The sequence below is a fragment of the Ambystoma mexicanum genome, chromosome 10 (assembly GCF_040938575.1).
Source record: "Ambystoma mexicanum isolate Mex_15411 chromosome 10, UKY_AmexF1_1, whole genome shotgun sequence".
Classification (NCBI taxonomy): domain Eukaryota; kingdom Metazoa; phylum Chordata; class Amphibia; order Caudata; family Ambystomatidae; genus Ambystoma; species Ambystoma mexicanum.
Genome location: NC_090932.1, coordinates 785,014,624 through 785,086,712, shown reverse-complemented (window position 1 = coordinate 785,086,712; position 72,089 = coordinate 785,014,624).

The following is a 72,089-nucleotide window of genomic DNA, read 5'->3' as shown; positions in this document are numbered from 1 at the left end:
AAGACAACCATGTGATGTTCGCAAACATCTCAGATGTTCGGGGGCATCCATACATATTTTTGTATTACAGGGTTGGTGAAAAGCAGTTTATGGATGGCTTATAACTTTGACGGCACTCAATGAAACTGCATGAAATGTTGTGATATCATTCTAGATCTGACCTTAAATGGTTCTACAAAGTCCGGTGTTGTTTTGCAAAGAGGGAACAAAATTAGAAGGGGGGTTCCCAAAATATTTGAAAGGCTTATACATTTGGTACCATTTCACAAATCCGCACAAAGGTTTGCAAAAAAAATTAAACACCAAGATCCAAATGTTTTTGCAAAGTGTGGTGGGATTTTGCTAAGGGGAGTAAAATTAGAGGGTGGTTTAAACATTTTTAGATGGCTTATAACTTTATTGCCATTTGACGAATGTGCACAAAAGAATTTTAAAATATTATACACCCAACCTTGAATGTTTGGGCAAAGTCTGAATAGATTTTGTCAAATGGGAGCAAAATGATATGACAATTTTATGTACCTACATTTTGACACATTGAAAAAAAATAAAACATGAACGTATTTGAAGCAAAGCCATGCAAGCAGCATTGGCAAGGACCTGAACGCATGGTTTTGCAAATGTGTCTGTTTTATTTTTTGAAAAGTGTCATAATGTAGGTACAAAACATTTTGATATACCTTTGGTGGCTGAGGTATAGCCTGTGGCCATGGGTAGTGGCCAGATTGTCCGAGTCATGGGCTGTGGCCATTGGCAGTGGCCAGATTGTCCAAGTCATTGCCAAAGGCCATGACTCAGACAATCTGGTTACTGGCCATGTTCATCAGAGACTGGCAATGGGGTTAAAGTGGGCATGGCCACCAGGGACTGGATATGTGGTAAAAGTTTTCAAAATCGGATAGGTTTGAACGGGGAAATAAAATTCTTCCTTTGGCTCAAATTCTGCCCGTGGCTACAGCCCGAAATCCTGCACAGGATTGCATCAACAGACCAATGTGACTACCGCTGCATACACTCAGAAACAATGCTAATCAGCAGATAAATACTGAGCACGCTGAACCAGGTGCCCACATGGTAACCAGGCCGCCCCTTCAAATCATTAACCCCCCTTATTTGCGATCATACCGGAACAGAATATTGGGATTGGATGCCGGACTCACATGTCGGCTGACTTCCAACAATACATATAGCACCAACAATGGTTTTCAAGACTGCTTTATTACAACAACAGTTACTTATTGAATAACCCAGAGCCCAGGTGAACAGGGCTCACTCTCCTATTCGAAACCTAACACTTGAAGAAGGAAGGGCACCTTCACAAAAGAACCCACAACCAGCAGCATACTAATCCATTTAAAGTACTAGATGAAGCACAGTGATCTACCCATTGAACCGCCCTGCAATTACTTGATAATAGTGTACTCTGATTTGATTATTGGGGCATGCAGCATGGCCAAAGTCCTAGGTTTGAATGGGAAAACATATTCTGCTTGTGACTATAGCCTAAAGTGCTTTACTGAATTACAACATACCTGTGCAAGGAGCATCAACATGGAGCTGAAAGCATGCTTTTGCAAATCTGTGTTGTGCTTTATTTTTCAAAAGCGTCCAAATGTAAGCACAAAAATAGTGATATGAGTTTGGTGCATGGGCAATGGCCCTGGCACTCGGCAAGGACAAATCCCTATTCTGATTTACTTATTGGGGCATGCAGCATGGCCGAAGCTCTATGTTTAATTGGGAGAAAAAAATCTGCTTGCGGCTGTAGCGCAGAGTGCCGGACAGGATTGCAGCAAACTTGAGCGAGGAGCATCAGCAACGACCTGAAAGGATTCTATTGCAAATCTGTTCTGTGTTTTACTTTTTTGAAATTGTTGAAACGTTAGTACAAAAAACAGTGATATTACTTTTCTGCCATGGGCAGTGGGCCTGGCCCTTGGCAAGGACAAATGTCTACTCTGATTTGCCCCCCATTGGGTTATGCAGCAAGCCATACGCACTGGCCCTGGGTTACATTATGAGGGTGTAGTGTACACTGAACTAGGATCCTGGGTAGGTGCAGTGGATAATGAGGATGGTTTGGTGGGACTGGGGTCAAGGTCGAGCCTCATGCCCTAGTCAATTGAACAATGACTGGCATCCCCAGAATGCACTGCTGATAACGACACACATAAGTATGCATTATAAAAATATTTTTTTAAAGGAGGTTTATAGGTTTTTCATATATGTTAAATGAGGAATTATAAATAACGTATATACACTGATGTAACATTATGAAATATTTTCACTTATGAAAACCTATTCAATTGACAGAAAAAACTTTGTTAAAGGGACCTTACAGTTAAGATGTTCCCCACCCTTGGGACTCCTCTGCCCCAGTAGTTAGGTAGTGGCCTCCCACTTAGGCATCCATAGGTACTTCCCTCCTGCAATCACATGAGCACTTGTCTATCCGTACTGCCCCTTTTATTTATGCACTTCTCTCACTGCATAATGCATATGTGCATTTATAGAAGCACTATGTAAAACAGGTTGGTAGAAGTATGGGAAATGCAGATGCAAAAGATTTGTAGAATATTTTTTTTAATTGTGTTATAGTTCATAAATAAGGAACTTTTCACATATATACATACAGAAAAATATAGTAACAGACCACCAACATATTAATTCAACAACAATTACAGATTGGCTATTAAATACAAAGAAAAAGATGCAACCATAAAATACTATATACAATAAAAGAAGTTAAGCATTTTACACAGCAAATTCAGACACAGAGGTCTAGACATCGGTATTCTCAAGACTCAGAAGCAGTTTGACATCTTCTTCAAATTTACATAGGCGTTCTTTGGCCACTTTCCATATCTGAGTGATGGCAATAGTCAGATAATTACTCCTCCCAGAGAGACAACGCAACCAAAAGTTTTCACTCTCAATATCAGTGAATTCCCGATCAAGTTTGGCAAAGTATTTGTTATATATAGGACTCATCGAATAACAACCGGTAAGGACATGCATATGTGCATTTATAGAAGCACTATGTAAAACATGTTGGTAGAAGTATGGGAAATGCAGATGCAAAAGATTTGTAGAACATTTTTTAAGTGACAGTTGGTGGATGGAAGTTTAATATGTTGATAGGCTATATGTAGAGTTTGTTTAAGTGATTGGTGGATATATGCGTGAATGGTTTAAAGCAGCCAATGACGGAGTGTTATAAACATAACAGTAAAAAGAGTAGAAGGGTTGTGGTGTGTGATGGTGTGCATGTGCAATCTGTTTTTATTTAATAAGGCATGGGCTAGACAGGGGAATGCTGAGACTGCGAATAGTCATAAAGGTCAATTGATTATGGTGTTTATTGTATGCTCGAGAGAAGAATTTCGGACAGAAAATTGTTTCTGTGTTTTTTTCTTTTTCTCTAGTATACAATTGTCCATTATGTCTATTAGCATAGTAGAACATTCTAATGGGAATGTTGGAGAATTTTGTTGAATCTAACTACTTTACTGAAAAATGTAAATGGAGTCCAAAGCTGATTATTTTAGTTCTGTATTTAACTGTGAAAAGTGGTTCCTAAATGAACCTTTTTATTTATTTATTTATTATTGTGCAACGAGAGACCAGAAACGAGGGAAGGGGCACCAAGCACAGATATGTAGGGGGCAGTGTTTCTCATGCTCCTTGATTACAGCTTCAAAAGCACTTCGAAATTGCTCCCCCTTGCAGAGTGGTGTATTGCAGTACATACAGAGTACTGTTGTCTTTGAAAGATATGGATCAACAGCCTCTTTTATCGCTTCAAGGTAGCTGGTGGGATTTTGTGTCCCACAGAAGTAGGCTGTGTGGTTACAGTATTAGTTGAGGAAGATGAGGTAGAGGAAGACACTCTACTACTTCATAAGAAAGGAACAACCTTTATGAGAGCATTGTACTGGTTGGATTTGGTATGGCAGGGCATGGAGGTGGTCCCATAGTAGCCCAAGTTCTCTGTGACTGAGTACACGGTAACACTCTTTGCATTTCACTTTGGTAGATTTAGCCTTTGGTACATTCCCAACAGTGGTAAAGAACTGTCACACTCATGATTTTCTCTGGGTGCTACAGGTAGGCACTTCACCCACCTCATCTTCCTGGTCCTCTTCATTGTATTTTTGATGTATTAAGCTTCTTTCGTTGTGTAGGTCCTCCTGCTGTTGGTGGTGGTGGCTCTTGGGGAGGAGGGATGGCAATAGCTGATGTCATGTTTAAGATAAATATCAGTTTTGCTAATATTCTTCCAAGTATGTGCTGTGTGCTAGATTGTTAAAGGATAATGAGTAAGAACAGGTGTAGAAGCTGTGCAAGGGTACGTTTTCAGTTTCAAAACTTCCTAGATCAGATGGAAATACAGTTTAGAGGTGTTAGCGAAGCACAGACCCATTCACGAAGTGCAGATGCTTTCACAATTACGTCAACATGCCGTGTGCGTGTGTGGTCATGCGACACTTCCCGAAAAGTCTGCGATGACATCAGACGTCCGCGAACGTCGACCAACGCAAAAACTGTGGAAAAAGTTGCAAAAAGTGTCTAGAAGTATTTAAAATGATGCTATAAATTGGGGAATGGCAGGGTTTTCAGGTGAAACTGTCTATATTGGACACAAATGTTGCTATGTTGGGGTAAGAATGATATTAGTTAGTTCTTTCTTCCTTAATTTAGTTTCCCTGTTTGTGGCTCTAATTTGTATGCATTCTGGGTTTTTATATGTATTTTGTGTACTTACACAAGTGTGTCATATGTTTGAAATTGTTAGCTGTTTATTCCATGTTTAACATTAATCAAAAATGTAATAAGGTAGCATTTATTATTTTACTATCAGAAATTACCAGATTAAAAATAGTGTACTTCTTTGGTACGTGTTGCAGCCATTGCCTATGTGTATGTATGATCAGGTTCCTGTATTAACAACACCAGCCAAATATTATATTTTCTTTAGATGAGAACATTCTTTAATACATTAAGTATCTTATGATAGATGTCCTGATCACCCCTGACATCTTCACACCAACATTATAAACACTACACATTGTAGAGACTGTTTATCAAAATTATTTTAATATGTGATGTCATCAGTGATGTCATCAATGACATTTGTGATGTCATCTTTGATGTACTGGGCATGTGTCTTAGCAGTGCACAGTGGGGGTGTGAGGTATGGTTGCTTAGTTAAGCATAACTGGTGAATTCCTGTGGTTTTTATGTTTTGCTTGTAAACATAACATCCCTTTGCAATGTTTTTTCATTGAATTTTATCAGTTTTCATTAGTGCAACTTAGCTATAACATCCCTTTAACAATTCTTTTTATTGAATATATATATCTTTTTTATTGATATAGCTGACAAAGTCAACTTTACAATACTTTACTAATACAATTGCAAAACATCTTAATATTAATAAAACAACACATGAAAATGAAAAAAAAAACATTTGCAAAACATTATAACCTGAAAATATTTTCTTCATTAATAAATCATTCATTTAAAAATTCTTAAATTCATTTTATCTCGATTTCTTCTCAGTTGATTAGTCAAAGTTCCTACACTATATCACTATGTTAATATCACCTGTTTAAAACAGCCTATGTTTTTAAACATATCCATTATTTACAATATTTCTAAATGTAATGCTTTTAGAAATGTTATTGCATTAATTCGCTGAGTAGATTCCTGTCCGTAAAAGATCAATTGCCAAAGAGATTCTGCGTTTATATCTCTATACATTTTAAACGTCGGACCCAAATGATGCATTCACAAAGAAATCAAGGCTTCACACATCACTAATAAGTGCTTCAAGGTTTCCTTCTTATCCATACCCTTACAGAAACAACAAGTGATCTTTTCAGAGCTTACCAATTTACCCTTAACTTGAACTTCTTTTGTAAGCGATAAATTAAACTGTAATCGCATAAAATCTTGTCTATGTTGAAACGATGGAATTTTCTTTAAGTATGATTCTGGCACACTATATTTTCTGTGGCCAAATGGTTGAGTAGAGAATTCACAATATTTTAAACACATCTCTCTTGTTTTTATACAGTCGCTTTGAAATCATTTTTTTAAGCTCCTGAGGGATTCTGAATCAAATCATCTGTTGCTAAATCAGCATTTAGTAAAACTTGCAGGACTTTTTATCTCCATTTTGTAACAAACAGATCATCAGCTTCACATATGTACTCAGCTAGAGTCCCCAATACTGACAATGTTTCATGTGCCAATAATCACTTTCTAAATACAGCTACTACGTTCCACCAATATCTAGAATGTAATGAAATGAACCCCAGTTCATGTCTTATTCACAAACCTGGTACACATTTTGGTAGGTGTAATAGTCGTCTCCAGTACTTGGTTTCAAATCTATCCCATACGGATTCCGGTATTATTTTTTTTCGTTTCAGCTCCATATATAAGTATGGGTGTAGTTTACTTTGAATCAAGGCTGCTTGTGACATAGACATATTGAGCTTTTACTCAAGACACTTGCAATGCACTTTTTCGTCATCCCAATCTGCCAAAGTGACACCTAGATAAACATATTGGGAAACACATTCTAATTGTGTTTTCTGTAAAGCCCATTTATATCCCTTCATGGAAGCTCTCTTCTTTATTTTGCAAACCATTACTTTCGTTTTTCTAAGTTTATGGAGAGGAGATTTTCTTCAACATAGCCCTCAAATGTAGTCAACAGGCGTTGAAGTCACTGAGGAGTCTTAGACATAAGAACTAAATCATCTGCATACAGTAGGGTGTTGGCAGATCTATCAGCTATTTTGGGCGGGTCGGCTATAATATTTTGAAAAACTCTTTGCATATCAGAGATGAAGTAATTAAATAAAGCTGATGCGAGAAAACATCCCTGTTTAAGCCCGTGCCAGCTATCTATAAATGGAGTCAACTCACCCGCCAGGTTAATTCTCACTTGAATCTTCGTATCCGTGTGTAATGCATAAATTAGATTAAGTAAGAAGCACAGCCTTCATTAATCAATTTTTTGTACAAATTTTCTTGTGAGACTGAATCAAAAGCAGCTCTTAGGTCTACAAATGTTAAGTATATTGGATGCCCTCATCGCATCCTCTCCTTCATGAAGCGACACAAAATTAGTATCGCCCTCCTTCAAGAGACACACCTTAACGCACCCAGACTCGCCGCACTGGCCAAAGCCTGGAGAGGAACCTGTGTTGGCACCACATTCTCCTCATACGCAAGAGGAGTCCTGATTTGGATTGCGCCATCAGTCCCCATCGTCCTAACGCACACCAAAACAGATAACGAAGGCAGAATGGCCCTGATACAAGGCACCATAGAAGGAAAAGACCTGTGCCTAATCTGCACTTACGCCCCCAATCATAACGCCACCGTCTTTTTCCATTCACTATACGCTCGCCTGAGCCCTTACAGGGAAGGCCTGATACTATGGGGAGGTGACCACAATTGCACCCTAGACCCGCGCATAGACAGAGCAGATAGCAAACACTCCCACCCCTCCCCCCCAGCCAAAGTACTCAATGCCCTAACACAGCAACTCGCCCTGAAAGATTTGTGGAGAACACAACACCCTGACGCCAGAGCCTACTGCTTTTACTCCCCACCGCACAACGTACACACTAGAATCGACACCCTTTTTGTCAGCGAGGAACACCTGCCCTACTTTGAACACACCCAATATTTGGCTAGGGTGCTTTCTGATCACTCACCGCTGATTACCACAGGGTCCCTGACAACCCCCAGGCCCCCCGTCCCAACATGGAGGCTCAGAAGCGAGGCGCTCCTCGACAAATCCTTTAATGAACAAATACGACAGGGCACAACGAACTACTGGCAAATTAACATCGACAGTGTCCAACATATAAGCACAGCGTGGGAGGCATATAAAGTGGTAATAAGGGGCGAAATGATAGCCGCCACGGGAGGAGCCCAAAAGCACATTACATCCCTGCTTGAGCGCACTGAAACTGAGTTGAGGGACCTGGAAGCCGCACCATCCCCTGACCCCTCCCACTTACACAATGTGATCGAACTCAAGCAGGCATGTCTAAAACACTGGGAGACACTAGGAAAGCTAAGCCACGCGAAATACACCGAAAGAAACCACGCTCTAGGTGACAAACCCGGCAAACTACTAGCGTGGCTATACAAACGTGAGATCCCTAAAACGCCCATCTGCCTACTCCGAGACGAAGAAGGCCAGAACATCCACACGCAAGCCGAGATTAACCTAGCGTTCAAAAAGTACTATCAGGCCCTATATTCTGACCCCACCCCCCCTAGAGACACGGACATAGAGGATGCCCTCAACAGTATCAGGCTACCGCACCTGGACGAGCACGTAACCGAGGCCCTAGATAACCCCATCACGCCTGAAGAGGTCATGGCCACCATCAGATCAATACCCACGGGGAAAACACCAGGACCCGACGGGCTCCCGGGGGAGTTTTATAAGAACTACGAAGATATATTGGCCCCCTTACTATCCCAGGTATACAACGAGGCATACAAATTAGGCCACCTCCCTGACACCATGAACGAAGCGGTCATCATTCCCCTGCTGAAGCCCGGCAAAGATAGCCAGGACTGCGGTGCGTACAGGCCCTTGTCCATGCTCAATGTAGACTACAAAATACTAACAGCATTGCTAGCTAAGAGACTACAGGCGGCCATCCCACATTTGATACACAGGGATCAAACCGGGTATGTGCATGGACAATCCATCACTGAAAACCTACGGAAACTACACCACGTCATACACAGCACGGACAACAAACCTGATAGAAGTGCGGTGGTGTCCCTCGACGCCACTAAAGCGTTCGACTCGGTCAGGTGGAAATGGCTCTATGCCACCATGACCAGGATGGGAATCGGGACCACCTTCCTAAACTGGGTCAAGCTCACCTACGCACATCCCACCGCCAGAGTCCGAACCAACAACACCTACTCAGATAAATGGTGCCTCTCCAGAGGAACCAGACAGGGGTGCCCCCTATCCCCCTTACTCTACATCCTGGCCATCGAACCAGTGGCAGCATACCTTAGGCTTGAATATGGCGATGGGGGTATATCAATAAACGGAGTTTCCCACTTGGTGTCCATGTACGCGGACGATATGCTCCTCTACCTAAAAGACCCCGAGCACATACTACCATATATACTTGAAACCCTAGAGGGATTTTCTAGATGCACGGGGATCCTAATTAATCACGATAAATCCTGCCTATACCCCTTGGCAGCCCTAAGCAATACCAGAAAAGAAAATCTCCCCTCATTAGCACTCCGGTGGGAACCCACCACATTCAAATACTTGGGCATCAACATCCACCGCGACCCCAGAACAGAGCATATAATAAACACAGTACGAGCTAAGGAGGGCCTAGCCAAATCAATCGACTTCTGGAGCAAGCTGCCCCTTTCGGTGACTGGCAGAGCGGGGCTACTCAAAATGGTGGCACTACCACGACTGCTGTACTACTTCACCAATGTCCCGTTCTACATCCCGCCACAATTCTTCAAGGAACTCAACAAACTCTGCCGAAAATTCCTATGGCATGGGGGACGATGCAGAGTAGCCCTAGAAACCACACAAAGACCCTATGACAAAGGAGGCCTCAAAATTCCCAACTTTGAGCTCTATTATCTGGCGGGCCAACTGAAACATGTAATACAGTGGATGGCGGACGATGCCGCCACAGATACCCACATACTACAGCCGAGAAACTCCCCATGGCTGCTTAGAGACTTACTCTGGACTGAGTCGGAGAAGAGTCACCGAGACTCATACCTAATTCACCTGGGCATCCGTACCTGGAAGAGGGCCTGCAGGATCGCCAACCTGGCGGACCCCTACTCCCCACAAATTCCAATAGCCGCAATGATGTCACACAGACCAGAAGCCCTGAAAGTGATTAGGAACATATGGGAACCCCTTGGCATAGCAACCCTGGGTGACCTGGTAGACGACTGAGGCATTCTCAGTTTCACCGAACTGCAAGAAACTACGGGAATACCGCCCGGTCAATTCCTCCTACATGGGGCGGCAGCGAACAAACTCGCAAAACGATGGCCGGGGATGGAGACCCTTGACACCGGCCACGAACCCATCGAGAACCTACTAAGTGTGGCGGAGGGAGGCCACGAAACCTCGAGGCTCTACGAAACTCTACTGAACTGTGCTACGCAACAAAGTCCCAAGAGTAGAGATAAGTGGGAACTTGAACTCGGCGAGAGATTCGAAGACAAAGAGTGGGATGCAGTGATGCACTACCACAAAAAAATATCCCGGAACTCACGGTTCCAGCTCATACAATTTTACATTATTCATAGGGCTTACCTCACCCCACGTGTCATCTCCAGATTCAACGACACGAGCGCCGCAACATGTCCCAAATGCCTGGATCCCTCTGCGGGAATGACCCACATGTTCTGGGGATGCCTGGCAATCCGAATCTTCTGGTCACAGATCCAAACCAGGGCAGCTAATGCGGACATAACGCTAGACGTGCAATCCCCCAAAGCCTGCATCCTGGGCCGATACCCCAGGAACAAAAAAAACAGGTCACTAAACAGACTCAAAGACCTCATGTACATCTTAGCAAAAAGAAGAATTGCTATGGCCTGGAAAAGCCCCAAGGCACCCAATGTGGCAACGTGGTGGGAGGACCTACACAGATGGACCACAGCCGAGACGGGAGCATGGGAACTGGCGCAAAGACACCAGAAAATCGACACCTCGGACGATCTACTGCAGTGGGTGGCTCTTACGGTATCCTTGTTCCACCCCAAGGAAGACAGCTCCTCCGATGGAGACTTGGACAGCATAAACTGACCTAGAGGCGCAAGACTGCAGCGCGTGGTTATGGGCTTGGTCGGGGGGGAGGCGGGAGGGAAATGGACCAATCCTCCATTGGCTTGGGGGACACTATGTTTGTATGTTCTTATTGTTCAGATAATAATAAAGAAATTTATTAAAAAAAAAAAAAAGTATATCGGTTGCCCTAGTGATGCATGATGTGCAATGATAGCTTTAATAGTTAATAAGTAAATTGGCTGTTTCCTTCCGGGAATAAACCCGGTTTGGAAGGGAACCCTTTGGTGATTTGCCACTGTCCATGCATTGAAATCCCTTAGCACAAATCTCGAAAAGATTTTACCAGGGGCATCAAGAAGGGCGAGCTTGAAGATGGGCACTACGACTGATTTTTTTCAGGATTCTGGAATGACATTCACACTAAATACTTTCTGAAAAACCTTTGACAAGATCTTTGACCACATGATAGGGTGTTGTTTAAACATGTAATTGGTTAGCCCATCGGGGGCCCGGCACCCTCGAACTACTGGATCTCATTATGTAGTAGTGGATATCTTCTTCTGATATTCCTAAGCCGTTCATCTCGTGGGGGCTGTCCTTAGGATTATTTAAGAGTGGAGCATCATTCTGAATCCCTGGATATTCATACATCTTGGAGAAGTATGATATCCACTCATGTTGTCGCACCCCATTGATCTGTGCCAGTAACTGCCAGGCATGCACAGCCACATTCAATTTCAGTGGTGTTCTTCGAATACATTGCCTTTAACATAGTTTAACCATCATTTTGATATGATTTGGTTGTATGCATGCAAAGCCAGTTTTTGTATTTACATTTTAAATTATTGCTGCTCGAATAGTTAATGGTAAAGATAGAGCAGCTTTTTTTTCCTTACGGAGCGTGGATTTTCGCATTTGGATTTCCAGGTCAAAAGTCTGTTTTGGTTTATGGTAGACATAGTTTCCACTAGTGGTGTGAATTTTATACAGGTGCAAGAGAAAGGTATACTGTTCACCTACCCATGTTGGATTCAACTTTACATTTTCAAGATTTTGACTTAGAGAGGGCAATGATTGCGTGTTTCACCGAAAGCACAATGTTGCTACATTAACACTCACCTGCATCCCATATTTACCATCACTTGGTTCTACACCATCTTGCTCGTGAGTCTACTGTGTAGCAAGCAGTTAATAATCACTGTTCGCTTGGGCAATCACTTCAAAAGAGGATATTACACCAACAGTATATCTGTCTACAAAAATATAATCTATAACCGATTCACTCTTCCCTCGTTTCCAAGTGCTCCTCGGAGGGTTGTCTTGCTTGAATGCGCCATTCAGCATGCAAAATTGACGTGTGTTAATGAAATCTAACCATATTGGGGCCAGAGGATCTTTATTCAACTTCTCATAGGCAAAGCATTTCAAATTAAGGTCACCTGCTAGGATTGCATGTGTTATTCCTGGGTCAAGCAGAACAAAATCCAGCAACTGTCCCAGATCTAGTAGGAATTTCTTGTTGGATATGGCCAACGGCTTCCAGTACATATTTACTAATGCTATCAAACCTCCAGGATATTTGATTTTCACCATTTGTAAGTAAATGTTCGGTGATGCCCACGGATAAATCTCAAACCCTTTGTTACTGTCCACAGCTACCAGCAGGCGGCCAGATGATGGACAGCGCTTTTTATTGGCTTTGGCTGGCAGAAGAACTATCTCGTGGCGATCCCACAAGGGCTGTTCAATGAGCCAAGTTTCTTGTAAGGCCACAATGCTGTAACCTGCAAGTATGGAACCGCTAGAGTTCAATAAATGGGCAGAACCACACATGTTCCAACTTGCAAAGGTTACTCTTGCCTTACCTAATGGATGATCCAGCTATGATCTTCCATTTTTCTGCCAACTTTATTGGGTATGACTCACCCCATTTCCAATTTGTTTATAGATGTTAGGCAGCCTTATCGGAGTTGCATTATTCACCATTATCCCTTGTTCCTGTGGTGTTGTTTTCTTAAATACTGAAGGATCTGTCGCCAGAATAAGTTTGAGTGCAAATAGGTCCATCTTTGACTGCCACAGGAGGTCCTTGCTACACTAGAAGGAATCCATACTCTAACTGTTGACAAGATTTTATCATATAAAAATTAGATCTGCTTTATATCGAAAGTACTGGCATCTTGAAGGTTCTATATATCTTTAAAGATGGCCAGAACAGAAGCACGATTAAGATCATATGATGGATAAGGAGCAGGTCTACATTTAATTATAAAAAAATGATTACAATCTCTTGTATCAATTTGAAGTGGTCTGTTCTTATCACCTTGCAAGCGTGAAGCAAAAATTGACTTGCCTTGTTTAGCATTGTCATTTCTATTCAAATGCTGCTCTTGCAATGGGGTGGCTGAAGACACAAAAGAGTTCCCACCTCATACCAATTTATCTTGTTGAAACCTTAAAAAGTAATCAAGTGAAGATTGTATCATCCCCTGTATGTGGGGCAGGATCTCTCCAATTAATTTTGCTTCTGCAGTTTTACAAGGAACAATCCCATGAGTTTGACCCATCTGGTTTTTTGGGACAGCTCCCTCATTATTATCAACGTTTCTATTTCATAGTTGATCCTGTTGTGCCTCAGAGATCCACTCACTGAAACCAGTTCCAGCTTCAGAGGCGGCCGCCGCCAATGTTGCAATCAAATCGTCCAGCAGTGGATAATCTCTTGCACCACCTTTCCCTTAAAAGGTTGTTGTATTAACCTGGGATTTAACTACTTTCTTATATTTGCTAAGAATCTTTTCATAAGTGTCAGCTCGGGAAACTGTCTTTGTAGTTATTTGCTTCACAAAGTGTTTAACATTTGTTTTACTACTTTGGGCTGCTTTTACACGTTTGGTCTTTTGGATCAATGGCCCCGTAGCATTCTTATGTATAATATTTGGTTTCGGTCGTTTTGATCGAAAAAAAATGTTCGAAAGGACCAAATGTTTGAAAAATTCGAAAAATGATACCACCAAAGGACCGAACACCAAAAGTTCGATCCTTTGGTGGTAGCATTGGAGAAAAAAACGGGGGCTGCGGGGGTGTCTCCCGCATGCCCCCGCTCACTATACTTTATGGTATAGCGAGCGGGGGCTGCTGGGGACACTACCGCAGCGGTCCGTGTTTAAAAAACAAAAAAGAAACAGGGGCTGCGGGGGTGTCCCCCGCATTGCCCCGCTCACTATACTTCATGGTATAGTGAGCGCGGGCTGCGGGACACCCCCGCAGCCTTCTGTTAAAAAAAAAAACGAGAAGAAAAGGACCCTGCAGTGAAAGGGAACCAGCGCTGCAGGAACCAGCGTGAAGATGAAGGTAAGTGGGGTTTGTGTATGTTGGGGGTGTGGGTGGGGGGGTGTTATGTGTGTATGTGTGTGTGTGTGTGTGTGTGTGTTTTTGCAAATTATCAATTATCGCGGCTGTAATGTCCGAAAACAAAGTGTTCGAATTTTTGGTTATTCAAACACTTTGGTTTCGGTCATTTCAGCCTCGATAATTTTGGCTTCGGCCAAATCACTGGGATTCTAATATTTGGTTTGCAAGAAAACATATTAAATAACACCGGTGCAGTATGACTTGTTTTGTGTGTTTTACTTTCAATAGCTTCTTAGATAGGCGCGCCGGTTCGTGTGGATAGATCACCAATGTTTTCCGGTGCCACATGCCTTTGTGTGCTTCTGTCTTTAATTAGTGGTTTCATTTCAGGGCCAGATACAGGTAATAGTAAAGCAGAACCAGATCGATTTCAATCACATTTCTCATTTTATCCTTAATTTCATTGCATGCTTTGCCAGCCAAATTTAAAGCCCTTTTATTTATGACATTTCCTCTTAGCTCACATATGTTGTCACATTTAACCATCCAAGTTATAATTTTATCAATGTGCTTTGTTTGCTAGTTATTTTGTTATCTAAAGTTTCAAAAAGCGTAGTTAGAGATGACATGGCAATGTTCACGGTGTTCAGTGTAACTTCAACCAAGGATAAATGACCAATGTGATTTATTTGAGGTGCCATGCCAGTCTGTGCTCTACGTGGGGTCGGTTGAATGTAGGATAAGGAGTGATCAGAGACTGTGTGTATAGACTGGTCAAACATGCTATGTGACAAATTCACACTATTCCGGGGGCTCGACGGTTCATTTGCAATTGGTGAAGAACACGCCGGGACCCCAACAGATACATTATTTAGGTTTCTGAAGCCTTGTCTAAACACAATATCCAGGACATTGTTTGCATTCATACACTCGGGTACTTGATTTTCCACTGTGTCCTCATTCCCAGTGGGAGGTATGTCAATTATTTCATCAATATGAGGTACCACCGATGGTAAACAATCAGACATTTCAACCACCTTGGGGCTCCCAGCCAAAGGCTCTAGCGCATCCACAAACTTTACAATGGGAGTTATACCAGTTACAAGTTGGATATCGGTTAGCAAATTGTTTATTTCTTACCAGGGCGTCACGGCGCAGTCCACAAGTTTTGTAGGGGACTGATTGTTAGTTTGGGGATGCAGACAACCTTGTTCTGCCTCTTTAAACATCGACTCACGCGGTAAACAGAAATTGCGTATGTCTTAAGAATTAGGTCTCCGCTCAACAACAAAGGAAGAGACAAGATTAGTTTTTTCCTATTGGCTATAATAGGTGAGGGTTTTGCGGGCATAGATTTAAGGGTCACAGAAGCTCATAAAACCATGACATGAGCAGGGATGTCTGTTCTAAGGGTGTAAAGACCACGTAACATGAGGACTCAATTTACGGGCTAAACGCAACAATTTATGATTTTACATGAATGTCTATAACACCTTTACTAACTGCGTGTAACACGCCAACTCACCGTTCTCAGCCCTAACAGCCACAACAGCTCTTGCTCGAATGCACGTGCGCATGGACGATACAATTATAGGTATTCTGGGAAAAAGAAACACCAAAGGGAGGGGCTTCCCGTTTAAAGTTGCAAAACACCAAATCAAGTCCACTCAAGTCCACACAATGGCGATGCTTTCACGCTGTTTTCACCTGAAAGTGGAAGGGGATGAAGAACGAGAGCATCGCGTACCAGGGAATGCAATGTCCAGAATTTGAATCCAACGAGTCAAAGGGAATCGCCACAACTCAGCCACAACAGCTCTTACGAACAGCTCTTGCTCGAATATATATATATATATATATATATATATATATATATATATATATATATATATATGGAAAAACAAGGAAAGGTGTGCACTCCAATTCTCTGCATGACCTTCCAGGCCACTGGTGTACTCCTCCGACCGGTTTCTGTGCCAATACACGTCATCAGGGAGGCTGGGTGGACTTTCAGCTCACCGCAGGTGCAGGTGATAAAAATCTGCTGCAAGGGTTACTGGTAGATGTAGTCATCTGGTCAGCAGATATATATAAATATGATATAGTGCGGCAGATGTATTGCTAATACATTTTGACTTGTAGAATGAATTTGGCTGACATTTTGCAGCCAATTTTGTACGCATTGCCCCCACCCAGACTGGACATTTTGGAAAAGATCAGTTAAAAAACAAAAAGGTTATTAAGGAAATTATAAAAAACGTTTCAGCCTAGTCCACATTCATTTTTCCATAGAAAAAAAGGCAATTATTTCCTGACCGCACAGCCAACACTGCTGGCTGAAATTCGACCAGGTCTGAAACAACTTGGGCACGAAGTGTTGACTAACAATCCTTTGGGAGTCTGAAGTTACTGCATCCAGAACTTTTTGAAATATTTGATGGAGAAGAGGATGCCCCTCTTTCCCAAAATTATAGAGTTGTTGCCCATGGTGCTTTGCAGCAGAGCTGCTGAGAGGCATTTCAGAAATGGAAAAGCAGCCATTTTCTCCGCAAATTCAATTGCTTATAACCTTTGACTTGCTAGATGGATTTGGATGCATTTTTCAAAACACAACGTTGGTCAAGGGCCCCAGCAGACTGCAAACTTTGGTAAACATACGTTATGAAATGAAAATGATCTAAAGAAAACAAAACACCACAGTTTCGGCCCACTTATTTTCCCATTGATAAAAAGTGCAGTTTTTGAACAGCTGTAGCGCAAAAACTGCTGGGCAGATATGGACCAAATAAGAAACAATTTGGCCACAATTTGTTTACATAATTTCCTTAACTTATTTGGCGTAAATCCATCCAGCAGTTTTAAAAATATGTGTCAGAGAAGGGGTGCCACCTGCTCATTTAAGCCATTTAATATATATTTCGGCCTTGGTGCTTTGCAGCAGAGAGACTGAGAGGCTTTCCAGAAATGAATAGTCACCATTTTTTTGCTCGATGCAAGTGATTCCCACAATATTACTGGGAGAAGCTGCAAATTAAAGACCTCAAAATGATATTTGGAGGTTGAAAAAGGATGCCATCAAACTTTGAAATGAGCTCTTCCACGACCTTACCGAGTCTAATTACGTTCTCAACATCAGAAAGAGAATCAAAACTCTTCTGTATATGTAGTCACTTCTAGGCAAATACTGATTGTTTTGAACGACAGTGCTGCAATGGCCTGGCCATAGGCACAATATAAATACCAATACCAAGAGCAATCACATCAGGTGAGAGGTCTGGTGTGGAATAGAAGACACCATGTGAAGTTCGGATTTGGGAGTGGGTTGGGGATGCAGTTATGGGTAGAACATTTTCGGTTTATCAGGTGAAGTCCGTTTAAATCTCACGAGATTACAGCAGCCAATGCTGCAAGAAGTGCTCAGAAGAAGTGTGTGTCACACGAAGTGATGAGTGATGATGGTTAATGGGACATGGTTATGGAGGGAAAAGGCAAATGACTGGAGTGAATAGACCTGGAGAAATGAAGGGGGACACATGTTGAGTGCATGCAAGGATATGGACATTTTGATAATTTAGCGCAATTATTCCAGTTATCATGAGAACCCTTTGGCGACCCTACACTCTACCAGAGACATTCCTATGATTGGAAATGATTACTGTGAAATTATCGTGGGAATAAGGAGTTAGAAAAACATATGCAGTGCCTACACCCACTGGGCAGGGAGCAATGGGTTTTAGGTAACAAATTAATGGTGTGATTGTGGGCCAAAAAGAAAGATATTGGTGCAACAAGTATAGAGGCCACGGCCAAAGACCATAGCTAGTGAGACCTCAAGAAACTATGCAACATGTTTGGCCATGTCTAGTGGGCCAAAAAGAAAACTATTGGTATAACATGGTTAGTGGGCCCTGATGAAACTAAGGTATTGCGAAACCCTTGAAATTCAGTGAAAAACCATTTGTTAAGAGAGAGTTAAGGTGATCCAATTTAACGCAATAAAGCGCAAAATTCTGCAATTGCATATCAATCAAGCTCACCTCAGAGAAGAACATGTGTCACACTAACCAAACAGTGATAGGGGTGATGGCCAGGAGAAGGCAAGGGGGGAAAAAGCAATTGAGGGAAGTGGGGGGACCATGGAAAATGGAGGGGGCACTTGGTGAATGACTGTGAGGTCAGGGAAGAGTTTTGGAATGTCGAGTCTTATCAGGGGAATAGTGGGGGAATCCCGCAGGCTTGGGTAGTTCAATGCCACTGTATGCGTAGTTTGTTGCCATTATCAGGAATATCGGGGGAATCTCACGGGAATGGTGAGAGTGAAATGAAAGTAATTTTACACCTTCAGTGATCACATCTCCCAGACAGTGGGTAATGGGTCGCTGTGCAGAAGGTTGTGGCTAGCGGGCCCAAATGAAACCTAATGGTGCAACATGTACAGTGCCCATGGCCAAAAGCAATGGCTAGAGGTCCCAAAAAACCTATTTGTGCAATTAGTACAGTGGCCACTGGCCATGACCAGGGGCCATGGCTAGTGGGCCATGAAGAATCCTATTAGTGCAACATGTACAGTGTCCACGGACAAAGGCAATGGCTATTGGGCTCAGAAGAAACCTATTGGTGTAATATGTACATTGTCCATAGCGGAAGGCCATGGCTAGTGGGCCCCAAAGAAACCTATTGGTGCCACATGTACAGTGGCCATGGCTGAAGGCCATGGCTAGTGGGCTCGAAGAAACTATAGTATAACAAAACCCTTCATATTCAGTGAAAAAAACGTAGTTAGGATGATCAGATTTAACATGAATACTACATAGCAACAAAACCTTTGAAAATACAGTAAAAACATCTTGATTGAGAGAGATAAGGTGATCAGATTTAATACAACAAAACACATAAATTTCAGCAATCGCATTTCAAGCAAGTCCACCCTAACTTTTTTCCCCCTTTGGCGCAATGGTGACATCGCTAATTATATCATACATGGCATGACTGATGACATCACAGATAGCATCACTAACAACATCATGCATGACATCACTGATGTCAATGGTTTGATTTATTACATTTTGAAATATGACAACAATTTTTTAACATAACAAATATGTATATATATACATATTTCATACTTACACAGTACAATGTTATACAATTATGTACCATAAGTGATTTTTTTGCATTTAAACCGAACTTCGAATTCTTAGATTATCTATCATCACAATGCACACGGGCACGTACTTTCTTTTGAATGTGATTCTTTATTTTAGAAAACTTTTAATTTAGAAAATAATGTGTTCATGTAATGTTATTACTGTAAGGAGAATTGGAAATTTAAATGTGAACATTGCCTTTTCTTGTAACACTTACTTTTAAACATGTTTCTACTTCTATCTAATCTTATTTTATTTTTACTACCACAAAACATATTATATTATATTTGAAATATCTGAAATAAATACACCAGAATCAGGAACTTTCCCTGCAGTGAAGTATTGCAATTATTTACTAAAACATGAAATTCAAACCATTTGCATAACATTACATATTTTTATTTTAAAGTTTATATGCTGATGAGCACTACAAATGAATGGTCCACATGTAATCATATCATACTTCTGTATCAGTGTATTTATCCATGTCATGTTGGTATGATCGCAAAGTGTAATTCAATAAAATATGTATCAAAAGAGGGCAACAAAAAAATTCTAACTTATTTAATCAGTAATGTCACAGTTGATGTAATTATTGATCTCATCTGTGATGTCATGTATGATGTTATTAGGGATGTCACCAGTCATATCATTACTGATGTCATCAGTGATGTCATCTGTGATGTCATCATTGTGGTCATATGCTGCACAACAAGGGGTACATATTGAAGGTGGACTTGCTTGAAATGCAGTTACTGAATTTCAGGGGTTTTGATCACCTTAACTCTTTCTTAATCAAGGTCTTTTCACTAAATATATGTATATTCAGTAAAAAAAGTTGTTAAAGGGACATTATGGTTACAAGTAAAATCGAAAAACCCAAGAAATTCACCAGTTATGGTAAGGTATGCAACCATAACTCGCACCCCATCCATGCACTACTAACAGTAACAAATATATTACCATACATATTGCAATTTATGTTATGTAGTTTCAGTAATCACACCCCTCAATTGTTTGTTTGTAGCCGTGGTTACAATGTTAACAGGGGAAACAGTTTAGTCAAAAAAATAAAAGCAACCCAGTTGTTGCTACCCTTAGCTGTGCAAGCAAAAACCAGCAATTCATTGAATGAATACTGTAGCCACAGCTCTTCAAAATAACATTAAACAAATATACAATTTCGTATATGTGCATTACGCATATATATATAGAATTTAGTAAACAACTTACCAAATACCTTTATACATTTTCTATTCTTTCTTCCATTATATCAACTTTGGATTTTTTTTTTAGTTCATAAAATAATAAAAACAACATTTTAAATCTTTTTTTCCATAATTGTACTAAGTGAATACTGATTGCATTCTTGTACACAGCCACCAACAGATTGTATTCATTAATCATACTATAGAGAAGAAAAACATTTTGTTGGAAAAAAAACTCAATTTTTATTTTAAATAGTTACCAATCGTTATATATACATATACAAATTATACTGTATATAACATACCATGTAAAAATAAAATATCAAAAATGTTATAAAATACAAATTGTATCAATGAAATACCCTTTACAAAATAATACTTTCAAAAAGTAATATCTGCTATAGTCTAGTATATGGAGAAATATCCAGTATTATGACCTTAACTATACTAACCATTTACGTAACTACGAACTTGGTTTTACATCAGCAAATTCTAAACGGAATTACCCACAAAGTCAATAGTTTGTACACATCTAAAGACATCTCTGTACAATGCACATATGTCACAATGTTGTACAAACATCATTTAATATTATAAGATAAGACATTTACAGATTACTTTATGCAACCTTCATCAGGAAACCAAGACAAATAACCTAACTATGTCTTTAGATTGGCAAAAATCATGAAGACATGCCAACAGTGTAACATTATTTTGAGTATTAATCTTTTTAAAGAATAGTCATACCTATATTACAAATAATAGGAAGATAATAAAAACAGTTGTGAGCAAACATATTGAGACTTAGCAAAAACTACACTAATAAGCTAACAAATGCCATTTCCATGCTTCTTATCAAATCTGTGTGTGTCTTTTGTTTGGAAACCTACATACATAAAAAGTTGATAATGACTTTTCATATTGTACACATCATATTTAAAAAAACAAATAAAACTAAAAAATATTATATAAATATTTCTTAGCACTAGTACTTTTTGGCGGTGTGAAATACCTTTTATACTATACCAAAATTAATTCTAAAGTATACACAACTATATCTACATTGCCATTTCATAACTTCTTTCATAATTTGCTGTGCAGCATTTTTCTCGCCCCCTACACACCTAAGAAGATAATGACAATTTTCTTGAACCTACCATACAAAGCGAAAAACAGGTACAGGTACAGTTTAATGGCTCAAAAGATTATATGACTTTTCAAAAACATCACACTGCATTTAAAACATATTTATAAATTTAACAAACTAACCCTGTCAGTAAGCTATTTTCATTTTTTATTTGAATTACAATACTTTTTTGAAAATGTTGTGTAGATACTGAACTTCACCACTTATGCATATAAGTAAACACAATATATCTAAACTGTTTCTTAAATCTGTAATTAGTAGTTACATCTAATTTATTTTTCAAACATTACAGTATATCTGTTTTTTGTATCTACAACCTAATATTTACTTGTTTCAGATGTAAGCAGTCATAATCTTTCTACACTCCCTTACACTCAAAATAATGTACATGGAACCATTTTCGTAACCTAGCTCTTATAAGGAAAACTTGTGCATATTTTTTCTATGCTATTCATGTCTATACTATGTTAATGTCTATATAGTCCCCAGGATGGGGTGTAGCCTTGTGTTTTTGGTTGTGATCACGTGTACATAAATGTGGTAGTCTGAGGATTACAGCGCCGTCTTACTCTCAGATGTTTAGATTTTTTGATATTTCTTGTTATTTGAAAATAACATTCCATTTGTGGACAAAATCATTGGCAACTGTCTTCTATTCCCCAGCTCCTTGTCAATGTAGCCTAGTCTATCCTCATTGTAATATCAATGGCTGAATACGGTGTTGTTGTGCTGTCATTGTTGTGGGTTTTTTCATAATGAAAACAATTAAATAAAAATAATGACTATTCATATTTTTGTTATTATTTTATTATTATTCAATAATATTAACACTGATTATTGTATAATAAGAAGTACTTTAAACCCCAAAAACTAACTGCTGCGACCATTTCCGCCATCGTCTTTCCTCTTGCAGCCAGGGCCACCTTGGGATACTGGTAGGAGTAGTAGTCAGCCAGCTCAACGTCACCATCAATACAGCCGCTCCTTTTCATATTACCTCACAAGAAGTATCCCTGGATTGGGCCCAAGGGAAAAAGTTAAATGGGACTGTCAGGCTGCAATAGTTTGTAACCGATGGGCCACTGCCGAACATCACGGATTGCAATGTTAAGATATATTCATCTATGAATTTGGAGCAGAGGCGCAAGCGGTTTTCTGGGCAGGAAGTGCACAAAATGATTGTGTTTCGCTGTGTTGCATAGGGCTCCTGGAAACCACTGTAAAAATAAACCAATAAAAAAGAAACAAAATCTGATGGTAATTTTGCAAATGTCACTCTGCTAACATTTTTGCCCACCTCTTTCCTCTGCCTCCATGCCCTTTTTCCAGCACAATCAAAATGGCTTTTAAGAATGAAACTCAGAGCGATTCACAATTAGTCCGCAATGTGAGACGTCCTCCACTGCGAACAAACATATGCAGATCTTCTTACAGAGCACAGTTACAGTGTTACAGAGCACAGTATCTTTGTAATATGCAAATAAATTAGTAGAACTACGATTATTAGCAAAATACAACAAAGCTATGTTCTTATATGTGGCTAAGAGGCCTACGGTTTATCTATGGGTCTAAACGCTATTGTACCTCCTTCATCAGTTCAACCTGAACACAGCACATGTTGTTTAATACATTTTAATTGATACATCATAATTAGAAATGCAAAATCATTATGTACACTCATATGTACATATATGCAACGTACAATTAAAAAATGATGCAGAAATACATCAATCGCGCAAGCTGTACAAGTTAAAAAAAGGTATCTGCTATAACAAGCAATTCTACCTAAACAGAAACAACTGTGTCAATTATTAGGCACAACAATTAGACAAAGTGCATGAAGTGCTTCGTTAAAGTGCAGTGCAAAAATATCATGACTTGCTGAACATGAAACTCAAATATGCAGAAGTATATTGTACGAAATCTGCAATGGTAAAGATAACTAAAAAGTAATTAAGGGCCGCCTGAGTTGGTAACAGCCCATATAAAAAAGTTACACTATTTTAGTTTTTGTTTAATCACGCGAAAGGGCTTCTAACATTGGCATAATTGGTATGGTGCACTTTGGGCATGCTGGAACCACCTGTTTAAATTTAGAAATCCAAAATGAGTCTCAACAATGTTTCATTCTCATAATTGTAGTGAACTAAGGAAGATTTATGCAGTGTTTTCATTTGTGCATTCCTGCAAGTAGGGGAAGTTGAGCTTGCTAATACTATTTTTATTGGATTCTAAATTGCAGATGTTACTATTACCAACAAAATGGTTCTCCGTTTTTCAGCTGCACAAGCATGAAAGGCGGAAAGGGCCCTGCTACAATTCAAATGTCCAGCGAACTCCAGAGATCAACATATATGTGAACCTATCCCAATGCGATGAACTCTCTTAATTAGCTTCTCCTCCCAGGCTCTCTCTGTCATTCTCTCTCTGTATTCTCTCTCTGTATTAGCTCCCTTTTTATGTTCAGTGCTCTTTTGCTTGGTAGCTAGGTATGCTCTTTTTAAATCACATACACACATAGCTCAATGTTGTCTGCCTCACAACAGTAATTTGCATGTAAAATAAATACTGAGGGCTCAATTCATATAAAAAGTGCAGAGTCCCTGCAAACTACTTAGCACCATAAACAACTTTGCGCCTACTTGCACGTTTGAGAATTTTTGCATGGTTCGCATATTCATAGATTCAAAAGCGCGAAGTAACCCAAGGCACAAAGAAAAACGAAGCTAAGTTGGCAAGGGGGGGGGGGAAACGAGGTTCAGCGCAAGGGCCTGTTAAATTTGGGTATGGTGAAAGGTGCTGCAGGTGGATGCAGGGGGCGGGATTTGCCAAATCTATTGCCAGGTAAGTAGAATAAGTTGTGAGTTTTGCAATCACACTGCGCAACGACACTGATTAAGACCAAATTGGTATAATGATTTTTAATGAAAGCTGAAGTAGCCTGACACGTGTTTCGGGCACTTGCCCTTCCACTGAGGCTACAAGGTATTTTGTACATGCAAAATAATGTAGTACAAAGCATTTGAACAATATCCATATGTAAAACCCAAGATAACAGGGCAACCAAAGAGAAAGGCCACAAAACAATTATTTTGGTCATTCATGGCACGGCATTGTACATTTCAGTACATGGTGCCAAAGCAAAAAATGATTATAAACAATTTGGAAATGAAAAAAACATCCATGTGTAACATGATTACAAAGAAATCCATACCATTTGTGTGTTCGGAATTCATCAGGTCAAATAGGGAGAGAGAAGCGGAAAATAAACAAGGTTTGTTAGCTTAGGGATTCTTGGTGGGCCATACAAGTTGGAGGGACTAGGAATAAATGTAAATCTTTTACCTGTAGTCAGGTTTGATTCAATTGAGAACTGTAATGAAATAAACAAACGAATTTGATTAACGCAATTCCATTTGCGGAACATCACCGAATAAAGGATGCTATTGCTGCAATACAAGCGAGAAAGTTTTGGCTTTCCACTTACCCAGATTATGGTAAGTGATTAGTTATCGATTTCTCTCGGGCTCCGCTGTGAATATAATTTAATAGGCGTGTTAGGCATGTGTTCCATTGCATATATAGAGCAATTGAACATAAATTATACATTGGCAAGTGCCAAACCGGTACCTGTCACTTGCAGTTGCAACAACATATAAAGTAGCTTTTCCGTGTTACAGCTTTGAAGAACAGGAAGGTTCCGAAAGCGATCGTATGTCGTGATCTTCTATCACTCCCTGGTAGACCACACTCTGCTGCACCTAAACAGGACAGCACACTGTTGAACCGCATACACTGTGGCCACCCCATGTATATGTGACATGGTAATGCAATATGGCATATGTACAGTGCCTTTGTGCCGTGACAATGACCTCAAATTACTGTAAGTAATTGCCATTGGAGGACAGAAGTCCAAGAAATCACAGATTGTGCCCAATTGGCAATAATTCCTGGGTGCATTTCAGCCTGTACATAAGTAGGCAGGTAGGTAGGTAGTGGTGGCAGATTCCCTTTCAGGGACCAAAGTAGAGCCAGCCCGTGTATGGCTGTTCTGCCTCCTGTCACAGAGTGTGTGACTCAGGCAGACTGAAAATATGTGCTGCTAGACTGACTGAAATATCAATCATGGGAGCCAGCTGCAATCCAGTGGCAGACGTGATGCATGAAATGAGAGCAGATAGTGGGTGGTTGCAGATGTGTGCAGGTGGGTGGCCTTAACATGGGAGAGTAACAGCAAACCACAATCTACTGCACAAGTGAAGAGTTCAGCCAACCATCCACAGTGAGGCCACATCTCACTACAACACACACAATGACAAACAGCCACACTGGTGAATGAAGCGTGGGAACATATACATTGAGCAGAAAGTGCCAAAGGAATATCCAAACATCAGTAGAGCAAGAAGGAACTCCACATACAATAAAATCAACCCCCAATAGCAAATGACCAGAGGTGACTGAGCTGTCATCACATACAATAAGCAAGTAAAACATGATGAACAACTTGAAATAGACATGAATGAGTGAGTACCCATCCACAATGAGAGACAACAAACATCATCATCACACATCACCACTACCATCCATATATGCACACCCTTTCACACACACTGAAAATGCCACTCCACCAACAAGAACACATTGACAACAAACATGCAGTGCCCCTGCACAAGTCATGGCATCAGAGAACACAGCCATAGTCCACTGTCTGCTGGCCCACTCCCCCACGTTCACATGTCAAGGTTAATCCAAATAATGTCACCATGTCGGACAACAACACAGAACATCTACAAACACAAAAGAACACATCCAGCAATAGAGTATAGACTCAACCACAGCAAACAACTGTCAACCATGCATCCACACCATGCACACAATTTAACAACATGTCTGTATTGCAAAGCATGCATTTAGGCAACCAACACATGTGCATGACTAACCCTCAAGAAATGTGAATCCAAAAGCACCTCACTTCCCCGAACCTACAAGTCCCCACCCATGGTCATCCAATATGGATGCCACAACTACCACACACATGTAGCATGCACACACATCCACCACCGACCATAACAGTAACCACTTGACACACACAGTGAGGCCACAATCCACACGACTGACACAAAATGTATGCACTTGGAGAGCATGACAAAAGTAAATGGGCACACAGACAAAGAGACTGCAAGAAGCGTGAAATTAATTGAATTAAAACTTGTATTAAAATTTAACTATATACAATAAAATGAAGGGAAGGTTAAAAGTGTCGCGGGTTAAAAAATAAATAAAAGTACAAAATGAAACATAATCCTAATGAACTTGATTCATAGGCAGCAAGCTAGTCCTCTTTAATCTCAGACAACGCCTCCACCAGGGCTGAGTCACATTCCAAGTCCTCATCCGTTCGGCGGGCCCCCGTTGTTACCTGGAGGCTTGCAGGGTGGCCACCATCTGCTTCTCTGCATCCTCCATTAACCTGCAAGTGTCCCCCAGGATGGCAGCTCACCTGCTTGTCCACCTAAGCGTCACCTCAGCCCTGGCCACCATCACTGCCGCTTCCCTTGCCCACTGCCTCTCTGCCACCAGCGGCCTCAGCTAGCGCTGGAACACTGGCGACATTGCCTGCAGGTCCCTCTTTGTACCTTCTGCCTCACTGGTGCCAAATGCCTCCTCACGGTGGTAACTTCCAATAAACTCTGCCTCCTCACAGTTGCATTCTGCTGCTGCTAGGCATAGTGCAAGCTGCGGATGTACGCCCTTAGACCTGATGGCTGTCGTCAGGGGCGTACAGCACCTGCCCTGCTCTGAAGTGCCTGCTGTCTCTCCACTGTCTGTGCCCATGTTGGTGCCTGGACAGGCACAGTGACCACCACAACTGCCTTCTCACAACTCCCACCTTGGGCATTGACAAATGCGCAACCAGATGGGGTGGTGGTAGTGGGACTGGTGCACAGGGGACCACAGTGGTATGTGGCCCAGAAGACTCCCTGGAAGATGACAGGAGCACAGAGGAGGAAATGGAGGAGGGGGCCATTGCACTGTACATCCCAGGCAGCCCACCCGAGAGCAGCGCCATTGTCAGCATGGCCAGGATGAGGCACATCACATTGTGATACTCCACAAGCTCCTTGCGAGAAGCTTGTACAGCATCACAAATGGATGCAGTCCACCTCATGGCATTAGCCAATAGGGGCAGCACCCGATCCCGAATTGACACATCGGCTGGAAGCAGGTCAATGGTGGAGGCATTGAGAAACTTGGTCACTGCCACAGCAGATGGCCCAGGGACAGGAGGTTGTGCAGAACCCTCTGCAGTGGACTGCACATCCACATGTCCCTGATGCAAGGGTGCAGCAAGAGCACTCTCCTCAATACCCCCACCGGACCGCATGGGCTGGCCTGCAATGGCCTCCTCCTCCACCTCCATTACCCTGGATGGCACCTGTGTGGCATCACCCTGCCCCACCGCTGCTGAGGAGTCCTCCACCACAATCTCATCCTGGGACTTGCCCACCCCCATAGCTTTGCTGGGTATTACAGGTGCTACCACAGCTACATCCCACTCAGAAGAGGAGGGGTCATTGACGTGTGGCTGGTGTCTGCGCCTTTGTCTGGAGCACTGTTCCATATGTCTCTGCTCCACAGCATGGCTTCCAACCACTTCAGAAGCTGCAGCAACTGTGGCAAAGTGGACAAAGAACATTGACATTAGTCAACAGCGTCAAAGCATGTGTGGCATATACAACATAACAGTAACATTAAGTCAGCACAGGCCAACCAGACACAACCACACACACACAGCCATGAAAGTTCCTTGTATACTGACACATGAATATAGGGATAAAGATGAGGCACAACCATGCAACATGCAAATGTCAACACTGCACAATGATGTGTGTCCACAAACACACACAAATAATGGACTAGGCCCCCTGGCAAAGCTCACCACCCCTGCAGTGTGGCCCCAGGAGTCAGAACACAAGGGCACAGGTGTGGGCAGTGAGTCCCTTGGTAGGGTAGCCAACCACTGAATGCATGGAAGTATAGCAGACCTGTGGCACTGCTGGTAACACATTGGTGTCAAGATGTCCATTTGTATGCTGGATCCCACACGCTAATCATGATTTGACTATGCACAGCATGGACATGCAAACACCTGCCTGGCCATCTGCCCACCCAATTACATGTAGCAACATACCTCACTGACAGCTTGACCTGTAAGCATGCAAGACATACAGGCACACAGTGTAGAGGTACAAGCATGTATGCTGGTGCCCCCAGCACAAACATATGGTATGGTCACACATCAACTCTGGCTTCACATGCAATGGGATGACAGATCACATCAGCGTCCTTGAGAGGTCAATGCACCAACATGACATTTACTGACATCCACACACATGTGTCACTTCCAGGGTGTCTTCAGCTGAAAATGTGCAACACATAGAAGTGACCTGCATACATGCCCCTCACATGGCCAAAACACCATAATCTGGCATCTGTACAGTCCAAGCACTTGTCCGCATCAACTCACATTGCATATGCACGAGTGGCCCAAGTCATCAAGAATCAACAGTGTACATAGCAATGCAAGTCCAATCAGCAGATGTCTGACATCACACTTGCCTAGCATTGTCAGGAGGCTGCATGCCAGTGGGGAACACTGCAACAAATATGCTGCATATAGAAGGGAGTATCTGCAATCATGCATGTCCATGCACAAGGCACATACACCGTTAAGCAGTGCACAACATGGGTACTCACCAGCATGGGTACTCACCAGCAGCTTCCAGACATCCTTGCCACTCACAGATCTGGGCATGAAGGGCTGGGTAGAACCGCTCATTAACCCTCAGCTGGACAGCTGACATCTTGTGGCATCCCGCACGGTGCGCCTCCATGTTGGGACCTGCCTCAAGGGCTGCCACTGCCCTGGTGTAGCTACAGCTCTGCCACTCCCTCCATGTTGATATCAGCTGTGATGTGCACCCAGATCTGGTGACGTTCTTCGTGCCCCAGCTGCATAGATGGGTTGTAGTGGGCAACATAATTATCCAGGACCCGATCCACCAGGATGCCAACTTCGGTGTTGCTGAAATTGGCAGCCCTCTGCCTCGCTGCCATGATGGGTGCCGCTCAGTGGTGAGGAGGATGGAGCAGACATGGCAAGCGTGGAAATCACAAGCCAGAAGATGAGGTGGTGACAGGGCCTTACATGCCAGCCCACAAGAGCACAGGAAATTGGGGGACAGCAGGCACTCCAAAGCAGTGCTGGAGGGCAGAAGGCACTTACACACGACCAGGCAGCAGCAGGTGGCAAGGTGTGAGGCAGTACAGGACAGCAGGAGGAAAATGCAATGGCACGGAGGCAGGAGAAGGGTCGCATTGTGTGTCCCTTTGGAGGCAGCAGATATCAGAGTAAAGGCACTTAGAGCGAAAGTTACGTGGTGAACTCCGCACGCAAAATGCAAACGCAGCACAAGGCAATGACAGGGATATTTAATGGGTGTGACCACATTACCAGTTGTGCATTTGCGATTACTACGCCAGCCGTTGCCTTCACATTACAAGTATCACTTTTGTCCCTTTGGGACTGCCTATCGAGTACGCAGTTTTCGGTTTTGAGGTGTCTCTGCTTATCGCGTACTGCTTTTTTAACTTGTGGGGTGCCCGAACGGTAGTGCATATGTATTTTTTGCTTTTGGGAGGCTTTCTGTGTATTGCGTCACGCTTTTTTTCTTTTTCTGAACTTTTCTGAGTATCGTGTATGCATTTTTTGTTTCCTTTGTATCGCCTACCATATTTTGCCTTTTTTGGAAGCTTCCTGAGTATTGCATACACATTTCATTGCATTCCAGTGCCTGTGCATATCACGTACCACTTTTTTTTGTTTGTTTTGGTTTTGGGGTGCAGGAGCACACATTAGAAGTATTTTTTGTGAAATGTGTTTGTGGGTGCTTTTCATTTTGCCTGCACCATGAGTGGGAAGGCTCCAAAAGGGAAAGGGAGAAAACAGAGATGTGGTGAGGACACATGTGCCCGAGCACCAGGAGGAAGACGTGGTGAGCCTCAGCCCACAGGTGGCACAGCACCTGGACGTGGACATGGTGGGAGGCTTAGAGGTGGCCTAGCACCACCAAGGAAAACTAGGGTCAAGAGGGAATGCTCTGTAGAGCAGGAAGAGGCACCACCCATGATCAGGCAAAGGATAAGGGACCACAGAGGAAGAAGCTTTTCACTGATAAGGAGCTCGAAATCCTCACGGCATATGTGACAGCACACTGTGTCGAGCTCTACCCCTCGACGGGCAGCACCCATACTCCTACCCAGCGAATGGGGATGTGGCAGGAGGTCACAGACCTCATCAACCCCTGTGGTATGGAGAGGCGCACTGTTAAAGAGGTCCACAAGCAGATGGGTAACCTCCTTCGAAGGACTAAGCAGAAGCTGAGTGGCAACCTGGCCTCTGCCCAGGTCACTGCAGGGGGCCCACTAGAGGAGAGGAGCTGACTCCATTCTAAGGTCGCAAGTGGACTCATCAGCAGTGCACAGGCACAAGGCGTGGAAGGTTTGAACACCTATGTGGGCACATCTGGTGAGTAGCATTTGTGTGTATTGTGTGTGTAGACAATAATGGATGACATGCTCATATATGCTTTGTGCTACAGTTGGCGGCAGTTGGCAACCATCCATGGCCAATGCACGTTTGCACTGTGCATACTTCTGTCACATGACCTGCATTCAGGGAGGTGGTTGTGTGGTTGCCATGTGTGGTATATGTTGGTGTCACAGTGCACATCACTGTCTGCTGCACTTCACAGCTGTGCCAGTACTTGTATGCAGGGCAGTTTCTAGCCAACTTGGTGCCCAGTGCAAAACCCTAGAATGTGCCCCCCTGACTGGCACACATCACTCCCAAGCCACACCTTTGTGTCACGCAAAAAAGCATCCTCAATATCAAAGATTCATTGCCAAACTAATGGAGCCAGTCTATTTGCATTATATTCCAAGTACTTTACAAATTATATCTTATGTGGAAAGACAGCTGTTGCTGCACACGTACATGGTTCTTCTGTCACCTGCTCTTAGGGAAGGCCTTGCCGGAATGCATTCCCAAGATGCCAGCCTGACGGGTCTGAGTGCCCACTGACCACTGCCCTGTGTTGCAGGTGTAATGTTCAAGCAGAGTCAAGGCTGAGTCAAGGCAGTCTGTGGGAGTAGGAACGCTGCTGGTCTTTCCACACTGCCTTTGCTGTAGTGGGAGAAAGAGGAGGGAATTGGGTTAAAACCCATTTTGCAGCACAGAACGCCGCAGAGTCAAAGCTGAGTCAAAGCAGTTTGTGGAAGGAGGCGCTCAGAGGTGTTCGGCATTCAGTAAGTGTACTGATCCTGACAACTGTGTTATTTGTGGGCGAGTGCTGCAGCATCTTGTTGTTCATAGCATCCTGTGTTGGTTCCTCTCACAGAATGTACAACTTGAGAAGTGGTGTTTATCGTGATGATTTAAGGGCTTGTAAGATGGATTGTACTTGAGTTACTTCCAGAAGCCATTGTAGCCCTGGTATGTTTCAAATGGCCGCTGAGTTGGGGTGCAATACTGAACTTATTATTATGTCTCTCACTCCTCCTCTTGTTCTCCAATCAGCTCGGGTATCGTTGGCTAATATATATATTAGTAGTCTATCCACCAACTTAACTCAGCAGCGCATGAACATTCCCGCAGTAATTTCTTTGAGTCCCGCTTTTACCCCGAAACCTTCAAGTGCGGATCGACTTCTTTTTAAAACTGTCATGAGTATACCTTATTCACTTTGTCATTGAAGAAAAATATTGAAACCTTTTTTCCAGCCAATCTACTATCGGGTCAAAGGGATTTGGGGGATTTGAATGACCAATTTCTGATTCCCAAGATTATGTCCATGGGGCAAATTGTGACAGAAGGATGGGTTATACCTGATCAAATATTCCTGGACTGTACGAACTTCAAACCTCGGGATATCTCAGTGGATCACTCCCTTCCAAAGGCCTTGGTGGGATGTGAACCATCAGCAGGGGGCATAGAAATCTGTCCCTCAGAACAGGTGGACCATGCGATTAGCGCAGAGGTGGAAATTACATCGGGACCTAGTAGGGCAATGCCTGATTCTATAATTCCCCCTCTCTCGTCCTCACCTGCTTCTGGAGTTGGTAATCCAAAGGATGCCACGCTTACAGCATTGCACCTTGTTTTGAACTCCTTGGTCAGGGTATTTCATTTGCTGCGGGGGGTAAGTGCAAATACACTCAAGGTCCCTGATGGAACTAATAAAGGACACAGAGGTTTGTCTTGCCTCCTTGGTAGGTTTAAAAACTTCTATCAACATTGTGATTGCTGGCAATTTAAATGACCCAAAATCAGATGTTGACTGGCAGGGACCGGTCTTAAGGGATTAGCAGGATAATATTTCTGCCGTGAACCATTGTATGTTGTCGCTTAATGGAAGTAGGGAGAGTGTTTGTCCTGCCTTAAGAAAGCATCTTCAAGCAGTCCCGTGGATTCTACTGTGGAGGTGGGGGTAATGGAGGCTGTCCATCTTCCTTGTGATAATCGAATAGATAAAGATCTGAATCACAACCTCAGTACCCTCTTAGTGCCGGGACTCTCCTCCGCCCATCCCCCTTCTTTCCCTCTCCCTCCCCCCCCTCATCCCATGCTGGAGGGCTGTGAAAGTGTAATGAAAGGGAAACGTTATGCTAAATCCTCACAACGTGCGAATAAAGTAAAAAATATTCATCTGTCTGCTCCTCCTGTTAAGTCTTTGCAGCGTCAGAATAAAGATAAAAGTATTTACCCTTCTGCTTCATCTGCATCTTTATCAGCTCCCAAGCCTAAAATCCAAAAATCTAAAAGTATAAAGAACTCAGGCAGCCGCAGGTTCATGAGAAGTTTAAATGTTATTAACCAGGCAGAGTCTTCCTCACTGAATTCTGATTTGCGGGTCTCAGTTAACACTTTGGGATTGAAAGTACCCAAACCATCGATCTCGTCTCCAGGGCAAATTGAACTGAGACTCTAGTCAAAGAATTCTTCATCTCAGCCTGATTTGGGTGACAGTATTAGAACCTGTAGAGTCTTATTGAGAGGGGCCGATAAATGGAATCCTGCTCCTCCTATTAAATTGGCTCCGATCTTTACTCGAGGAAAGAAGTTCATCCCTATTGTGCCCGGAACCAATGATCCAACATAATCTTCAGCTCAACCGATGACTGAGGTTACAACTGTGTTTCTTGCCCCGATTGATAACCAGATGAACGGGCCCTTACTGGGTCCGAATGACTGTGAATTGTGGGTATTACCCAAATTGTCCGTTTACAATTGTTCGAATGAACAATTGACCGAATTTAAAGGGTCACAATTGACCTTTTCACAATATATATATCGGTTTGGTTTTTTATATATATATATATATATATATATATATATATATACATATATATATATATATATATATATATATATATATATATATATATATATATATAGGGGTTTTGGGGGGTTTGGCATTGGGTGAGGGATTCCGGGGGGTTTCCCCCCACATATATGTTACAATTGACCTTCACAATTCGGTCAATTGTGAAAAGGTCAATTGTAATTCGAACAGTTGTAAAATGAACAATTCGTATACAACCAAATTGTGGACCACTTCTAACCTGGCCTCCCAGGACCCGCTTCAGAATTGTTGACCTAAACCTGACAAGATGGGTTGTAACACTCTGAAAGCAAAATTCTTTGCTCCCCTAGATTATGGCTACATCAAATTACTCCTAGTTAAATAGGTATGGGGTGTGACTATTACTAGATCTATTCCCAAACTTTATTTATTCTCCACCCTTGACAATGATTATATCGGTTTTACCTCCGATACAAGAACTGACATTGTTGAATTCGATTTAAATTCTCAATTGGGGGTGGATGCTTTCAGGCTTGCTGGAGATGAATTTAAAAGGTTGCGCTATGAATTGTTGACCTCCTTATTTGGGATCAGTGTTTGATTCTAATATTAATCCGCTTTGCAGGGATGGGACATATGTGACTATGGGGCACAAAAAACAGGGCAGGGAAGGGGAAGCCTTAAATGCAGTGGGGGGTGGACCTACAGTTCTGCAAAATAAGGTCCCCCCTTTGCTGCCGAAGAATCTTTCCCAAGTCTTCTTGCAGCTTGGGCTGACTGAGGAGTCACTTTAGGAGTTAATGGTGTAACTTTGCTGAGTTGGAACATGTGGGGTTACAGTTGTTTTCTTAATAGGAATACTGCAAATAATATATTTGGACACTATGATATAATCTTCTTACAGGAGACTTGGCTTATGCAAACATTCACAATAGATGGCTTTTCAATTGTGGAAAATGTACCCACTTATGTCTATCTGGGAGCCCAGCAGGAGGCTTGATGATAGCAACCCGAAAATCTGTTTTTTTTTTAACTTATTGAAGATCCCAGTCGAACATCCAACCATTCTTGCCGCTCGCGCCTCTATGCGTTCATTGAAGTCTCCTCTGACTGCTATTCTTATCAATTTATATTGGAACCCTGCCTGCTTGATTCTCTGCGATTTTTTTGTGCACCGATCATCCCCCTGGGATCCTAATTGCAAGCGATTTAAATTTCCACTGTCTATGTTTACTGGGTCATAAATGAGATCAAAGGAATGTACGAGCTGATGGGGAAACTTGGTTAGATTTTTTAATAACTGGAATTTCTGGATGACTAATGGCAACGTTAAGAGGGATCTATCTGCTGCTCCTACCAGAGAATATGTTCTCAAACCTCTATAACTGATTATATATTCTTATTAGAAGAACTGTTTATGAGGGGTGTCCACTTTGAAATTAAATTCACAGATCATTGATCATGAAATGCTCACTGCAGTTTTCCGATATGATCAGTGGCAATTGGCCAGGATGGACTATTCTCCTCCTCTTCTTAATTCTGCAGGGACTCGGATAGTACAATTTTGAGGTAATGGGAAATGTTTGAATAAGAAATTACTTCTCTGTCATGTGCAGTCGCCGGAGCGGTATCCAGTCTTAGATGTCCCCTTCTTTTTCAGGATTTCCTTTGGGATTTGAACTCTCCAGGAAAAGTGAGCAGTAATACAAGGTGACAGCATGCGCATGAGTATTATGAGGCTACGAGCATACGGAAAAAGATAATGAGGAGAGCTACCCGATTATTCAACCGAGAAGTGACAAATCTTATAGAATACATGAATCGACATCAGATACTGATGAATAACTATAAATCTTGGTCCCAAGCACATAGTCTTGGTCTTGGGAGGACAACCCAGGGGCAATGTGCTTGCCTTGGAAGCACGACGATGCAGAGCAACACAGGTTTGATCCCTGGGTCCGCGCTTAGAAACCTCTGGGTATTAAGCATTTTATAAATAACCAGTTATAAGTATAGGTATTTGTACCAACAGAAAGATAGTGAAGAGAGGTTTAGATCTTTGGGGGGTCACTCAACACGTCAACCAGTATCGAAGACGACAATCTTTTTTGCAGTCTAATGTCGTCACAGAAGCAGCTTGGCGAGCTCATTTTCAGGGTTTATTCAGGAGACCGGAGAGTGATTGGTTTGAATGGGACATCTCAAAGGTATTGCAGCTATCCTTGTCTCATGGACTTGTTAGGAAGTTGATTATGAAAGCCTCTCCATCTAGAGCTGCGCACCCTGATGGGCTGTGCAACTCTATTTTGAAGTTGGGCGCCCTGCTGTGGTCCGGCATCCTCTTGCGCCTATTTGAAAATATTATATGGCTTAGATTGTTGCCTGGATCCTGGGAGACAGCATTAATAATTCCAATCTATAGGAAAGGGGACAGATTGTCCCCGAATAATTATCGCCCAATTTATTAATTGGATGCTCAGATGAAAACCTTTGCTGCTGCTGTCCTCAGAGACCTTGAAGCATGGGCTGATTCCAAGGGTATCCTAATAGACAGTGAATTAGATTCAGGAGGGGCCTTTCTACATCTCTCAATGGACTGATCATTAATGTTGTTATTAGGAATTCCTATCAGAGGGGAGGTCTGGTACTGTATGGCGCATGGCTCGATCTCTCCTCAGCTTTTGATACAATCAATCGTGATCGTCTCTGGAGTAAACTTCAGTGTTGGGGCATCCCGCTTGGCCTTCTCATGATAATTAGCCATCTTTATAGTAATTTCAAAATCCAGGTCAGATTAGATAGTGATGGCCATCTTTCCTGCCCTATTTCCACAGGTCGTGGAGTGATGCGTGGGTGCATTTTAGCCCCCTTCCTCTTTAATCTCTATCTAGCTGATTTGGATTTAGCACTAACTCCTTGTGTTTTGGGCAGTCGGAAGATTGGCTCTAAAGGTATATGCTGGGTGGCCTAGGAGGACGAAGTGGTCCTGATTGACTACACACCCGTGAGACTACAGTGTTTGCTTGATGCTTTCGTACAATATGCGGAGCTTAATGATCTAATAATTAATCCATCCAGTATCATTCGTTTTTGTTGGCCTTTGAAGAGAGTTCCGGCTTTTGGGTGGCATTTAAATGGAGTTTCGGTTTTCTGTTCTATCAGAGGTGAAATATCTGGGCCTCATGTTACGCTCTGACGCCTCAATGGCACCTATTGTAGTGAGGCAAGTGCACCCAATAGATCAGTTGTTTTCTCAGATGAAGAGGTTGTCTCTCAAATACTTTAGGTTCTCTATTGTTCCCCTTGCTCGCTTTAATAGGAACCAAATTGTTCTGACAATCTTATATGGCCTGGAGGACGACCCCTGGTCCTGGACTATAGATTGGGTGAGGATTGAGGGCCGTCTTTGGAAGAGAGCATTGAATTGCCCCAGTCACTCCCGATAGCTAGTCTTCATTATGAGATTGGCCTTTCCTCATTGGCGGCTTATTTGGATTTTAGACTTTTGTCTCTCTTCAGGCACATACTAGTACCTCAAAAACCATCTTTGCATGAGGGTCTAGCCCATCATATGGGTTCTGGGTTCTCTCCTGTTTTAACGCAAATGAGAGCAATGGAGACAGGGATACTCTCTAAAATTGCTCACCCAATTGACGATGTCATCAGTAATCCTCTTAGTAACAAGAATGCTGTCTTGGATTGGGACTAGGTTGAGACAGTGGATACCATGCAAAAGTCTTTGATTGCCCTGTCTTTATTAATCAACGCTAATCCTAGGGATAGTTTGCCTGTATAACTTACCCCTATACCCAACTCTAGTTTGAGACACAAATTTCCTAAGTTCAAGTTGAATGTTATTCCACCCGGGGGATTCAAGAGATTCAGGCCATTGGCAATACAAAGGGTGCTGAACCTAGTTGCAATTTATGTGAACTCAGGTTGATCCACTCACTAAAGCATATCCTGGTTGAATCAACTGCCCTCCAGACTCTCAGATTGAGACACTTATTGCATTTTGTATGGTATGAGGAATGGCTCACCTCAGTCCCATTTTGGGAGAGGCTCGCTTCTGGACAGGAAGTTTATCTTGTGTTTGAAGTTTTAAGGTTTATGAATATGCTTGGTTTTATTAAAATGTGATGAAGTTTGTTTAAGGATGGGAGGTTTTGATTTAAGTTTCCTCTCTTCCTTTGTTTTTTTCCTATTTTTCTTATTTTTTCCATTTTATTTTATTTTATTTACTCATTTCATTCCGTCTTCATGGAGATCATTTGCAAGTAAGATGTATTTATTGAAGAATTTTTCTTGTGTCTTTATTTCTCTTTGTCTGTTTTTTTTGTTTTTATTAGGGTGGGTTGTGTTCTATTGAGTCGAGGTGGGTGGGCACAGCCTATATCATTGAAAAATAACTCTTGTTATTCTTGGACAAAGTTCTAGTCCTAATGTATGGGGTGCAAACCAGCTATAAAGGTGCCTCCGTGGAATGGCACTCAAACTGATAGTGAGAAAAAAGACCTTGGCTGTGAAGCCAGCGGTGCGGGCTGCACTCCCTGAAACCACTATATGTGGTGTATGTTCAATTCGTTAATGTTCGAAAAAGTTCATCATTTGGCTTGAAAGGATGCGTAAATTGTTTCAATTAGTAATTGTATTGCTGTTAGGTGATACCAAATTGCTTCAATATACTTCAATTTGTGGTACAGATGCTTTCGGGACCAAAACACAGCTTTTAATATGGCCAATGCATTTCGGATTGAAAATCCTTCATCAGGGCCAGCTGATTCATGACATACATCCGTTGTCAAATCTCTAATGTTCAAAACAATAGTTGCATTTACATAACGGAATACCACAACACATTTAAAAAATTGAAAGTTCAAAAAGTACAAAAAAAGCGATGTAAACAATAACAATAAACAGAATGAAATAAAAATTCCATACCGGTTTCAACCGTATCAAATGAAGAAAAGAAAAGAAAACATCATATGAACAAGAAAAGCCATCCAATACCATAGTTAGCATTAGCAAATTCCCAGGTTAACCATGGAAATGTTCACAATCAAAATCAAAATGTTTCATTGCATTTCAAGTTGTAAAAATGGTCAATACATACGTACAATACATACGTTGCATGCATATCCGATGGTCAAAGAACGGGTGTGTTCTATATCATCTCAACAATGTCTTGTTTTTCTTGTATTAAGAATTGTGAAAAGTCACATACACTATAGCACAATATATAAAAAAAATAAAAATTAAAAAACAACCTCACTTGAACATCACATGGGGTTACATTAGACCAACAATAGCAATACATTGTTGATCGAGGGTCATCATTCCAAGGTAGACAGTCTGGTATATTCCTATTGAACTATCACAAGATAGCCCCATGGGAGAGGGTAAGGGGATGAATAGCACCAATGAGCTTTCATTTATGGTTTGCATTGAATCAATGTGCATTTGGGAATCTTTATTCGATTCACAAATCCATGATGAAAAGGTCATGTGTGTGAATCAGTGAATAAATGACAGACATATGGCTTGGTGCTCACATCACTGTTCATGACACTCACCATAACATTGAAATGTTTGGGACAATGAAACATACATACTTATTCAGACATCTTAATTAATTGCATTATGGGATGAAATGCCAGCAACATCAACCACTCAGATGGAGAATAAGTGCATTGTTGCTCTTTGTTTTAGGAGAATTGCAGATAAGGATGTGTTGGGTCTCAGTCTGAGCATGCCCAGTCACCAATACAGAAATATCTTTTGTGAATAATGTTCATAGACAGGAACAGTTGCCCCACAAGAGACACCCAAACAGGAGGGAAGAATGTACAGAAGGATTGTACATCTTATGATCTTTAGCCTGGCCATTTATCAGCTGACGAAGAGTTTTGAACAACACCGGCTTCTGAAACCTCATATAAGGTCCACATTTCCTCAGACACTGCATCCTCACCATTACCCTTGCCTTGGGGATTATTCCTGCACAAAATAGCAGGACCATGCTTTATCTAACAGAGGTGCCATTAGCATCTCATATTAGAGCTGGCTTGCAGCCAGTAAATATCGTGGTCTGGTGGTGTAGTAAGGGTGCTCAGCCCAATGGAGGTTCAATTTGAGGGGACTTCTGTGATTTCCAGTGCGCTAATGTATGGTCATGTGACACAGAGCAGGCTCAAGGGACGATCAAGTGGTGTGGTCACACAGGGCTGCCGCAATTACAGGGCGCAGGCAGCTCACACAATGTAAAGTCTTACTTTACATTGCTTGAACTGGCAGCGCCCTTGCTGTTCACACAATGTAAAGTTTTACTTTACATTGCTTGAGCTGGCAGTGCCCTTTACATGACACTGTTATGTAAAGCGTCGGTCAATGACAAGTGTCAATGACACTTTACATGGCAGTGTCATGAAAAGGGTGCTGCCAGCTCACACAAAGCAAAATGACAATGCCTATTCATGAATCGCGCCGAGCAAACAGCATGGAGCTTACGTCCCTTAGAAATCCCACACAGGGTGCTGGTAGACCTGGAGCCGGCATTGATGTGACACAACAGACAAAAACAGTCATATGTGTCATTACATAGAGGAGCAGCAAATGGACCCATTGACAAACAGGGTGGTGACATGGGCAGCACACTAATCATAATCATTGCTGCACACATATCACACCATTGATTGTGCACAGACTACGGTCTGCACAGTGACACACTGGACCCTGCTGTCCTAATCAAGGTGCTAAGTCATATTGAAGAGCTATCCGGCAGTGGTTGGCATGTTGAGGAAATGGAGAGTGCTTTGATGGTGAGGTGATATATTTAATCCATGTCTCAAATCAGGCACTAGAGCACTTTGGCAAGGATATCACAGTTAACCTTCTCAGGCATCTTTTCAGGCATGCTCCTAACTGTAACTATGAAGGCACATGAAAGGTTTTTGTGCAGGAAATTACAAGAAATGGAAATGAAGTACAATGCCTTGAGCTTTTTCTGTGTGGCATGTTAATGATCTTGCCGTCATATGGAGATATTATCAGCTAATTGATGCTTTGATCTGGCCTTCAAAATTAAAATGCACCATGTTCAGTTCTTCTCCCTGTATTCTAAAAGCAAAAGCTTGTTGAATCAGCCATCAGTCATCAACTGCCCCCACTTTAAAGGCTTTGTCAAGAGTATGAGTTGGACACTGAGTGGGGGGGTTGCAGTTCGGAGGGTGTGTGTCTCAAGGGCACCTCAGTAGCTGCTTCTCAATATGCACTCCTTTATTTGATACCCAGGAATGCATACCTTTTTACCAGCAGCATGCTCAGAGTCAGCTGGCTGGGGCTGAACCTTCCTGTGGCCACCCCTATGTGCCTTGAGGTCTGCTCTCCGGGAAGTTGCCACCTCAGCCTGTATCAGGAAATGGCGCTGCTTGTACGTGTGGCAATGGAATGCAACACACATGTGACTGTACACATTCCCAGTGTCTTGTATGTGTATCCTCTATTGGGTGTTACAATCATGACTCATGCAGTATCAGAGAATTGTGTGCAGGTTTTCACAGTCACTCATTGCCTGGTCCTGGCGGCCGGTGGACATGATTGAGCAACAAGGTCTGTGCATAGAGGCATGAGGCCATCTTCCCGATTTGGGACGAGATGTGGATGGCAATAGTTGTCTCTGTATAGTACATTCCACATATCGAGTATCAATGTAGCCGTGGCTTTGCAAATGTGCCTTTGTCAGTTCCATGTTGTAGTCTCCTCACACATGTCTGCAAGGCATGTGAGTGTGACCAGCCACGTGTTTTGCATGGGCAATGTTGCAATGGTGGTTGGGGATCTCATGGCAACACATATGCCTGCATGAAATGTTGGGTCATCAGATGGGCAGGTCTCACTTCCACATGCTGCAACAAGAAAATGTCAAAGTTGAGTATGGGGTCACTGATGATGCACAGACCTCCACCCTTCCACTGATGTGTATCACTGTAATTCAAGTCTGGGTGTATGTATGTACCATCAATCTGGCAGATCATGCCATGTCGCACAGCCTGATATGTCCAGCAATGGCTGTGCATGCCAGCAAATGCCATCCATCTGTTTGACATACAGCTCACAGTGTGCCCAGTCATAGTGTGTGATATATGTGTGTCCGGCCATTTTGTGTCTGTACGTATTGTTATGTACATATGCATGTTATGCAAGATACTCATGCCTCAAAATGCTGTTGTCTGTCTCTGTTCAGGTGAAGATGCAGCAGATGCAGAGATGGAGGAGGAAGAGGAGGCAATCATGCGACTGACCACCAGTGGAGACTAGGGTGTTTTTCCCCTTGAGAATCCAGAGGTGCTGCAGACACTCCTCAGTCAGGTTTCTGGCTCTTCTGACTCTTCGAACTCTTCCAGTGAAGATGGTGAATCACCTGTGGATGATACAGTGAGGGTCATGGAGGGTGCTCCAATGGACAGTCTGGATGGGGCCGTTGAGTCAGAGGAGGTGTGCCAAGAGTCACCGGTCCGGTCAGTGGTAAGCACAGCATTCACGGTGGTTATGGCTGCAAGATCAAGTTCACTCTTTTTGGGGTCAGGTTCAGGGACTGATGTCCAATGGAGTTTTGCAGACCTGCAACCAATGACAAGGCTCCCACTGCAATGGGCCTGGACCCCGGAATCCCACAGTCATTGGCCACACACACGTGGTGGACTTGTGTATGCCGGAGAATTGGAGCGGGGTCAGCAAATGCTGTGTTAGACCATCCAACATGAAGAGATCATGCAGGAGATGGCCGGGAACTGCCATCCCCTTACCAAGGACTGCCCCTCACCATCTGCCTTTGATGCACAGCATCTGGTTCTCAGGAACATCAGCAGTGACTGACGGCCAGCCGGTCGAGGAAACCACATGCACAGATGTGGTTGTAGTGTGAAAATTGTTGGATATAGAGCAGGTGCCCCCCTGCCTTCCCAAGAAAAAATGGAATTATAAGATCAGAAAGGACCCATTTGAAACTGCACTTTAAATCCAGCTGGCACAAAGAGTAGTTAGTTTTGCTACACAAGTAGGGACAGATGAGGCATTAGCTTGCAAAATGAGTGTGTCTTTTAAATACAATAGACTAGGTGACAGGTAGGCATGCACCCAGGATAAGGGACTCACGACACAAGTAGGGCAGCATTTCTATAGGTAGGGTCATGTTGCAACATACCCATAGGTAGAAATATAATGTAGGAAAAGTTGCAACTGTGCCTGCACTTATTTGCGCCAAGATAAATTACTGATGTATTTCCTTTTGCTATGAATGACAAATCCAAAAGTTCTGTTGTATTTGATAAAGTTTTTTATTTTGAATTTTCTTGTGGCGCTTGTAGCGCGAGCATCAGAATTTTCAGGTGGGATTGAGCCCAAGACTAAAAGTTCTTCATTTACAACAAGAACATTATTCTTTGTGTTGTGTGAACCGTAATGACACATTAAAGGCCCGGATTTGAAAAAGGCACAGGTTGTACGCCGAAACAAGTGTCATCAAAGAGGGGCTGAAAATTCAAAATAAAAGACTTTATCAAATACAACAGAACTTTTGGATTTGTCATTCATAGCAAAAGGAAATACACCAGTAATTTATCTTGGCGCAAATAAGTGCAGGCACAGTTGCAACTTTTCCTACAGTTTACAAACAGAGTAGAGGAACTCAGTGCCTCCGTAGTGACCTACACTCATGTGACAAAGAACCAACCACAAAAGACAAAAACCCTAAAAAGGCTAATAATCACCAAGTAACCCCGATTTGGTCGCGAAGGTACAGGCCTATGATATCTCAAAATAGTTCCTCAATGTTAGAAATATAATGTGCCAGGCATGCACCGGGACTCAGTAGATAGCAAACAAATGGAGAACAAATGTGTCCTGCTGAGGAACAGAAGTTGCTATTTTAAATTGCAGCGGCAGCATAGAAATGAGCGCTATAGCTTTAAGGAAAAAGCCCAGTTAAGCATGCTCCAACAAATACAGTTATTTCAGAGGAAATACTGCAGCCAGCTAGGTGTTAGCTACATTAAAAGTAATGTCAACAGTCCAAGGCTTTGTAGAGCAGTATTGCACAATGGAACAAGAAATGATTGTGCGTGTTCATCTGTTAGATAAATTAAGTTGCAAAGACAGGCAGACTGTTTCAAGTTTTATGGGATGAACTGTGCATCCCAGGAAATCAGAAGGAGTTGGCAGATTATTGTTTCTGCAGTTGGCTAGGCGTGACAGAAGGACGCAAGAGGTGACTAAAGAAAAAACAACTACATGCTGTGATGAAATCTTAGCAGGGTAAATGCAGGACGACTCACAAAATAATTATTCATAAATATATCAAGAGCAGGATGGCGATCACGGATTGCGAACAAGGCCTTGTGCCTCAGCGACTCATGGCATGGTAGGTAACATTAGCTATTTGATTTAATTAAAATAAGGTGATGCACTTGTCTCTCCCTCTCCCTTACCCGTATAAACATGTCATCATGCAGCCAGTTCATGGAGAGTGTGACCGGATTGTACCTGATGAGCACATGTCTTTTTCACTGCAGAAGTAATTTAGGGCCTACCAATTAATTTCCAGATGTGATGAGATAGCACTTTTTATGCAATGGTCCCTGGGTCTTAGATGATGATTGTCCAATCCCTAGTTGTACACATATAGGATTCCATATGTAGCTTAGTAGAGGGAGCCAATAACCAGAAGCGATAGGTTTTCATAACTGTGACATCACATTTCCTATAAAACATGTTGTTTCCTGTTGAATTGTGGAGAATGTTGGAGGGATAGCTTGGCTTTTAATCTTGCTTCTCGCCCCGGTCTATTGCAATAAACTGGTTACCCGGCATTTGCATACCACAACCACTCTGTGTTGTCTCTTTTTTGACAAATACCAGTTAGAGGGCAATTTGGCTTCTTGAGACCCTCTTTTCAACTGGCAGCAGAGGACGGTTAGAGTTTGTGGATTTTGGGGTGCCCTACCAGCCTCCTTTTGAGCAGCAGATCGGTCATGGAAGCAGATTTTCTTTTGTGCACAACTCAACAGGAAGGAGAGCAGGGCCGATTTAGGGGTGAAACTCTGCCTGGTCTTTCACCACCCGCTGGAAGCAACAGGAGGAGCTGGGAAAGTGAGGGTTCCCCGGAGCCCACAACCCTGAAAGGTCCACTGAAAAACGTGAGTGTTCTATGTGCAGGGTAACAGGGGGTGGGAAATGTATTGAATGATATTTTAGAAACTGAAGTTGATTAAGGATAGCTCAAGACAAGGGGGGGTCATTACAATACCGGTGGTAGCCGTGCCGGTATAACAGGCACGGCTCCCACCGGTATAATTTTTTTTCTGGCACCCATGAATGGGCAATTACTGGGTTATTACGGCTCCGCCGGACCCGGTAATTGCCCATTCGAGGGCTCCAGAAACAAATGCTCCCCATTCCCATCTGAGCACCATAGGTATCAATGGGAATGGGGAGGTCGGATGCACCGGCACCATTCAGAATGGTGCTAGTGTATCCGACATGCTCAGCTCGCGGTACCAGCAGGCTTACTGGTACCGTTGTTACCGGACCGGCAAACTTATAATGAGGCCCAAGGTCTTGGAAGACTGCACAGTAGTGCCACTGAGGTCCCAACATACGTGTTAGGGTAGAATTAAAGAGAAAGAGAGATAAGGATATCTTGGTAAGAACTGGAAGACAGCTGTATTTTATTGTGTTGTATTGTGGTTTCGTTGATTAAATTGTTGTTTGCCGGCATTGTGTTGTGTTGTGAGACAGGCCCTTTGGAGGTGATTTTTCTTTTGTGTGTTGTGAGAGTAGCAGATAGTATTGTTTGATATAGGTTAATGGGGTAAATGTGAACATTTAGTTTGTGAGCGGATTTTGTTATTGCGATCCTGAGGTAGGATTTGGATTTTGGGGTGTGCTCTTAAGGGAAAAGTGGGAATAATTGTCAAAAAATGATTTCAAATTAAAGGGCGGGGCATGCAAAACGCACAAGAACTCAGCAAATTGAGGGCGTGCGGATGGACGGTCCACAGCTAAGCAAACGCATGCCCATTTCCATGCAAACACAAACATATTCATGGATTACAACGTGCAACCTCGCATCACGAAAAGGTACAAGCAAACCCTGTGATCCATCCACCACATGATACCAGGTGTAAACTTCAACAAGCATAGGAACCAATGTGTATAAAGCATGCAATGCACACCAAACTAACGCCTACAGCCACGATGAACCCAGCAATAGTAGGAGCTGTCGTGCATGGATACTGCAGGAGGAGGATGCCCAGGGCTGGATCTTCACACAACGCATCACGCTGTATGGTATGTCGGATGACCAGGTACATGCTAGTTACAGGTTCCCCCCATGTAATCCTAGACCTCATCAGGGAGTGGGAAGATGACTTAGCATCAACAACCGTTTGCTCTCGGGCCCTTTACCCCACTAGAAAAAGTACTGACTGCACTCCATTTCTTTGCAACTCTGTCCTTCCAGCGAACCACGGCAATAGTTGGTGGGATATCACAGGCCACACAATCCCTTTGTATGCACCAGGTATTGACATGCATAAGAGCATGTACATGTGTGTGCAGGTACATATATATGCCCCGAACACTGGCGGAAAGGCTGACAGTGATCCAGGAATTCTATGGAGTAGCACAATTCCCCCGTGTAGTAGGTGCAATTGACTGCACACATGTTGCGCTACGGCTCTGATCCAGCCACAGTCAGTATGACATTGAGAGGACTCCCAAAAAGAGACCACTGAGAGGTTGGAAACCCAGGATCACCTTGTATGTACTCCCAATGCCACGATATAGCATTCCCTGATTTACATGGCAGTGGGACAGTGCAGTTGACACTGGTCGGGGAGGCGATAATGTAAAGTCCAAGATGATGTGATGCAAAAACATCACTAATTACATGGAAGACATGATCCGGCAGCTGTTCACAGAGGCAGCAGTCAAAATGGAAGGCAGGGCTCCGAGGCAACTGGCATGAAAGAGACAAGTAGACATTAAAAATAAATGAGATACAGGCCAACGACTCTTCCACACAAAAGGGAGCAGGTACCAGGATCATGGAAGGGAAGGCAGACTTCACAGGGACTCGATTGAATAGGGACCAATGTGCCTGGAACTGAAGGGAGCATTGAGATGCACTGAGAAGCTGCCAACATGCTGCAAAAAAATCTGCCGGTGTACCGTGCACAGTACACGTTCACCATGGCAAACACCAATACCTGGCCAATGGTGTGTGCCTGGTATCTATGGTGAACATGGCATCCCCCAAATGGACAGCAATTCTGTTCTGTGCTGTGTGTGGAATTGCCTTGGGACAGCACCTGCAGAAGTGGAAGAAGGACCCAGGTTGGATTGCCTGCGTGGGTAGATATGACTGGTACAATCTCATTGAACGGGATACCATGTGGCAGGCAACACACATGCAAAAACTGCAAGGAAACACTCCCCATCAATACCATCACCATGTGTCCCAGCACACATACAGCCAGACTTGCCACCCTCATGACAACTCAAAAAACAAAGGCCCTACAGTGACAGCCTCCCTCACAACTATCACCCGCAACCAGTGCCACCCTGATTATCATGAGAAAACAGCATGCATAAACAGACCAGCCTACCATAACCATGTGTCACATGCACCCATGAAGCGGAACCCGTGCACCTCAATACAAGTAAAAGAAAAACAACCCCACACAGTGCCTGACTCGCTGCCACCAATGACAACAGAAAGTGCCACTCTGAGTGCCCTTCACTTATCTGCACAGGGTACAGTCCCGGCTTGTATCCACTGGATCCCACCTGAAAAAACATTTGGAACTCCGAAAGACATGTGCTGCATCAACATAAAGATATTGGACAGCCATGACAACTTCTGTATGGAACAAGGAAGTTGACATGGACCACCCAGTGCTGAATGATGACATAGTGCACGAGAGAGACAGGACACAGAGTGACGATTGCAGAGCAGTGGAGTGGAGAGAGAGGGATAGGTGAAAAGCAGTGCAAGGAGGAGATTGACTGGTGGAGAGATGAGGATGAATATGTCTGACATCACAGTGGGTGAGGGAAGAGAGAAGTTGGCCAAGAGAGAAAGACAAAGACATGAACGCTCGTGCAAGAAGCAGCCTGGTCTGAGTGCCTGGAAGGCACATAGATGGAAAAGTAGCACATGTAGTGGGTGATGAAGGAGAAAAGTGGGTGATGGATAAGGGCAGACTGCCAAAGAATGGCAATCTATGAAAAGTCAATCAGCACTTCTACATCAAACAAACATGCACCACCCACAATGGCATGCAAAGCAGAAAGAGACCCATGTATGCAACATTCCCGAAAATATGTGCCTACAACCACATACCCATACCCTGCACCAACCAGCAACCCCTCCCCCCGTTGGACACAACTGGAACTGGTACTCAGGACAATGTGCAGCTGTTCATTCACACTCCATCAGACCGCATACTCTGTGTGAGACCAACACAGTAAGTGTACATGGATCCCAGGGTGTACTGGCAACTCCCACAGGGAAAACAGATGAAAACGAGCTGTGGGGGGGGGACAAAGTAACACATGAATGGGCCCAAAATGTGCACACACACCATGCAGTCACTCACATTGCCGGATGAGATGAACAAGTAATGAAAGCAAAAATCATGCAATACATCCTGGTGTGGAGAACATACAGAAACAAACAGTGTACTGGAGGAGTCCGTTAGGGATACATGTGCGCATATCTGTACAACCTTACAATGTACACAAATGCTCAGAACTGTGGCACCAGAGTCTATGTCATGAAGCGGTGCAGCTGAGGATGAGTAGACCTGACAAAGGACATGTGAGTTACATGTGAATAGTGGCAGGGAAGGTCATATCAATGGATGAGGGAGTGGAGCGGGCAGTGGCACAGGTCATCAAAGAGTAGTGTGGGCAGGGAGTACACCTGCAGTGCCCCGTAGGAGACATGTTGGGTTTAGGTATACTGTAAAAAGAACAGTGGCATTAACAAACATATTGAGTCATACTTTCACCCCTTGAAGCAGATAAGGGGGTGTCACATCCTATGAATCTTGTTAGGTCCAGCGGGACATCCCCGAGTAGAGGAGCAGCTTGGTTCTGCTAACCATTGCTGTTTTTGCACGTAATACCTGTTTTTGAACTTAATCATTGTACTGTATGGTTCAGCCTTTGCACTATTGTTGTTTTTATAGTATTTCACTGTGTACACTAGAGTTGTATGAAAAAAAAATGTTATGAGTAATGTACTGTATAGGTGTTTTTATGTCAGTGTTGTTATAGGTTTTTATAATTGTATTACTTGTTTTGTTGATTATTCTTAATAAAATGTACATGTTCATGATTTAAATTGGACTCAGTACCTATTTGGTCCATGGACTGAGGTGTCCAAACTAAGAGAGAGTGAGCTGAGGGACACTTGGATTCTTGAGTTGTTTGATTGTCCTTTGACTTCTGTTGGGCCGAATCCTGGTGTCCGTAAATTGACTCTTGTTGTCTCCCCTGGTAATAGTTTATCACGCTAGTGAAATCATAACAATATTTTTCGTAGTGTACTTAGGAACAATGCCATTTAATGTCACTTCCTGTTTTTCCAAGGGGTGAAAGGTCATGTTTCATCGCTCCCCGGGATGTCACTTTGCGGCGGGGTCAAATGACATCACTTCCGGTGATGTCATCAGAGATCAAGGGTCGTGAGGCGAGGGGTGGGCTACTTTTTTTTGAGATGACGCAAGACATCTGGGATTGCAAGGTGGACTGGCACAATTTGTGATGATATGAGAGAGATTAATGTAGTGCTCTCACCGCATCACAAATCGATGACCCTCTACCTGGCCCAGGTGGCATGTGTGCTGTTTGTGGGTGGGTCTGTGTGCTGGCACATTCAGTTGCCCCTTCCTCCACTGCCTGCTCTGTTCCCCACTTGTCCTGCGGCAGGCCTTCCTTGCCAGTTTCCATAATGGTCCCCTCTACTCCAATCCCACCCACAACACCTAGTCTGGTGGTCAGCATGTCTGTTCCTCAGGAGGAAGTCCAGGCAAGTACAGAATAGGTGGCTGCTGTGCCTGCACAGCCACCTACACAGGAACAGACATCAGTGGGGCAGCTGGCACATCAGGACAGTGCTGATACTGTACCCCCCCGTCGTGCAACATTGAGATGGCGGGGGTGCGTGCGCAGCATATGCTTGGCCAGGCAGCAGCAGTAAAGGAGTGGCCAGAAGAAGCAATCGTCACAGGGCTCAACAACATCAGGGAGGCAAAAGGGGCAGCAACAATCAGACAAATGGTAGGAGGAGTGCCTGTGCATTAGGCAATTGGTGTGTATTAAGGATTTCAATCAGGCAATACACCCTGGTCTCAGCCTAGTATGCAGTGCGCAAATGAAATACTTATTTTATTGTGTCTATAGGTTCAATATTCTGAGTGATATACCACTCATATCACACCCCTTCTCAAAATACCCCCAGATCACAATGGACCAGGAATCAGGCAGGTTGGTAAAGGTAATATTTATTTATTTATTTATTTAAAATTCAAATCAAACATGTTTTAATATATGGGGCAGCAATCACCAATGTGGTGACAATACAAATAAGAAAGTAGGTAATGCAGTTGAATTCACTTTTAGCAACACAGAATATAAAACACAGAGAAAAGAACAGTTTCAGCTTCTTTGAAAGCTAGTACTTGCGTTAAGATTTCCCCCTGCAAGTTTCCTTATCCCACAAATAAGCAATTCTACACAGATGTAAGGAAGCAGCAGGTATTCCGGAATAAAGAGCAGTCAACAGAATTTAAAGATAACCTTCCCTCCCCAAACAAGAGAGAAAAACGATTTGGAAATCTTACACTTTTAAAATGACATTCGAAAATGGCTGTGTGAAACAATGAAAAGTGTGCAAAAATCCTTAAACCAATATAGATTCCTATGGGAGCAACACTGAAAAGATGCTAACAATCATAAGCTATGGTATGAGCAAGATTAAACACTTTAAATCTTAATGGAAGTTTGGAAATGCTTGAAATTGAAAATCACACGAGTAAACATTTGCAGAAATGTGAATTCCCGCCTAAAATTCTCTAAACGGTTTTTAGGTTGGGGTGTAGCTACAGGTCTTAAGTTTAAGTCAGAGTTGAAATGAAGTCTCTAGCTATTAAATTCTGGAAGTTATGCAAGGTTGAATGAGAGGTGTTTTTAGAAAAGTAGAACAGAGAAAAACGGAAAATAGGTTTTAAAATGACAGGTTGATGTTACTTAAACTTAAACTAGATTTAATGGCTAAGAAAAAGAGAATGACACCCGTGAATCTCCACAGTTACATGGCCACTTTTAACCCTTCACGTGGCGGATACCCCATTTTCTTTATGGGAATTACATTATTTAATCAAAATCCCTAATGGCTTAGGGTCTAGTAAAACAAAAATGAAGAATAAAATGGCGCTAACACTAGGAATCACAGACAAGGATGCAAGAATGGTTATGACAATATTATAGGCTCTTAAGGCAAAGACAGGATGGATTATAGATTGAAATAGGACAATGTAAGGCAAGATATGCTGTGGTTTACTATGATTCCTATTTATACTTATAGGCCAGTTTATTTTAAGATTTTGGACCGACAAGGGTTCTGGTCATCAATTCGGGTCAGGTCTAAAGGACAGCAGGGCACATCTGGTGGAATTAGGTCAGCTGGGCAGTTCTGGTCAGCTGGACTGGCACTTCGGGTTGGACTGGACTGGATTGGATTGGCCCTTCTGGTTACTGGACGCTGTAGATCAATGGGATGGCGAGTTTGGAATAGGCAAGCATTTGTTGTAGCAAGCCAGACTGGATCAAAATTGCTCCCCTTAAGTTTTGGGATTGCTTCAGGATTTGGCCTAGCTGAAAAGGAGTTCAGCAATGCAGAGGCCTTGGCTTTATAAAAGTATCTGGAATCAGGAACAAGATGAAGAGTTCAGGAACAGGGTGCCACGCAGAAAATCAGTATGGAGTCAGGAATACGTTTATTTGTGTGCTGTGAGGTTCCCTTATTTATCATGCCAAATAACATCACTAAGGTTTATGGTAGGGGCAGAATTACAACCCACACCCACAATGCTGTGATTGGTCAAAGGCACAGTTTCGCCTTGCTTTTTGCTGGTTGGATGACAGAAAGCGATCTCATGGATTGTGATGTGACTTGGAAACCTCCCATAGTTATTTGGACCAAAATGTAACTTTCCCACAAATACATATTTATGTAGTTATGCCCTCTAAGGAAATCAGATACATAAATTACATATTTTGTGGGTCATGTTCTAATCCAACTCCCAAGTCAGTGGGACTTGGTTTCATCTTTCTGTTGAATTTTGGCAATTTTCACCATAACAGGTTTGGCCTAACATTTCCTAATTCTGTACATATATGTGCAATCACCCCTAGAATATGGGTACACAATATTATATTTGTAACATAAATAGATTCTGCGCAATTGGTCATTCTTCATAACTTCATTTCCTTACACAGTATGAAATTCTACCAAGTTTTCAAATGAGTAACAGAAATTCAGATTTAGAAGTATGTACTTTTCACTCTTTTTCTTATTCTTGCTGCCAAGTTAAAAGTCTTGAAGTTCAGTGGCAATATAAGCATTGTAAACCCAAAAATCATGTTTTGTTTTTTTCTTTCTTCCCAAGTGTGAGCAAATGGCAAATCCTTGAAGTTGAATAATGGCCTCATCCTGGAGAGTGGAGCTTCATGCCCCTCCCGTGGAAGGGTGAGTGTCCAAACCTGCCATTGGCTTCGCCTGGGGCCCAGACAAATATCTAATGAGGTCCTTTGTCATGAGTATGCAAAGCCTCCCAGCAGCAGTTAGCCCTTCCTGCCAGCAGTGGAGGTGTCAACCTTTCCCAGGTTAGGAACTGTTTTTTTATATATATATAGTTGATTATCTCTAACTAGGCTTAGCTTTAAGTTTCACCTAGATCTTTCTTTTGAACATATAAAATGAACACAGTTTATAGTTGGATTTTTTTTACATTAGCAATCTTTTGACATTCTTAAAGAATTAAGCCTTTAAACAAGAACATACTTTAAAACAGGCGATTTTGCCTTTCATTCACGAAAAAGCACATTAAACTGATCTCTTTAAATCCAATTTTCCTCTGCAGCAAATACATCTTTTAGTCAGCATTAGTTCTTCCCTTGAGTGCTGGGATTGTTTACAGCATGGATACATGTATCATGCCTTTGTTTAGAGTTTTTCTCTGCACGGTTGATTCTGATACTTGTTGCAAAGTTTAGCAACATTTTTCCCAGTGGAAAATGAAAACAAGGGTTCCTGGGTTGCTTTTTCAAAGATTCATTTTGTAGCAGCTGTTATTAAATGAGGCCCGGTTCCTCTGAGCCACATGAGATGGTCCTGGGCATTGCAGGTCCCTTTTAATCTCACTGATTCAGTAGAAATTAATGGATCCAGCGCCAAAAACAGCACTTTTTAAGGTTTTAAAAGGCATTTTCGGTTTTCACCACAATTCATTCACTTTTGCTCCATGTTGATTGTGGCAGAGCCCACTGGCATGCCCCCCCCTGACTGTGTGTAGAAGGGTGTGCAGCCTTTTTATGGTTGTGACCCAAACACAGTTTTGAATATTTTGGCACGCACAAGGGGCCAGCGCATCCATTTTGGGCTGTTTCATTCACCATTTCAGTACAGTTGTCATGAACCATCGAACTCGCCCCTTCTGGGCCTCCTGGTCCCTGACACGTCGGGCCTTACACTCCATAATACTACCAACATGGCGGCAAGCTCAGAACGCTGCTCGCCAGTCTTCACGTTCTACGCAGCGTCCTCTATAAAGAAGCCACACCCCCATGGCCCCGCGTGTCTCAACGCTGCTACTTGCTGTGATCGGATGTGTGCTCCGAACCTTCTCTAGTGCTACTTGCTATCCCCTGGCCCCTGGATTCCGTTCACCCGACTTCTTCCCGCTTTCCTAACTTCCCGGAATCCCTGCGTCGCTTCTGCGTGCCCCCCAACTCCTTCTTGAATACTCCCGGAGTTTCCTGTGATCCTGGACATCGAAGCTGAACGTAATCTGGAAGCCGAGGACGGCCGAGTAGGCTTATTTAAGTCCCGAACCATACGAAAGAAGACTCCACCTAAAGAGGAAATCAGGCAACATAGACAGGTGAGAAGGGGGGAAACCTGTGACAGATTGAGATGCCACCTGACCGAAGTCGATACAGACATGGAGGCGGCCATCCAGGATCTTATGCGTGGCATGCAAGAACTATCGACCGAAGTACAGAACTTGATAGCGGAGAACGCTGCGCTGACACAATTGGTAATTTCAAGCGACTCTGCCTCAAAGGACATTGTGTTATTGGGCGGCATTGTTGACAAATATGACGGCTGTGCAAAAACCCTCCGAGGATTCCTGGATTCTTGTTTGGTCCACTTTACCTTTAAACCTTATTATTTTTCCACCCCCAGGGCTAAAGTGGGCTTTATTATTTCCCACCTCTCCGGGAATGCCTTAGCCTGGGCCACACCATTAGTTAAGACCGGAGATTCCCTTTTGGATGATTATGATGGATTCATTCAAGCACTAAAGACTATGTTTGACCACCCAGAACAGGTCTTTATTGCTCAAGAACGTTTACTCGATTTCCAAAAAGGCTCTCAGGACATGCTCACCTACGTAACTCGATTCAAGCAATTGGCTAAAGAAGTGGGTTGGCCTTCTGAAGCTTGCTTCACTTTCTTTCGAAGAGGGCTAAATGAAGATGTTAAGGATGAATTAGCCAGGGTAGCACGTCCTAGTTCTTATCAGGCACTTATGGATCTTGCTCTACAGATTGATTTCCGCATCCAGGAAAGAAAGGCAGAGAAAAGGAAGACCAAGTCAACCATCCAAAAAAATCCTCTTGTGAGCCCTTCAAAATCCGAAGATTCTCCTGTTCCTACAAATGAACCCGAACCCATGCAGCTAGGGGCCTTCCGTGGACCCATATCCCCCCAAGAAAGGCTGAGAAGGATCCATACTGGCTTATGCATGTACTTTGCCTCGGACAAGCATTTAGTCAGAGAATGTCCCTTAGCCCCTCCACGGCGTTCGGGAAACGCCAGCTCCCGCTCCTAGATGGAGCTCAGTTTCGGGAGAGAGATGCAGGCTCCACATCTATACCATCCTTGAACTCTCCTGGACAAAACTCCCTGGTAGTCTTACAGGCTTTTCTATCGTGATCTAAGAAAGAATCCTACCCCATTCTGGCATTAGTGGACTGTGGGGCCATGGGAATATTCAAAGATCAGGAATGGGTCCTTAAACATCACATTCCTTACGAATCCCAGAACGTCCTGCAACCTGTAGAAGCAATTGATGGAAGACCTCTTTCTTCTGGACCCATAACCCTTCAGACTAAGGAAATTGAGCTTGCTATAAACCATCACTGAGAAAGGATAAAGTTTGACATCATAAAATCTGCCCATTACCCAATGGTTTTGGGAATGCCCTGGCTACAAAAACACAACCCATACATCAATTGGACAGCGGGTTCCCTGTTCCTAGGTTCTGAATTTTGCATGTCCCATTGTCTGCTCCAGGATCCTTCACCGACAACATCAGAAGAACATTCAACAACTCAGCAAGATCCTCTTATGGTCTCCAACATCATCCAGGTTCCTAAAACCTACCAGGAATACGCAGATGTGTTCTCTTCTGCTATTGTCCAATCCCTACCACCCCATAGGCCTGAGGACTGTGCTATTGAAACCGAACCTTCAGCCGTGATTCCCTCTGGAAGGATGTTTATCCTGTCTGAACCAGAGAAAAAGGCCCTTTGTGAATACCTAGATGCTAACCTAAAAAACGGCACCATACATCCATCCAAGTCTCTGGCTGGAGCCTCATTATTTTTTGTTCCTAAAAAAGACACCAAGGAACTCAGACCTTGTCTTGATTATCGAGGTCTTAATCAGTGCACCCTTAAGGATCGTTCTCCATTACCCTTGATCTCGGATATCCTGGAAGCCTTAAGAGGAGCAGTAATATTCACCAAATTGGATCTCAGGGGTGCTTATCACTTGATTCGTATTAGAGAAGGTGACGAATGGAAGACAGCCTTCAGAACACCCTTTGGCCATTACGAATATGTGGTCATGCCCTTTGGACTCTCTAATGCTCCGGCAATCTTCCAACGCTTTATGGACCTGGTGTTTTCGGATATGCTATTTATTTTTCGTCATCGTCTACTTGGATGATATTTTGATATTCTCTAAGGATCCTCCCAAGCATGAAGAACATGTTAAATCAGTGTTACAACGGCTACGTGAACACAAGCTTCTAGCAAAACCTGAGAAATGCCTTTTTCATGTTTCCACTGTTCACTATCTAGGATTTGTCCTTAGCCCAGATGGCATAGGCATGGATCAATCCAAGGTTAAGGCCATACTATCCTGGCCAACCCTGACCTCCGTAAAACAGATTCAATCTTTCCTGGGCTTGGCCAATTTCTATCAGAAGTTTATACCATCCTTCTCCGAGATTGTTCAACCGATCATCTCCTTGTTGAAGAAAGATACTCCCTATCATTGGACCCCAGCCCAGGAGAAGGCCTTCCAATGCCTGAAAACCAGAATTTACACAAGCCCCCATCCTAGTTCAACCTGATATAAATCGACCATTCCTAGTGGAAACAGATGCCTCTAACTATGCCATCGGAGCAGTTCTGAAACAGGAACTAGATGACGGGCTGGAACATCCTATTGCCTATCTTTCATGGACATTGACCTCCAGTGAAACTCATTACTCAGTCTTAGAAAAGGAACTTCTAGCCATCCGTCAAGCCTTCACCGAGTGGCGTCATTTACTTCTAGGAGCTAAACATCCTGTCCAGGTTCGAACAGACTATCGAAATATCCAAGTGTTACAGGCCCTGGAATGCAGGAACAGCCGTCAGGCCCATTGGGCGTTCTTCTTTGCTCAATACCAGTTTCAAATTCACCATGTTCCGGGAACACAAAACGTAATTGCTGACGCCTTGTCTCGGCACCCTGACTATGAACCTCCTGATGACCGAACATTTCCCAAGATGTTTCCCCACACAATAATTGTAGCCCAGGCGACCAGCCTCCTAGATGAAGTCCACAGTCAGACTCAATCCTCGGAACTCTGGAAAGATATCTCAGACAAGAACCAGTGGAAACTGAAGACCAAAAAGTGATACTTGTTCAAAGACAATGCCTTTGTCATCCCAACACAAAAACTACAGCAAAGGATAATAAATCTCTGTCACGATACTCTTTACTCCGGACATCATGGTATTACCAATACCCTCCAATTAATACAAAGGCAATTTTGGTGGCCTGGAGTGAAAGCTGATGTACAAAGGTATATCCAGGCATGAAATATAAATTGACAGCCTTTGGACAGCTACTGGCGCCCAATGTAATTTAGTATATGTTACTGTGTTTGTAAAAAAAAAGGTGTAAGAATTCTTCCTTTTTTAGATTCAAACTGGCTGCACTAATTCACAATACAGTTACCCTTAGGCTGTCCGAGGGTTAAAAATTGGAAAAAATCAAAAAACGAATACTGTATTGATAGAAATGGCGCCTTTTTATTAAGCACACACATAATAGATCACTGCAATATGTTTCTTGCAGTTATGCCTATAGTTAATTACTGTAATCTATTGTCTTACAGTTTATCTATATGCTATTGCTTTCTAAATTATAACTTGTTCAGTTGTCCTCTGTCAGTTTTTAATATTTCAATTGTAACTTGTTCAGTTGTCCTCTGTCAGTCTTTAATATTTCTCTTTACGTTGTTCAAGTCCTCTTTCTTTCTGTAATTGTTAATATCCTTGTATTTTCCTTTGCTTTATTTGAGTCCTCTTTTCTCCTAGTTATATTTATGTCCTCTCTCTCCTTATTCTTTATATGTCCTTGTTTGTATCCTCTCCTCTTTCTCTTTGTTTTGTTTGTGTCCTCGACACGTGTTTCCCCGTCCACTATTCTGATGGTTCTTCAGGAGAATCCTTGTATTTATTTGCTCTGTACAATTGCCTTGTGCGAGATCCAATTGTTAACTTAATTTGTATGTATAAGTTCCTTGGTAAATTAGATTTCTTGTGTGATTAGTTTGCTGATATTAGGAATCTCTGTAAGATCGATGTTTAGAATTGCCTGTAAAAGAAAAACCCACATCTTTGTTTTATTTTGCATTTTGTAGTTTGCTGTATTTGCTAATTAATTACTTATACTGTGATTGGAAAGCATGGTTGCTATCTAAAGTAAACTTGGCATTATTCACGTTATAATTGGCACAGTTTCTGAATAGATTATTTTTAAGAAAAACTTTCGGACTGTATAATGTCCCTTTTCCCACGATATATTATTTAGCAGGTACCAGCTTAATTCATTCATATTTGTACCTTAATGTTTCTTGCGAGATTACAAAATGCTGTTTTCTCCATTTGTTTGTTTCTTCATTCGATCGATCAATCGGTTACCGATGTGCCTACATGGGAAATGTGAAACTATCATTGTAATAGCCCTTTGTTATACCAGAGTACGCTTTTAGTGTTAGCGTCTCTATTCACTTCCGGATAAAACTTTGCGGTCATGGTTTAACAAAATATTTAGCATCACTGTTACCTTGCCGTTGTTTCTCTGTGGTCACCGAGATTCCCCGCTGTGCGTTGGTCCGCTTTCGTTTTTCTTTTTCAGTGCGCCGTGTTCAAATCCCGCGGTCGTGTTTGTTTCTCATTGATGACATTTAACCTTATCACGTGCCGCTTGGAGTTGTGGTCACGTGACGTAGAATGCTAACGGTCGCCATTTTAGTTTGGGCATGTTGATTTCACTGTTAGCTCCGTTTAAGACTGTGATAGTTATTAATATTATTAGTCTCCGTTTTAAATTGAGTGTTTTATAATTATATCCTGTTTTCTATCATTTTCAAAAAACATTATGAGCTTCAGCTTTTATGACAAACTCAGATCATGTGACACGATCTAATGATGATCAGCTCCTGTTTATAGTGCAATTTGACTTGTCATGAGTTATTTTTTCCCTTGTGTCCTTTATTCTGTTACGCTTTAGCTACAGTTCCAGACTAGATTCTCATTGTGGTTCCATGTTGTATTTGTCTTTGAGCAAAAGTCATATATATATTTTTTTAGAAATAGAATAAAATATCTCTTATTCCCATGTTGCAAATCTTGCATCTATTTTGTTTTCTTTTACAGACAATTATCTTTTTACTTGCCAGACTTCATGCTTCTTATTGTTGGTAAGTGTACCAATACATATGTAATTTGATATGTGAGTGGTATTGCTGCAGTTCTTGCGGTTCTTGCCCAATGTAATGATTAATTTGTTGTTGTTATTACAGGAAATGGTGCATTTCGTGGTCTTTGTTGAGTCCTGTATGGCATGCATCCAAATGACAAATCCAAAATGCCTCTTTTTTCCTTAACGTTGTTTCTACATTACCACCTCTAGGTGGGGTTTCTATTTTTTCAATGCCAAAATATTTTAGCTTTCCAATGTCTGTTAATGAATGGTTGTTCTGAAAATGAAAGGCCAGAGATGTTAGGGGTGTTTGATTTCTTATTGATCTGATATGTTCTCTGATTCTGATTCTAAGCATGCGTTTAGTACTCCCAATGTACAGTTTTGTGCAGATGCATTGAATTGCGTATACTACTAGCTTACTGTTGCAGTTGATGAACTGTTGTATTTTTTTAGTTTGTCCATTGGGCAATTGAATTGATGTTCTTTTGTTGTCTGAGTATTGGCATTGGTTGCAGGATCCACATTTGTAATGTCCTATCGACGGGTTTCTTAACCCCTTCTATTGTGGTGTAGTGGTATTTTTCTTTTCTGAAACAAAATGAGATGGACTGAGTATGTTTTTAAAATCTCTAGCCCTTCGATAGGTAATGCTTGGTTGTGAGTCTAATAGTACTTCCAAATCATTGTCAGTTTTAAGTATATTCCAATTCTTTTTAAGAATGTTGTTGATAGTTTTGTTCTTGTTGTTGTATGTTGTGATGAATCCTATCACTTTTTCTGTTTGTTTTTTCTTGAGATTATTTTTAAGGAGATTTGTTCTTGTTTTAAGGTTGGTTTTTTCATAGCTCTTAATTAGATGATTGTAGTTGTATCCTCTGTTTTGAAATTTTCTGATACTTTCTTTTGAATGTTTTTCAAAATCTTGAGTTTTCGTGCAGTTACGTTTTATCCTTAACATCTCTCCATATGGTATATTTTTGGTTATATGGTATGGATGGTTGCTGGTAGCATGTAAAATGCTATTAACTGCTGTTTCCTTTATGTAAAGAGTTGTATGGATTTTGTTATTTTCTACAAAGAGGTTAAGATCCAGGAAGTTAATGCTACTTTGACTGTATTGTATGGTGAGCTTGAGGTTGTAGTTGTGATTCAAAAATTTGTGATATTGTTGCAATTCGTTTTCTGTGCCATTCCAAATCATAATAATATCATCGGCATACCTGCCCCAATATGCCACCTGGTTGGTTATATTGAAGAACGGATGAGTCCATGCATGTTCTGTCTCAAAGTGCCCCATATATAGGTTGGCATAAGTTGGGGCATATTTTGCCCCCATTGCTGTGCCTTGGACTTGTTTGCATATCACTTTGTTGAAGGAAAAAATGTTATTGCGTTGTGTAAAGTCAAGCATCTCTAGGAGCATTTGGTTCTGTTCTAAAAATGATATTGATCTGGTTTTTAAGAAATATTCTGTAGTTTGTATGCCCTTTTCATGTAAAATGCTGGTATAAAGACTCGATACATCCAAAGTTACTAGCCAAATGTGAGGTTCCCAGTTGATGTTTTCAAATTGCTGTATGACGTGTTTAGTGTCCTTTATGTATGATGTGAGTCCTGCTGCCAAAGGTTGCAATTGATAGTCTATGTATTCTGAGATCCTTTCTGTTAGGGACCCTATGCTGTTAATAATAGGTCTGCATTGTGGTAGTACTTTGTATTCTTTTTGTATCTTTGGTGTGAAATAGATAGTTGGCATAATAGGATGAGATAGATTCATATATTGATACTCTTCATCTGTGAGTAGACCGATGTTGTTCCAATGTTCGCTCATCAAATGTCAGTCTTCTTTCAATTTCGATATGGGATTTGTGGTTAATTTGATGTAGCATTGGGTGTTATCCAAATGCTGGTTGGCTACTGTGATGTAATCCGTAGTTTTAAGAAGAACAATGTTGCCACCCTTGTCTGCCACTTTGACCGTAATGTCAGGATTGTTTCTGAGGTTGTTAATAGCCTCATTTTTCTTTCAGGGTTAGATTGTATCTTGTTTTGGATTGGCTATTTTTCAAGTATATTTGTCTCAGGTCTTTCTGTACAGCTTTATAGAAGATATCTACCACGATGCCTTCAGGTAATTGCGGAATAAAGGAGGATCGTGGTTTCAATTTTGTACTGCCCGATAATCCTAAAATGATGTTTTGTTCTTCTGAGAACGATTCTACCGTGTGTATGTCTTCTGATTCTGGTAGATTTAAAAGTTCCACAGTTTTAAGAACATGGTCCACTGACAGTTCAGATATGGGTTGGTTTGTGCGGCTCTGATTAGCGTTTGTGCAATTGAGAAAATGTAATTTCAATTTCAGCTTTCTACAGAATAGGAAGAGATCTTTATTCACTTCAAAATAATCCCAATTGCTGGAAGGACAAAATGATAGTCCCTTATTTAATGCTTGTGTCAAATCTGGTGGAAGATCACTGTTGGTTAGATTCACAGTTAAGTTTTCCTCTGAAGTTGTACATTTTTCGATCTTGTTAACATTCCATCGGTATATCCAGGCATGCTCTGTCTGTAATCAAAACAAACATGACATCAAGAGGCCAGCGGGTCTATTGCAGCAACCTCCACTTCCAACAAGGCCTTGGGAATTCATAGCAACAGACTTCATTGTGGAATTACCACCTTCCAGGGAATACACAACCATCATGGTCACCATTGATTTGTTCACCCATGTGGCCCATTTTACACCTCTGTTTAAACTGCCATCCTCGTCAGAACTTGCTGGAATTTTCCTGGAACACATTTTCCGACTGCATGGACTTACTTCCAAGATCATATCAGACAGAGGGCCCCAATACATTTCTCAGTTCTGGAAACATCTTTGCCAAATACCAGGAATCCAACGCGCTCTTTCCTCAGGATATCATCCCCAAACCAACGGTGCCACAGAGCGTGTAAACCAAACCTTGGAACAATACCTCTGTTGCTTCACTACCAAGGTCCAGGACGATTGGTCCCTCTTAATACCAGTGGCAGAATTTGCCTATAATAACTCAGACCACTCTGCTTTTAAGACCAGTCTTTTTTTCTGTAGCCAAGGATTCCACCCTTCAGTTCTACACTCCATCCATCCGCATCCTACACCAGTTCCAACAGTCGATTCCTGGATTGTAATGCTCATTAATGTTCAAAGTGAAGCCAAAGAACAATTGGAAAAGGCCAGGACCCAGACCAAACTGTATGCAGACTCCAAACGAAGACCAAGCCCCTCCTACACAATAGGGGATAAGGTTTGGCTGTCCTCAAAACTGCTACCACAGCATTTGCAACCAAATAAATTGGCTCCTCTATATTATGGGCCATTCCTTATAAAGGAAATCATCAACCCAGTGGCCTACCAACTCAAGCTTCCAGACTCCTGGAAGAAAATCCACCCAGTCTTTCACACGTCCTTAATGAAGCCATATGTTCAGACCTCTCGAACTAACCTTCGGCCCAAACCAGTACTCATTAATGACCAACTGGAGTATGAGGTCTCGTCTAAGTTTCGAGTCATTCAAATGTCTTTTTAAAGTCTTTAGTAATGATGTCTCTTGTTTTGCAGGGTTCCGGCGATGGCGGATGACGGGCTGAAGTGAGTTGTAGATGGAGCCCATGTGATGAATAGAAGCGCCTGGAAGCACGTGAGTAAGCGCTTGTTGCCTGTTTCACAATGCGCTCTAACTGTCTTTTTATTTTGCAGGTACGAGTTCGGAGCGGCTGCAGGGTGCCGGAATACCCACTGGATTAGATGTGGAAAGGAGTAATGGCACGTGAGTATTAAAGTTCCCCAATGTCTTTAAACGCACCTTGTTTTGTCTTTCAGATGCGGATGCAGCGCCGAAGGCCTCCAGAGCCTCCGGAGCGTGCGAAGAGTTGGTAAGCTTTTGTCTTTCAGATGCCGGAATGCAGTATGAAGACCTCCGGAGCGCACGAAGAGTAGGTAAGCCTTTGCCTTTCAGATGCCGGAATGCTAACCTGTTCTTTCTTGTCTTTATAGGGGTTGCTGAAGACTGGATTCAGGATGGTAAGCCTTTTTCCTTAGGCCCAGGACTGGATGCAGAAGACACGATGAGCGTCCTGCTGCAGAGGGTGCAGAATAACGCAAAGCAAGATTCATCCACCGGGTGTGGTTTAAATAGCCTCCTGTAGTGCTTAGGTGTCTCCTTCCACAGCCACGCCTAAGTAAGAAAAGAGTTCCTGGTAAGAAAAGAGTTCCTGCCTTCCAGAAGAGTTCCAGTGTTCTAAATCTAGGGAGTGGCTCCAGCCCCACCCAACAGGAAAAGTAGTTCCAAACAGAAGAGGATCAGAGGCTCAACTGGCAGGCAAGTAAGCAGCATGGTCTGCTGCAGGTAAGTCCACCCAAGCATTATGAGCCCGGCGCTTCCAGCGCTGGGACTGGGCATATTTATGAGCCTGGTGCCACTGGCGCCAGGACTGGGTCCAAAAGGTCCCAATTGGGACTGGTTGGCACTCGGAACCTGGGTTATGGATCTGCTTCCAAGGGAGTTGGGAAAACCCTGACCTTTTGGAAGCAGAGATCATGACAGTACCCCCCCTCAAGGCCCCTCCCAAACCGGGCTTCTCCGGGGGTTTTGGCTTGTCAGGAAATGTTCGGTGAAATCTTTTGATTAGGCGAGGAGCGTGGACATATTCAGCAGGTTCCCAGGATCTCTCTTGGGGGCCGTAGCCTTTCCAGTCAATTAGGTAGAATAGTTTAGATTTGGAGATCTTGGAGTCCAGAATGCTTTTGACTTCAAACTCGAGTTCTCCATCCACTAGGATAGGTTTTGGAGATTTGGTTAGTCGGGTTTGAGGTTGCACGGGTTTTAATAGAGAGACGTGGAAGACCGGATGTATCTTCATGTGCGGGGGCAAGTCCAACTTGACCGCTACTGGGTTTACTATGGTAGTGATGGAATAGGGACCAAGGTATCTTGGGTTGAATGTGCGTGGCCCTTTTAGAGATAGATATTTGGTGGATAACCAGACTTGATCCCCTACTTGATATTGAGGGGCTTCCTTCCGATGTTGATCTGCTCCTTTCTTGTATTGTTCTTTAGCCCTTTGAAGGTGAGAAACAGCTTCCTTAAAGGCTTGGGTGATTGTAGAATGCAGGTAGTCTACTGCTGGTGTTTCAAGATCTTGGAGGGGATCCAACTCCGAGGTTCGAGGGTGACTGCTGTACAAAAGAAAAAACGGGGTTTTCCCAGTTCCCGAATGGACAGAGTTATTGTAGGCATACTCGGCTATCCAAAGGATATCTTTCCAAGTTTTTTCAGTTTGTTGCAGCATGCAGCGTAAATACTGTTCCAGAGTTTGATTGGTCCTCTCGGTTTGTCCGTCGGTCTGAGGGTGGTGACTGGTCGATAGTCTCACATCAATTTGAGCCGACCGACAGCAACTTCGCCAAAAATGAGAAATAAATTGACTACCTCGATCCGAAATTAGAACCGAAGGAAAACCGTGCAGTCGGACGATGTTTTCGAGAAATTCTCGGGCCAGAGTTGCTGCTGTTGGCAAGCCTTTGAGCGGAATGAAATGCGCCATCTTGGAGAATAAGTCCACGATTACTAGAATCGTATTGTATCCGGAGCATGGAGGTAGATCGGTGATGAAGTCCATAGAAAGCGTATGCCAAGGGCGAGGTGGGATGTCAATAGGGCGTAAGAGGCCTGCTGGTCTTTCCTTTTGACTCTTGTTTTGGGCGCATACTCCACAGGACATTATAAAGTCTCTGATATCTTTTTTCCAAGACGGCCACCAGAAGTAGCGCTTGATCTTTTCTGAGGTCTTGGCTATACCGGGATGACCTTCCATTAAAGAGTCGTGATAACAAGAGATTACTTTTTTCTGTAAATCTGTGCTGGGTAGGTATAATCGTTCTTGGAAATACAATAAGTTGTCCTTTACTGCAAAGTCCTTTCCCTGCAGATGCCAATTCTGTATATCTGCTGGAGTTACAAGTTGCCTGGCTTTATCCTTAACTTCCTCTATGGATTCTGTGGCGATTACACCCAGAATTCTTTGTTCGGGAATGATTGGTACAGGTTTAGGGTTGATCAAGTGTTCTTCCACTCCCATCCGAGAAAGGGCATCGGCTTTACCGTTCTTTGTACCAGGTCGATAGGTAATTATGAAGTCAAACTCGGCAAAGAATAATGCCCAACGGAGTTGTCTAGAGGATTGGGCTTTTGCGGTTTTCAAATATTGCAGGTTTCGGTGATCCGTAATCACAGTAACGGTGTGTCGGGCCCCCAGCAGATAATGCCGCCAAGCCTTAAAGGCAGACTTGATAGCCAGAAGTTCCTTGTCAGTAATCGTGTAATTGACCTCAGGAGGCGAGAATTTGCGGGACCAAAATGCCACGGGATGCAACTGATTGGTTACCGGGTCCTTTTGTGATAGACCTGCCCCCATGGCAAGGCTTGAAGCATCAGTTTCCACGATGTAGGGGAGTTCGGGGCGAGGGTGTTTTAAGATTGGTGCAGAGATAAATTTAGTCTTCAAATCCTGGAAAGCTTGTTCCGCCTCGGTAGACCATTCAAAACGTTTGTTTTTCTTTAACAATGCAGTGATGGGCTGGACTATTCGAGAGAACTCGGGGATAAACCTGCGGTAAAAGTTAGCGAAGCCTAACATGCTTTGCACACCTTTTACGGAGGATGGTGATGGCCATTTGAGAACTGCATCGACCTTCTTTGAATCCATACGCACTCCGCCAGGTGATAATATGAATCCCAAGAATTCAACTTCAGTCACGTTGAAAACACATTTTTCCAATTTAGCGAAAAGTTTGTGTTGACGCAATCTTTCGAGGACCATTTTCACGTGTTTCCGATGTTCAGATTCCGATGAAGAATAAACGAGGATGTCGTCAATGTAAACAACAACACATACATCTATGAGCTCTCTGAGTACATCGTTCATAAAATATTGAAAGGCGGCCGGGGCATTGCAAAGTCCGAAGGGCATGACCTGATATTCAAATAGCCCATACTTGGTGCGGAAGGCCGTCTTCCATTCATCGGCCTCTTTTACTCGTACCAAGTGGTAAGCTCCTCTAAGATCCAGCTTTGTATATATGCATGCTTTTCTGACTTGGTCCAGGAGTTCAGAGATCAAAGGTAACGGATATCTATTCTTAACGGTGATCTGGTTCAGGGAGCGATAATCGATACAGGTTCTAAGGTCTCCTTCCTTTTTTGGAACGAAGAACAAAGCTGAAGAAGCAGGGGACTTGGAAGGACGAATAAACCCATTTGCCAGGTATTGATCCAGGTATTGTCGAAGGTGAAGGTTCTCAGGCTCGGTGAGGGCATAAATTCTACTACAAGGAGGAGTAGATCCAGGTATCAGGTCTATCTGGCAGTCATAAGACCTATGAGGAGGTAGAGAGTTAGCCTGATCCTTCCGGAAAACATCTTGGTATTCTAGGTATTCGGGAGGTAACTGGGGAGTCTCTGAAGAAATTGCGGCCAGTGCAACACCAGGTGGAGGGTGACAAGTAGAGACACATTCTGGAAACTGGACCGTTCTTGCTCGCCAATCGATCAGAGGATTGTGTTTCTCTAACCAAGGTATTCCTAGAATAATCTGAAACTGAGGGGCCTTGATCACATCGAACACGATCTTCTCATGGTGTCCATCTTGACTTACTAGCGTCACTTCTTGAGTGGTATGCGTTACTGGCCCGGAGGCTATCTCCGTACCATCCACCGTAGTAATGACGTCCTTTACAGCCTTGGGACAAAGAGTTAGATTCATCCTCAAAACCATTTCATGATCCACATAATTGCCGATGGCACCGCTGTCGACGTAAGCTTCAATTGCATGTAATCGATCCGGATTATCAGGGCTAATGAGGACCATAGGTATCACGAAATGCGAGGTCATGGAACTGGTTTTTACGCTCGGCAAGAGGACCTCTATTCTTGTCGGGCGAGGTCGTTTCCCTGCTCAGAGTTTGTAACTTTGGTAACTGCAGCTCCTACTGCCTTCTTGGCAGGTTTCACCGGACAGTCTCGAAGAAAGTGCCCTGAGTTTCCGCAATATAGGCATAATTGCAACTGTTTCCTCCTTTCCCGCTCTCGTTGTGTTAGAGGACCTTTCAGACCCCCTATTTGCATGGGTTCCCCGGAGTCTACTCCTTTGGAAGGAGTTAGCGGTTTGGAAAATACTCGAGCATCAAACTTGGAACGATCGGCCTTCCTGTTCTGCAGCCTGTGATCTATTTGAACGAGCAAGTCTATGTAATCCGAACAGTCTTGTGGGGGATTCACTACTTGGGCTAAAACGTCTTTGAGCTCTCCACATAGACCTCTATAAAACAGCGTAATCCTTTTGTCCTCAGGCCATTGAGTTTCCACTATTAGTCTATTGAAAGATGCAATATAAGCCAAAAGGTCTTGATTACCCTGTCGCAACGAAAGAAGCTCATTGTCCAAGGCCTGCCCCTGTGAATGTCTTGCGAACAGTTTTTCCATACTAAGCTGAAAGGCTTGAAAATCATGGAGAACCGGATCATCTTGATGAACTAGAGGGATCGACCAGTCTGCCGCATTGCCACTAAGGTACGAAAGTACAAAAGCTACTTTAGCTTGATCAGTTGGAAAGGCTGCTGGCCGGCATAAGAAGTGCAACCGGCACTGATTGATAAATACTGCAAACCTCTTTGGGTCACCAGAAAATCGCTTGGGCGGGGCCAGAGGTACATTCCCAGGTAGGTTGATCTGAACTGGATTCATAGAGGATGTTGAAGGAAGATTTGCCCCTGATGCGGGTAACGGGGTCTGTCCGGCTTGTGACTGTAGCACTTGTCTAGCAAGATTGTCTGTTCTCTCCTTGGAAATAATTAGTTCCCTTCTTAGAGTATTCGTTTCCTGACGAGTTGCATGCACTTCTGCCCTTAGTTCCCCAAGTAACCAGGCTAGGGGGTCAGTATCCGAGGTTTCCATAGCGCCTGGGCGAGAATTTTGCGGTAGGCTTTGCGTTCTGTAACGCTCACCTGATTCTCGCAGAGGCGCCGGTCTTGACTGGGCGACTACTGTATCTTCAAAGGTGATGTGTAGCACCCGGTTGGCTCTTTGGGCTGGACCTCTGTGCACTGTATGCCTGACGTGTAGAGTAAGATGTCTTAGGTAAGTGAATGCCAAGCTCTCCATCTGCCTCGGGGCAGGGTGCTCTAGCCAGTTTCTTCACTGGATAGGTAGCACAGGCCTCTTGACTTCAGAGGACTGCTGTCCGTCGTTTACTGCACGAACGGTAAGTTTCGAGTCATTCAAATGTCTTTTTAAAGTCTTTAGTAATGATGTCTCTTGTTTTGCAGGGTTCCGGCGATGGCGGATGACGGGCTGAAGTGAGTTGTAGATGGAGCCCGTGTGATGAATAGAAGCGCCTGGAAGCACGTGAGTAAGCGCTTGTTGCCTGTTTCACAATGCGCTCTAACTGTCTTTTTATTTTGCAGGTACGAGTTCGGAGCGGCTGCAGGGTGCCGGAATACCCACTGGATTAGATGTGGAAAGGAGTAATGGCACGTGAGTATTAAAGTTCCCCAATGTCTTTAAACGCACCTTGTTTTGTCTTTCAGATGCGGATGCAGCGCCGAAGGCCTCCGGAGCGTGCGAAGAGTTGGTAAGCTTTTGTCTTTCAGATGCCGTAATGCAGTATGAAGACCTCCGGAGCGCACGAAGAGTAGGTAAGCCTTTGCCTTTCAGATGCCGGAATGCTAACCTGTTCTTTCTTGTCTTTATAGGGGTTGCTGAAGACTGGATTCAGGATGGTAAGCCTTTTTCCTTAGGCCCAGGACTGGATGCAGAAGACACGATGAGCGTCCTGCTGCAGAGGGTGCAGAATAACGCAAAGCAAGATTCATCCACCGGGTGTGGTTTAAATAGCCTCCTGTAGTGCTTAGGTGTCTCCTTCCACAGCCACGCCTAAGTAAGAAAAGAGTTCCTGGTAAGAAAAGAGTTCCTGCCTTCCAGAAGAGTTCCAGTGTTCTAAATCTAGGGAGTGGCTCCAGCCCCACCCAACAGGAAAAGTAGTTCCAAACAGAAGAGGATCAGAGGCTCAACTGGCAGGCAAGTAAGCAGCATGGTCTGCTGCAGGTAAGTCCACCCAAGCATTATGAGCCCGGCGCTTCCAGCGCTGGGACTGGGCATATTTATGAGCCTGGTGCCACTGGCGCCAGGACTGGGTCCAAAAGGTCCCAATTGGGACTGGTTGGCACTCGGAACCTGGGTTATGGATCTGCTTCCAAGGGAGTTGGGAAAACCCTGACCTTTTGGAAGCAGAGATCATGACAGTACCCCCCCTCAAGGCCCCTCCCAAACCGGGCTTCTCCGGGGGTTTTGGCTTGTCAGGAAATGTTCGGTGAAATCTTTTGATTAGGCGAGGAGCGTGGACATATTCAGCAGGTTCCCAGGATCTCTCTTGGGGGCCGTAGCCTTTCCAGTCAATTAGGTAGAATAGTTTAGATTTGGAGATCTTGGAGTCCAGAATGCTTTTGACTTCAAACTCGAGTTCTCCATCCACTAGGATAGGTTTTGGAGATTTGGTTAGTCGGGTTTGAGGATGCACGGGTTTTAATAGAGAGACGTGGAAGACCGGATGTATCTTCATGTGCGGGGGCAAGTCCAACTTGACCGCTACTGGGTTTACTATGGTAGTGATGGAATAGGGACCAAGGTATCTTGGGTTGAATGTGCGTGGCCCTTTTAGAGATAGATATTTGGTGGATAACCAGACTTGATCCCCTACTTGATATTGAGGGGCTTCCTTCCGATGTTGATCTGCTCCTTTCTTGTATTGTTCTTTAGCCCTTTGAAGGTGAGAAACAGCTTCCTTAAAGGCTTGGGTGATTGTAGAATGCAGGTAGTCTACTGCTGGTGTTTCAAGATCTTGGAGGGGATCCAACTCCGAGGTTCGAGGGTGACTGCTGTACAAAAGAAAAAACGGGGTTTTCCCAGTTCCCGAATGGACAGAGTTATTGTAGGCATACTCGGCTATCCAAAGGATATCTTTCCAAGTTTTTTCAGTTTGTTGCAGCATGCAGCGTAAATACTGTTCCAGAGTTTGATTGGTCCTCTCGGTTTGTCCGTCGGTCTGAGGGTGGTGACTGGTCGATAGTCTCACATCAATTTGAGCCGACCGACAGCAACTTCGCCAAAAATGAGAAATAAATTGACTACCTCGATCCGAAATTAGAACCGAAGGAAAACCGTGCAGTCGGACGATGTTTTCGAGAAATTCTCGGGCCAGAGTTGCTGCTGTTGGCAAGCCTTTGAGCGGAATGAAATGCGCCATCTTGGAGAATAAGTCCACGATTACTAGAATCGTATTGTATCCGGAGCATGGAGGTAGATCGGTGATGAAGTCCATAGAAAGCGTATGCCAAGGGCGAGGTGGGATGTCAATAGGGCGTAAGAGGCCTGCTGGTCTTTCCTTTTGACTCTTGTTTTGGGCGCATACTCCACAGGACATTATAAAGTCTCTGATATCTTTTTTCCAAGACGGCCACCAGAAGTAGCGCTTGATCTTTTCTGAGGTCTTGGCTATACCGGGATGACCTTCCATTAAAGAGTCGTGATAACAAGAGATTACTTTTTTCTGTAAATCTGTGCTGGGTAGGTATAATCGTTCTTGGAAATACAATAAGTTGTCCTTTACTGCAAAGTCCTTTCCCTGCAGATGCCAATTCTGTATATCTGCTGGAGTTACAAGTTGCCTGGCTTTATCCTTAACTTCCTCTATGGATTCTGTGGCGATTACACCCAGAATTCTTTGTTCGGGAATGATTGGTACAGGTTTAGGGTTGATCAAGTGTTCTTCCACTCCCATCCGAGAAAGGGCATCGGCTTTACCGTTCTTTGTACCAGGTCGATAGGTAATTATGAAGTCAAACTCGGCAAAGAATAATGCCCAACGGAGTTGTCTAGAGGATTGGGCTTTTGCGGTTTTCAAATATTGCAGGTTTCGGTGATCCGTAATCACAGTAACGGTGTGTCGGGCCCCCAGCAGATAATGCCGCCAAGCCTTAAAGGCAGACTTGATAGCCAGAAGTTCCTTGTCAGTAATCGTGTAATTGACCTCAGGAGGCGAGAATTTGCGGGACCAAAATGCCACGGGATGCAACTGATTGGTTACCGGGTCCTTTTGTGATAGACCTGCCCCCATGGCAAGGCTTGAAGCATCAGTTTCCACGATGTAGGGGAGTTCGGGGCGAGGGTGTTTTAAGATTGGTGCAGAGATAAATTTAGTCTTCAAATCCTGGAAAGCTTGTTCCGCCTCGGTAGACCATTCAAAACGTTTGTTTTTCTTTAACAATGCAGTGATGGGCTGGACTATTCGAGAGAACTCGGGGATAAACCTGCGGTAAAAGTTAGCGAAGCCTAACATGCTTTGCACACCTTTTACGGAGGATGGTGATGGCCATTTGAGAACTGCATCGACCTTCTTTGAATCCATACGCACTCCGCCAGGTGATAATATGAATCCCAAGAATTCAACTTCAGTCACGTTGAAAACACATTTTTCCAACTTAGCGAAAAGTTTGTGTTGACGCAATCTTTCGAGGACCATTTTCACGTGT